The following is a 70,545-nucleotide window of genomic DNA, read 5'->3' on the forward strand; positions in this document are numbered from 1 at the left end:
GCTGTTTAACAGATGGGGAATTTGAAGTTCAGAGAGGTCAAGTAAATTGTCCAAAGTCACACAGCTAGCTAACGATTGAATTTCGGAGACTTGGCTTTTTAATTATTATTATTTTTTAAAAAAACAGTTTTAGTTCACAGAAAATTGAGCGAAAGGTGCAGAGCGTCTGTATAACCATCCCACACACATTCATACCCACTATCAACATCCCACACCACAGTGGTGTATTTGTTAAAATTAATGAACCCACAGGGGCACCTGGGTGGCTCAGTCGGTTAAGCGTCTGCCTTCAGCTCAGATCGTGATCCCGGGGTCATGGGATCGAGCCCCGCGAGCCCCGCGAGCTCGGCGGGGAGCCTGCTTCTCTCTCTCTCTCCCTCTGCTGGTCACCCTGCTTGTGCAGTCTCTCTCACTGTCAGATAAATAAATAAAATCTTTAAAAAAATTTAATGAACCCACATTGACACATTATTATCACCCAAAGTCCAAACTTTACTATTGATAAACCTTGGCTTTTAGCCACTGTGCCAGTCTCCTGCCCTAATTGAAGACCACTTCGCTGAGGGGGGATTCAACTGGGACTTTGAATTATCATTAAGAATTTCCAAAGCAGGGGTAGGAAGGGCCTTCCAGGCAGGAGAGCTATGTATATAAAGATGTGGAGGGATTCTCATGGTACTTGGTCAGTTTGGCTTGAGCAGGAGGTCCCAAATTTTATTTTATTTTTAAAGATTTATTTATTTGAGAGAGAACGCCAGTAAGGGCGAGCAGGGGGAGGGGCAGAGGGAGAGAGAGAGAATCCTCGAGCCAACTCTCCACCAGTGGGAGCCAGAGATTGGAACTGGAGCCAGGTCTCCATCCCTGGATCCTGAGATCATGACCTGACCCGAAATCAAGAGTAGGCGGCTTAACTGACTGAGCCACCCAGGTGCCCCACAAGGTCCCAAATTTTAGTCAATGTTGTATCAACCTCATGAAGTTAGTCTTAAGCAATAATGGCCATGGAGTCATGTGTTTAATATGCAGGTTTTATTTTTTTTGAATGCCAACTGAAATAAGTATGTAACTTTAAACAAAACTTATTTTTTAAGTAATCTCTACACCCAACATGGGGCTCAAACTCAACCCTAAGAGTCCCATGCTCTATGGACTGAGCCAGCCAGGTGCCCCTAAAAATGTAACTATTTAAAACATATTTGATCACGGGGAGGCTGATGGTTCCTGCAAGGGTGGAGGGCGAAGTGACCCCCGCAGGAGTGAGGTGCTGCCCCGACCATGGGACGTGAGTCTGGGAATCTGACACGGATGTGGCATGTGATCACCTACAGCGTGTCGCCCTCTGAGCGACACATCTTCTGGCGCTGCTTCGGCCAGGCATCCCCAACATGCTGCTCCGCTTGCGGGCATGCACTCATCACATTGTGCCATTTGTAGTGTTTTATCTGGTCTACACATGGGGGACCCAGGAGTTTGAGAAATCCAACAGGAAGAATTCAGCTGCTTATGAAAATGATAAATGAGCCACTCATCTGGATAATGGTTTCCTGCATAGGAAAGACCCTTCTCTGGGAGAAAAGTCTACATTATAGGATTTTTTAAAAGCTTTTATTTATTTGAGAGAGAGCAGAGGGAGAGAGCACACAAGGTGGGATGAGGGGCAGAGGCAGAGGGAGAAGAAGGCAGGGAGCCTGATGTGGGGCTCCATCCCAGGACTCTGGGATCATAACCTGAGCTGATGGCAGATGCTTAACTGACTGAGCCACCCAGGCGCCCCTACATTATAGTATCTTGAAAGCATAATAAACTTATGGACTGAAAAAAAATTTTGCTCACACATCATTAAAATCATCCCTAGAACCCCCAGTGCTAGTCATACCCCATTCTGTAAAACGACCATAGGAAATTATTGGAGAAGCCCTGGGGAGGTAGGATGAGGTCATTTTTTGTTGAGCAAGGGTCAACATGTCCCAAGTCAGGGGCTTGCTGCTTTTCATAATTCTTTCTGAGTCTCAGACCTACCAGCATATCTGATCTTATTTTTCTTGGCTGGCTCCTCATTCTCTTCTGCATAAAGAGTAAATGCCTGGAAGGGCTCTGGTGGCTCAGTCAGTTGAGCATCCGACTCTTGATTTCTGCTCAGGTCATGATCTCAGAGTCATGAGATTGAGCCCCACGCCAGGCTCCATGCTCAGCAGGGAGTCTGCTGGAGATTCTCTCTCCCTCTCCCTCTGCCGCACCCCCCCCCCCGTGTGTGCTCTCTCTCTCTCTCAAAGAAAGAAATATATATATATTTTTTAAAGTGAATGCCTTGATGTGGTCTACAAGGTCCTTTGGGATCCTGGGATAGTCCCACAATGGCCCCATTAGGCTGATGAAGAGAGGGAAACAGGAGATAGGGAGATTTTTTTTTAAGCAGTGTATTTTTTTTTTAAGATGTTATTTATTTATTTGACAGAGACAGCGAGAGAGAGGGAACACAGCAGGGGGAGTGGGAGAGGGAGAAGCAGGCTCCCCACTGAGCAGGGAGCCCGATGCGGGGCTCGATCCCAGGACCCTGGGACCATGACCTGAGCCGAAGGCAGACGCTTAACGACTGAGCCCCAAGATTCTTTTATTAAATGAAAGTTATACATTTAATAACCCAGGTGCCCCGAGGTGCCCCGAGATTCTTTTATTAAATGAAAGTTATACATAAACATGATTTAAAGAAATAACAAGTATTATAAGGTTTTCTATGAAAACAGAAGGCTGTCCATCACCCTCTTCCCCCATTTCTACTTTTCCAGAGGCACCATTTTCAATTCTTTCAGCTGACTGTATTTTACATTTAACTCCATCATCTCTAAGTAGCGTGCTTGTTTTGCCACTTCTTGATGTTTCAATTTTAAGCACTATCTCTTGATTTTCTACTGAGAAAGATAAAGTTTTAACTCTTTCCCCATTGCCTGCCCCACCATACACATAATCCTGCTTCCCCAAACTGCCAACACAATTTTGGTTGGTTCAGTAGTCATTGTGCACATTATTACATGTACGCTATGATTACTTTTCCTTTTTTATTTTTTTAGATTTATTTATTTGAGAGAGAGAGAGGGTGCAAGTGGGGGGGAGGGGCAGAAGGAGAGGGAGAGAGAGGGAAAGAAGCAGATGCCCCACTGAGCACAGAGCCTGATGGGGGGAGGAGGGCCTCGACCCCACAACTCCTGAGATCATGACCTGAGCTGAAACCAAGAGTCGGATGCCGCACCGACTGAGCCACCCAGGCGCCCCCATTTTTCCTTTCTTGTACAGCTGTTTGTTTTCCCCAGAGTTAATAATTGTCCTGTTTTGTCACTTGCTTAGTTTTTATGAATTCCACTCTCCACCAGTTATCTAAATGTCTTCCCAAAATGTTCACATGCATCAGGTGTCTCAGGTTGGTATCTCTGGAGATAGACGGGGAGATAGAGATATTTATTAGGGATCAACAGCTGGGAAAGAAACTGGGTGGAAGCAGGGTTGGGCAGAGGGAAAAGGAACTTCAGTGAGGCCCCCAGCCTGGCAGGGAGCTTTGGAAAAAGGGTTGCCCATCAGAGTGTCCCAAGCCCAGCTGAAATGCTTGGGCCCTTAGACCCTGCCTGGCTCAGTCACAGTGTGGGGGCTGCCCCAGGGAACGATGCTCTCTTGCAAGGCAGCTCTGCATCTGGGGCTGACCCAGAAGGAGAAGGAGTTTACACCTGGTGAACAGGTATCATTCTGGGCGGGAAAGATCTGGATTTTGTAGGGTTTAAAGTTTTAAAGTTTACACAGTCTGGGGGCCCTTAAAAAAAAAGAATACAAAATTAGGTATAACTTATTTAGCTATAAGATAAACCAATAAATTCCTAGAGCTTCGAATCCCCTGGAGACTCGGGAACTTTTCTTCTGAGATCTCATCAGGCAATCTAGCAGAAATGCTTTCTGATTACAACTTGGCTTCTCCTGCCCACCTAGAACCCTCTACAAGTCCCAGCACTCACAGGACCCCATGGAAGTGCAGGAACCTGGAGCTTCAGCTTTAGGAGCTTCTCGGAAAGTTCGCCACTGATCCTGGGATCTTCTTCTGGGATCAGTCTTCCTAGGGATTCCCCTGGGATCACTTTTTTCTTGATTTACTCCATCCTTTTTGTGGAGCACCTATTCCAATAGTTTCTTGGGAAAGAGGGTGTGGGAAGTGACATTTTGAGACCTTGCATGTCGGCAAATATCTTTTTTTTAAGTGTTCCTTTTTTTTTTTAATTGACATATAATATTTGTTTCAGGGGTACAGGTCTGTGATTCATCAGTCTTACACAATTCACAGCGCTCACCATAGCACATACTCTCCCCAATGTCCATCACCCAGCCACCCCCTCCCTCCCACCCCCCTCCACTCCAGCAACCCTCAGTTTGTTTCCTGAGATTAAGAGTCTCTTATGGTTTGTTGCAAATATCTTCATTCTACTTTCACCCTTAATAATTTGGCTGGGTACAGAATATATTTTAAAAACTCGTAGAACAGTGCCTGGCATATAGGGGCGCCTGGGTGGCTCAGTCGGTTAAACATCCAACTCTTGGTTTCAGCTCAGGTCATGATCTCATGGGTCTTGAGACTGAGCCCCGCATTGGGCTCCACACTCAGCCAGGAATCTGCTTGAGGATTCTCTCCTTCTTCCCCTCCTCCAACTCTCTCTCTCTTTCTCTCAAATAAGTCTTTTTTAAAAATTATTTTTTAAGGGTGCCTGGGTGGCTCAGTTGGTTAAGCGACTGCCTTCAGCTCAGGTCATGATCCTGGAGTCCCGGGATCGAGTCCCGCATCGGGCTCCCTGCTCGGCAGGGAGTCTGCTTCTCCCTCTGACCCTCTTCCCTCTCGTGCTCTCTATCTCTCATTCTCTCTCTCTCAAATAAATAAATAAAATCTTTAAAAAAAATTATTTTTTAAAAAGCAGAATCTGGCATATTTTAAATGCCATTGGAGTTTTGGTATCATTATTATAAAAAATTCTAGTTGGAGATTATTTTCTTTTAGTGCTGTTACTGAGAAGTCCAAAGGCATCCTGATTCCTGGTGCTTTGTATGGGATGTCTTTTCCAATTTGGAAGGTGGAGGATCTTCTCTTTTTCTCCAGGGTTCTGACATTTCACGACAGCATCATGATACTGGTCTATTTTCATCCAGGCACCGAGCACTTTGGAGATACCTTTCAATATGGAAGCATCCGTCCTTCAGTTCTGGGAATTGTCTTCAATCTTTAATTGATATCTCCTCTCTTTTTTGTATTTTCTCTTTCTGTAATTTCTGTTGTCTACGTGTTGAGTGTCCTGGACCAGTCCTCTAATTTTCTTTTTTTACCTTCCTCTTTTCCATTTCTTTTTCTCTTTGTTTTACTTTCTGGAAGGTTTCCTCAAATTTATTCCAACCCTTCCATTGAATTTTTAATTTGCAAGAGCTCATTGTTGTTGATGATGTTTGTTCTTTTTTTTTTTTTTTTGGATGATTGTTCTTTTTAAAATAACATCCCGCTCTTGCCTCACAGATGCAGGATGTTCTCTTCTCTCTATGAAGATATTAACAGTAGGTCTTCTTGGCCTGGTCAGATTACTTTTGAGAAAACTTTTTCTGATCCCCTCCTTGGAGCACAAAGCCCTGACTGCCAGCTTTCTCAGGGGCTAGCTGGGACACAGGGGCAGGGGTGTCTCAGCATTCCCAGCGCATATGTTCACGTCACTGCCTGACTTGGGGAGAATGCTCCTGCCCTCCCCTGCACCTGCGCTTTCCCCATTCCGGTGAACCTGTCTTATCCTTTCCAGAGAACAAACCTCCAGTCTGCTGCCGGGATTGGGGGAGGAACCCCAATGTCAGGTCCCCAAGGGACCTGATAATTCTGATCTTGAAACAGCTTCCAAACTCTTATTTCAGACACCCCTGCATTTAAACAGGTACCTGGGGGAGTCTGGGATCCTTCTTCCCCCGCATCCAGTTTTCTTGGGATCTCTTTGTAGTTACCACCCGGCCATCTGTTTTCCAGCTTCCCGACACGATGCTCTGATCTCTTCCCTCATTCTCCTCCTCTTAGTGGGTTTGTGCCTTAAACAAAATCTCTTTACTGTAGTTTTTGCGGGGTTTTAGGACGACGTGGAATTAGACAAGTATGTTCAATCTGCCATAATTTTCAGAAATTCCATTTTTCCTAAACCAGTAAGCAGGTTAATAATTACAGACTTGAGAGCTACGGAGGGAAACAAACCTGGGCCAAGATGAGCACAGCAGGCAGGACAACTCAGGCATAAGAAACTCAGATTTGTGTCTTTTTATTTATTTATTTACTTGAGAGAGAGAGCGCGCGCGCGCGCGCGCGCGCTCGCACCAGCGCGAGTGGGGGAGGGGCAGAGGGAGAGAATCCCAAGTGGACTCCCCACTGAGCGGCTGCGCGCAGAGCCTGAGGTGGGGCTCCATCCCACCACCCCGAGATCATGACCTGAGCAGAAGCCAAGAGTTGGACGCTCAGAGGGCTGAGCCCCCAGGCGCCCCATCTGATTTCTGTCTTTAAACTACACCCCTCGGGGTGCCTGGGGGCTCAGTCGTTAAGCGTCTGCCTTCAGCTCAGGTCATGATCCCAGGGTCCAGGAATGGAGCCCCGCATCGGGCTCCCTGCTCGGCAGGAAGCCTGCTTCTCCCTCTGACCCTCCCCCTGCTTGTGTTCCCTCTCTTGCTGTGTCTCTCTCTATCAAATAAATAAAATCTTCAAGAAAAAAATAAACTACACCCCTCACTGCTGTGAAAAGAAGAGACCATCCAGGAACAGGTGTGGAGTCGGAGCCGGCGAGGAAGCCACCGTGAAGGTCAAGGTGAATGCGGTGGGCTGCGAAGGTGAGCTGTAGAGCTGGAAGGGGCCGTTTAGGACAGGGGCCATGAGGGCAGGAACCTCCAAGGAGGCATGGCCTGCTCCACGTCTGTTTTGTCCCCTGCTGTGTGTTTACCCAGGGCTTACCAATGTCCCTTGCTACCAGAGACACTTTATAAAATGTTTGCGAATGGACACAGTGAGGGTAGCGAGTGAGGAAGGGAGGAGGTGAAGACCATCTACAGGATTCTCCTGCTAGTGTAGACCTTGGAGGCCGATGAAGGGCTGTGGAGTGTGCCACCAAAGGGAGCCACAGAAGGTGTGGGAGCAGGGGACTGACCAGGTGAGAGTGGGTCTTTCCCTGCACACAGGACCAGCGTCACCATGTCCTTTCCCCTTCCAACCTGTCTTCTGTCACACCCTTTCCACTCTGGCCGCTCCTGCTGCTGCCTGGCTCATCCTGCCACTTTGGCCTCTGTCTGACGCATCCTCCCCCCAGCCTCACCTCTCCGCCTCGCCACTCCTCACTCTTGCACTGGCCCCAGGAGGCCACAGTCTGGTTCTTCAACCCTGTTCTTATGCTGACTCTTACCTCAGTCTGCGATTGGATTCTGTGTTTATTTTTTATTTTTTTTAAAGATTTTATTTATTTGAGAGAGAGAAAGAGAGAGAGAGACAGCGAGAGTGGGAACACAAGCAGCGGGAGTGGGAGAGGGAGAAGCAGGCTTCCCGCCGAGCAGGGAGCCCGATGTGGGGCTCGATCCCAGGACCCTGGGATCATGACCTGAGCCGAAGGCAGACGCTTAACGACTGAGCCACCCAGGCGCCCCGGGATTCTGTGTTTAATATCCAATTCCCCCACACAGTGTGAGTTCACAAGCGAGGGAATCGGCCTGTTTCACTTGCCATTGTGTCCCTAGCAGCTAAGACTGGGCCTCATGTACAAAAGTGGGCCCAGTAAAAACAAAAAACAAAAAACAAAAACTAAAATAAAAAAATTGAGATTTATTTATTTATATGAGAGAGAAAGCACAAGTGGGAGGGGCAGAGGGAGAGGGAGCTGAGCGCAGAGCTGGTCATGGGGCTGAATATCATGACCCTGAGATCACAACCTGAGCTAAAACCAAGAGTCTGAGGCTTAACCAACTGAGCCCAGGCGCCCCTGGCTCAGTAAATTAAAAAAAAAAAAAACTATCTTTGGGCGCCTGGGTGGCTCAGTTGGTTAAGCCACTGCCTTCGGCTCAGGTCATGATCCTGGAGTCCCGGGATCGAGTCCTGCATCGAGTCCCGCATCGGGCTCCCTGCTCGGCAGGGAGTCTGCTTCTCCCTCTGACCCTCTCCCCTCTCATGCTCTCTCTCTATCTCATTCTCTCTCTCAAATAAATAAATAAAATCTTTAAAAAAAAAGAAATGGAACATATAAAAAAACTATCTTTGTTTTATTGAGATATAATTGACATATAATATCATATTCATTTTAGGTGTACAACATAATGATTCAATACTTATATATATGTTACAAAATGATCAGCACAATAAGTCTAGTTAACACCCATCACCACTCATAGTTACAGTTTTGTTTTTTCTCATGGTGATAGCTTTTACATCAACTCTCTTGGCAGCTTTCAAATATACAATACAGTATTATTAACTATAGTCACTTGCTGGACCAATAATTGTTGAAAGAACCAGATGAAAGTAGGTGTCATCTCGCACAGGTGGGTTGGAGAAGAGGTTGAAGGGGAGACCATGGACAAGGCATGTGACGTGGGAAGGAGAGGGTACAGCCTGAGCACAGGCGAGGGGCAGAAGTCCTGAGAGCGGAAGTGATAGGTCTCAGGACCTGGTGGGCTTAGTGGAATGAAGCCATCCCTAAGCCCTTGCTCAGTGCTTGGCCCTGGGCCCTGGGCCCTGTGAATGTCTGTAACACAGGACTGGGTGAAATCAGCTATGGACTAACTGTGCTATGGGCAGATCACACCTGGTAAGGGTGTCAGGAAGATGAGGGTGCCCTGGAGATGGATTTTAAAAGCTGAGGGGGACATGGCCAGGATGCGGGGATGATTCCAAGGCCTCCAAGTTTCTGAGCCTGGGTGAGCGGTTGACTAGTGGGGCCACAGGCATAGGCAGGGGCATGGGTTTCAGAAACACTGATCAGTCCAGGATCTTGGAGAATGTGCAAGGACCTATGAGGGGCCAAGGTAAGAGGCGGGGCGGGACATGCACCTCAGGCTTTACTCCACCTTCAGCATGGCCCTGCTTTCTTCTGGGTTTGACCTCACCCAACCCTGCTGCTCCCCCATCCCTGTTATGCACCCCGGCCTGAGTTCCAGGCAACTGACACCGGGTTGTGATGGCCCCATTACCCACCTCACTCCCAGCCTTTCCCCAGTTGGCGGGCCCTCATCTTTCACCCAGGAGCCTCTTCCCCTCACTTCAGCTCCCCTGGAAGTCCTCTAGGAAATTTTGTGCTGGGCACTTTTGCAGGCCTCTCTCTTATCTCTTTGCATTTGGTCAAGTACCCCACATTTTAAAGATGGGAAAACTGGGGCATGTCTGGCTCAGTCAGTAGAGCACGTGACTCTTGATCTCGGGGTTGTGAGTTGGAGCCCCATGTTGGGGCTGCAAACCCCCAATTGGATCAGTAGAACTGATCGGGGAGTTAAATTTGGGTCTGCTGACTCTGAAGCCTATCTCCTCACTGCACCCCAAAGGCCAGGCAGACAGGAAGCTGGGGACCAAGGCTATTTCTCATAGCCAAAGCTCTGGGTGCCCTGGGTGGGGGTTCATATTGGACTAAACAGGAGTGGTAGGAGCTTGAGGGACAATGCAGCACAGTGTTTACCAGCACAGACCTGAGGGTCCTAAGGGCCAGAGTGCTCAGGTTCAAGTCAGCTCCGCTACCTCCCATACCTCAATTTTCCCTTCTGCAAAATGGGATGAAGATAGTACTTGCCTTACTGTGGGTATTGTGGGGATTAAATGAGGCACACAGAAAATACTAGGTGTCATTATCTCCTTTCCTGAAGCTCCTCTGCCCGGTCAGGGGCTTCCATTCCTCCTACTCTGGCCAGGGGTGAGCACCAGGGAGTGCAGGGTTCCTCCCTTCTCTGGCCTGGGGACTGAAGACAGGAGGAAGGACCATTTCTTTTCTCCATTTTATTATTTTTTTAAGTTTTTTTTAATTTTTAAAAGATTTTTATTTAGTTATTTGACAGAGAGAGAGAGCAGGAACACAAGCAGGGGGAGTGGGAGAGGGAGAAGCAGACTCCCCACTGAGCAGGGAGCCCGATGTGGGGCTCGATCCCAGGACCCCAGGATCATGACCTGAGCCGAAGGCAGACGCTTAACGATTGAGCCGCCCAGGTGCCCCAATCTCCATTTTATTAATGAGGAAGGCAAGTCTCAGGGGAGGTCCCTTGCCAAAGGTCATACCGTCAGGGACAGAGCCAGGATGAGAACCCTGGGGATGTCCAGAGGTGGGCAGTCACGAAGGCAGGCCGAAGCCGGTAAGGGGAGTGGACTGTGGGTTCTGGAACTGGGTGGCCCTGGGTTTAAATTCAGCTGTGTCATTAGTTTACTAGATCACTTCATCACCCTGAGCCCCATCATTCAGCGTAAAGTGATGGGTGGAATAAAACATCTTATTAGGACCCTTGCGAGATGGTTATCTTGGGGTTGGTGCCAGTAGGCACCGAGTACATATCTGTTGAGTGACTGATCAGCTGCATAGAAGAGGTTGGACCTGGAGGGGGAATGGCGGCTTCCGAGGAACAGCTTCTCAGTGCCTGGCCCCACCGTGTGCTGGCCCTTACATGCAGCCTCCTCTCCGGCCCTGCTGTCCTATCCTGCCTGGGCCCTAAGCCTACCAGGCCACCCCGCACCGGGAGCTGCTGCACAGTCCGATCCTGTTTATGGGCAGCTAAGCCCACCCCCAGCTTCTGAACACGTCCCTCACTGTCCCATCTCTGGCCCTGCTTATGACCTCAGACCTAAAGCTTGTTTCTCATCAACATCTTATATTCGCCCTCAACCACAGTTCACCTGTTCTCATAACATGTATTGTTTGGTTCCTGCATAGTATGCACCAGTGGTGGCCATTATTATAGGGTATTATTATTGTATTATACGTTATAATACAATCACATGGTACAACAGCAGGTTATCCATGGTCCTACAGGATGGTGCACCTGTGGGTGGGCTTGGAGTACTTGAATTCAAATCCCAACTTGACCATGTATTTGCTCTGTGACTTTGAGGAAATTATCTAACTTTTCTCTCCCTCAGTTTCCTCATCTATAAAATGGGATAATAATAGTAACTACCTGATAAAGTTATAAGAAATTAGCAACCTAGAATGGAAGTTTGATAAGAGTGGGATTTTGGTCTGTTTTGTTCTTTGCAGTATCACCAGTGCCTAGCTACTGCCTGAGACATAGAAGCTATTCAACAAATATTTGTTAAATCAATCTGCAATAGTGAGGTAATGCGTATAAAGTAGCACTAAAGCGCTAATAGAAATACAATACAAGCCACTTATAATTTTAAGATTTGTAGAAGCCATGTTAAAAAAAGTAAAAAGGTAAAATTAATTTTAATAATATATTTTTAACATAATGTATCCAAAATACCATTGCAACATGATATCAATGTAAGAATTATTACTGAGATTTTTAAATCTCTATGCCCAACGTGGGGCTCAAACTTACAACCCTGAGATCAAGAGTCACATGCTCTACTGACTGAGCCAGCCAGGTGCCCCTGAGATATTTTCTATTCTTTTTTTCCTACTAAGTCTTTGAAATCTGGTATGTATTTTACCCCTATAGCACATTTCAACTATACAACAATATCATAAGCAATGTCCTACCAAAAACTAAGTCATATTTAACAAATACTTTTGTTTCTAAATTTAAAATAATTAAAATTAAATTAAATTAAAAATTTGGTTCCTTTCTAGTACTAGCCACATTTCAAGGGCTCAGGAGCCCCATGTGGTTCGTGGTGACCAGATTGGGCCAACAGAGATACGGAGTGCCCAGGGGCTCGAGTTAGGTTCCCAGTGAAGTTCAGCTATTATTATTAGTGATCTGGAAGATGTCTGTGCTTTCGGTTGAGTGAAACAAGAAGTCACTGAGCATTGTGTACAACATGATTTCACTTGTGCAAACAAAGAAAAACCCCACCCCCAAACTATTTATATTTGTTAAATATGTAATCCAGATGTAAACAGAAGCCTCCTTGCCTTATAAGAGCTCCAATCTCGATCCATGAGAGCAGCAAGAAAACATGAAACGTGCCACAGATGCCTGATCAGGAGAGTGGGCCCAGAACAATGGAAGGCCTTTGTGTTAGTTCCAAGAGGAGTCTGAGAGAGGAGCTGGGGACCTGAATTGCTTGGGTTAGGAAGGGAGGAGAGTGTGAATTTCCCAAGGGTCAAGGTGGTAGAATGCATGGGGCAAAGGGCCAGGGAGCACCCCTCCCTGGGAATGGGGATGCCTAAGAGGATGTGAACCCATCACAGAGATGACACTTAAAATTGCTATGCGGGGTACAACGTGAACATTTCTGGGACCCCCAAACCTTCTGTGAAATCTACTCGACTGACTAATGTCTGTGTGCATGAGTTTTAGGGTAGAATCCAGAAAGAAGCTGACCTTTCATCTGAGTCAGAGAAAGGAGATGGCCAGGGCAGAAGCAAGGGCCAGAGACTGAAGAGACTGGACACGTAAGGGTCCCCTTCTTTCCTCCAACACCATTCTTGGGACTCAAAGAAGTGACTTTCAACCTCCCATGATTCATGAAGGTGAAAGTAGGAGCCCTTCTCAGCATGTCCGCTACATCTCAGAGGCAAAGGGGGCCTCAGAACACATCTAGACTCCTCTGTGTTTGTAAGTGCCCAGGAAAAACCTGGAAGGGTCCGCATTAACGTGACAGGGGCTGCCTCTGGGAGGAGAGTGGGTTTGGAGAGGTGAAAATTTTCACGTTTGCCTTCTATATGTCTTTATTGAGTTGTTTCAAAAAATGTTTTTACAGTGAGCAGGCAATACTATTATGTTTAGGAAAAGAAAACACTGCCCTGCACCTTCCTCCCAGCCCACCCAAGGAGTACCTGGCCAGTGTGGAAAATTTAGGATGTATGGGTAGGTAAGTAGTAATAAGAAGCAGAAGTCATATCTCACTGCCTAGCAATGACCGTTCTCCCAAGGGCTGCTCAAACTCCGGGGAAATGTCTGGCCTCCGGGCTGGCCCTCTTAGCGCACCCCGAACAGGCCTCGCCATTTTGCCCCAGCCCCAGACTAGCCAAAGGTCAGAGTAGCCAAAAAGGTTGCCTTAGGGCCCGGGGCTGTGAGGGGTCTCAGCCCTGTGCTTGGAGTGCCCTGGTGGAAAATGGGGCCTTTGCTTTGGCATGGGGACTGCTGTGGCGCTTGGGTAAGTCTCTGTTCAATTTAGGGGCTGTGCAGGGAACATGGATGGGAGCCCCCCTGTGGCACTGAGGACACTGCCTTCTCGTGACATAGAGGTCAGAAGTTTGGTCAACTTACTGTGAGCAAGTTACTTAACCATTCCAGGCTTCGGTGTTCTTTTTTGTAAAATGTTGTAAGGGTTAAATGAGATAATGCATCATATAGTTGGCACAAAGGAACAATAAGGATATTCTAAGAACAGTCTTTGCTCAGCCAAGCCCTCTAGCCCTCATGAAGGAGGGGAGAGGGAATGAAATTTTTTCCTGTAGGGGAGTGGGAGATGGAGCCCAAGGGCCAGGGTTCTGTCTGGTTGGAGCAGAAAGAGTTGAGTCTCTGTCTTGGGGCACCGGCACCAGCAAGGAAGCTGGACACTTCCAAAGGTTCAGTGGTAGAAAATGGTGGGTAGTGGAGTGGCAGTTGACAACTTTAAGGGCTGGGGCCTATCATGGGGACCAGACCAGTGCGGAAACAGGTGTGGATTCTAGTCTGCACTCTGCCATCAGTGTGGCCCGGCACACGCTACTGGGGCCTCAGAATAGCATGGAGGTTTCTTTTCTTTTTTTTTCTAAAGATTTATTTATTTTGGGGGCGCCTGGGTGGCTCAGTCGGTTAAGCATCTGCCTTTGGCTCAGGTCATGATCCCGGGATCGTGAGAGCAGGAGAGCACAAGCAGGGTCCTGGCTTCGAGCCCCAGGGAGCCTGCTTCTCCCTCTCCCTCTGCTGCTCCCCCTGCTTGTGCTCTCTCTGTCAAATAAATAAAAACCTTTAAATTAAAAAAATTATTTGAGAGAGAGAGAGAGAGCACATGTGAGTGGGGGGAGGGGCAGAGGGAGAGAATCTCAGAGCCAGACATGGGGCTCAATCTCACCACCCTGAGATCATCTGACCTGAACCAAAATGAAGAGTCGGATGCTCAACTGACTGAGCCACCCAGGTGCCCCTGTGTGGAGGTTTCTAGTGCAGCCTTCCTCCAGGCTCATTAATACAAGTTCAAATCAGGTTTAGTCACTCGACAACTATGTGATTTAGGGCAAGTTACTTAACACTCCTAGTGCTTCAATTCTCCATCTGTAAAACGGGAAGCATGCTGTTACTAGCTTGTCGTGAGAATTAAATGTGTAAGTCAAACACACTGTGTAAAGGATACCAGGCTTACAGTGAGGGCTCGCTAACCATGAAGACTTGTTGGTATTGCCCGTCTGCAGCACGGAAGGGGCAGGTGATCCGTGGGGTTCTTTCTGGTTTGGGAAGTCATCATCTTTCATGTCTGACCCAGCTTCTCAGAGGGCAATTTAAGACCAGTCCCCTCTTGTTCCGTTCTACCTGCAGCCCTAGAGAATGACAAAGCTCTTGAATAACTGAGAAAAACATTCTCTACCCCCTGCATTTCTGTGGGAGAATGAAGGGAACGTTTTCTGCTCTGGCCAGTCATTAATGCTCCAACTTCTCAGTCCAGAGCCCAGTCCAGGCTCTGATCATTTACATTCCCATCTTCAAACCCAACTCACTAATTCCCACAGCAAATGCCATATGAGCATTTGCAGAACCAATTCATGATTCAGTGAGTGGACTCTGGAGCCAGACGGGCCTGCACTAGACTCGTGGCTGGACCACACTGGGTCTCCGAGACCCTGTTTCTTCACCTGTAAAATGGATAAATTAATTCCCACTTCTCAATTTAATGTGAGGATAAAATCAAACAATCTCTTGAATCATTTGGGGCTGTTTTTAGCTGCAAGTAACAGGTGACCTGACAAAACCAATCAAGGCGTTCCATTCTCTCCCGGAAGTATCTGGATTTGGTAGCTCTGAGGTTGGCTGGGCCACTAGCTCAGGCTCGCTCTTTTTGCTTTGCCATCTTCAGTGTCTTGACCTTATAATCCCAAAGTGGTTGCTGCAACCCCAAACTTCATATCCTCATAAAACACACTCAAGCAAAAGGATGCCTGGGTGGCTCAGTTGGGATTGAGCCTGGTCAGCAGGGAGCCTGCTTCTCCCTCTCCTTCTGCAGCTCCCCCTGCTTGTGCTCTCCTGCTCTCTCTCTCAAATAAACAAATAAAATCTTAAGAAAAAGAAAAAGAAATCACACTCAAGCAGGAAGCGGGGGTGGGGGTGGGTGGGAGGAAGAGGCTGAGGCACGGGTCCAAGCGCTGGTGCTTTTACTGGGAAGGCGCAGGCCCAGGGTGCGGGGGGCGAGGAGGAAGGGAAGAGGTGAAGCAATGAGCAGTGCTGCGTTAGGCCTGGGCTACTGCTTCCCAACAAGCTGCAGAGAGGCACAGCTGGGCACGCAGCAAGTGTATTAACTAGCACAGAGACTTTTCTGGAAGAGCTGAAAGGAGGAATTTTGGAGACAAGGAGGCAGTTAGCCCAGTTCCCTCCCTTTCCATCTACCATTTCCTACTTTTTAATGTTTGCCTCTGGGGAGCTAATGTCGCCACAGTTCTGGACTGAATCAGCTAACCACTTGGCTGCGTCTGAGGAAGCCAGACCCCATGGCCCTAGGAGTGGTTTTTCATCCAGGTCTCAGAATGGAGGGGTTCCTTGGTGCAGGGGGTCCAAATGGGAGCACTAAAGAGGCAGTTGAGAAATCTTTGGGAACCCACTGCAGGCAGAATAGTGCAGACTGCGGCAACTAGTTGGGTCCAAAGCAGATTTTAAAAAATGAGCCAATAGGATTTATTGATGGATTGATGATGGAGTGTGGGGGAGGGGGAGAAATTAAGGTTTTGGTGGATGATGGTGCTGTTTACTTAGATGGGGAAAGCTTGGGGCGGAAACTACTTTGTGAGGAAAATTAATTTTTTGCCCGTGTTAAATTGGTGAAGTCTACTAAGTGATCTAACTCTGGATCTGAGGGGCAGAGGTTCTAGGTGGAGATCAGAATTTGAGTCACTGTCACTACATGGTATTGAAAGTCAGAATACTGGTTGTGGTCACCTAAGAGAAGAGGTTAGTTGAAAAGAGAAGGGAGAGATGTGACAGAAACTTTGACTAGGGCAAGCCACACACCATGGGTGGCTTGTGTAATAGGTGGTGGGGGCAAAAGCCTCCTTATCTGGGGGCGCTGAGGAGAGGATGGAGGATTGGGAGTGGTGATGGAGACTACACTTCTTTGGGGAGCTTTGCTATAAAGGGGAGCAGAGAAATGGGGCAGTGGCTCAGGAGGGCCAAGGTCGGATGCTTTGAAGGTGTTTGCAGGTGGGAATGGGCCAGCACAGTAAGATGGAGAATGCCAGAGAGAAAGGGGACAGCTGCACGGATTTCGTCTCAGAGCTAAGAGGGATGGATCCAGATCGCACGTCGAAGGCGTGGCCTTAGAGAAGAGAGGGTTTCCCCGCACAGGAGGGGATGTGGGGCGTGGGCACACTACGCTGCAGGCGGGCAGCACACCGAGGGGAAGATGAAGTCAGTCTGTTCTGACTCCATCTTCTATGACTGAAGTTTGAGGCACTGAAGTCACTGAAGAGGGTGTTGATGGGAGAGGAGACAGGGTAGGAAGCAGGTTATCCGAGCGAGAAAAGGTGAGTATTTCAGGGAGATGTAACAGGAGAGCTTGGCAGTGTGGAGGCCCGCTTGAAGTGCGGTCTTAAGTATGGGGTGAGTCGGGGTGGCATGGCTGGTGGGTGCTCTCTGCAACGTTCAGTTGTTCAGGTGCAGGTGGGTGCTGGAGAGGGGCCGTGAACGCGAGGGAGACGGGAGGGAGTGGAGTGTGCTCAGAGCCGGGCAACGAAATCTGAGTAAGGCAAGTGGACATAGGAGAGAAGAGGTGCCTGGTGCAGAAGAGGTGCAAAGAGGTCAGATCAGGGGGTTGGAAATCTCGGTGAGGCTGGAAGAGGCGATGCTTATTCTACAAGGCAGTAATGAAAAGTTAACCACGGGACAAAAACACACCTTTCAAAATACCAAACAGCTACAAGAAAAATGAAAAGAGGGAGTGCCTGGGGGGCTGATTTGGTTAAGCGGCTGCCTTCAGCTCAGGTCATGATCCCAGGGTCCTGGAATCGAGCCCTGCGTCCGGCTCCCTGCTCAGTGGGGAGTCTGCTTCTCTCTCTCCCCCTGACCCTCTCCCCTGCTTGTGCTCTTGCTCTCTCTCAAGCGAATTAAAAAAGAAAGAAGAAAGAAAGAGGAAAAAAGAAAGAGAAAAAAATAGACAACAGAAGGACTATATATAAAAGACTTGAGATGCATGTAAATATAACATAAAACAGTATGATGGATCAGAAGCCAAACATATTTATCATTTTGTGCTGCTGTAAAAGAATTGAGGAACCTCTACAATGGATCTCTAGAATATACTGGCTAGTTTTTGTTTTTTTAAGATTTTATTTATTTGAGAGAAAGAGAGCATGTGCAAACTAGGGGTGCGGCAGAGGGAAAGAATCTCAAGCACACTCTGCAGTGAGCATGGAGCCTGTTGTAGGGCTCGATCTCACACAACCCCTCCCTGAGACCATGACCTGAGCCAAAACCAAGAGTCAGATGCTTAACTGACTGAGCCACCCAGGTGCCCCCAGGATATGCTGTTAAGTGAATATGCAAGGTAGAGAAATGTATAGTATGCTTTTTTAAAAATTTTTTAAAGATTTATTTATTTGAGAGAGAGGGTGAGCGAGTGCGGGGTGGGGGGTGGGGGAGGAGGGGAGGAGCAGAGGGAGGGAGAGGGAGAGTCTTAAGCAGACTCCATGCATGAGCCCAATGTGGGGCTTGATCCCACGACCCTGAGATCACAACCCGAACTGACTGTGCCACCCAGGCGCCCCGAGTATGTTCTCTTTATATAAGAAAAGGGAACTATAACATATTCATGTGTTTAAATTTAAAAATAATTGGAATGATTAAATCGAATAAAAAAGGTCACTAAATGGGAAGGGAGGGAATAAAGTGGAGGACATAGGAACAGAAATTAGACTTTGAAGAGATCATGTTTTGTAGATTAGACTTGGAACTATATAAATATTTTATGTATTAAACTAAGAGAAATTTTTTTACATTCTGTAAGGAAATGCAAGTTGACATTTTCTCATGTCCAAGATATGTAGAAAGGATGTATTTGCACATAAATTTCCAGGTGTAGCTCCGCTTTGTTCACGTTATAGATGGCTTTACGGGAATATTTTATAGTGACATATCATCATTTCATTATTCAATACCATGCGTTGTGCTTTGACTCATCATTTCCTCTGTGTTAACCCACAGAGTGCTGCGGGTCTCTGGGGTGCTGCGCAAAGCATGCGGCGCAGGGCCCATGCTAATCTTCTTTGGATCGTTCCAATTCTAGTCTACGTGTTGCTGAAGGGAGCCCAAGAAATTCTTTAAAAATGGAAAAATACATAGAACAGGTTAATGTATATGTGTATCCAGTGAGTAGCAAGCCACACAGAAAGGAACTATAGTAAACTGAAAACACTGTGAATGGACTGTATCTGCATCCTAGGAAATATCCCCAAAACAAAGAACTACAAACAAAACCTTAAACTCCCTTTTGTTATTCTGATACTGTTGTGTGATATGCAATAAAACAACTGAGTAATTGTGATTATCTATTTCATAATTCAGGATACAAACGAGAACCGGGATTCTCAATGTTGAGAAAAAAATATACACATGGAAGATATGAGTTGAGAAAATTTCTTAAGTCTTGAACTTGAATAAAAAGTATGAATGTGTTTTACCTTAAAAAGAAAATGTGTCCTAGCTTTGTCTAGCAAAGGCCATAAACAATGACCAACGTAGCAGCAGTAGACATTCTAGAGCCTTGATTTTGGTCTTGCAATGCCATTCACCACTAAAAGGAACCAGGATTTTGGTTTTTTCCTAGAAACATGACCCTAGGCCTGGAGCAGGAAATGTACAACATAAATCTGGAATATCCTATCATACTAGATAGCAAGGAAGTTACCAATACTACCATCAAAAGGGTTGTTATCAAAAGGACTCAGCAGCCACCTGAAGAGGCCCCCCCCCCCACTGGACAAAAAGAACAATTTGAGCGTCACTACGTTGAATAACTACAATGTACTAAAACATATAAAATGTTTAATTCAGTGATCATGTTACTGACAACACTAAAAAACAACCCACTGATCACTTTTGTATGGAGGATGCTAGTAAACCCAACTCATTATTTTTTAAAACTGGCCAGATTTTTCCGATATGAACTCTAACTCCAGCTAACCAAAGAGCAGATGAGTCAAAGTTTCTCTTCACATTGGTATTTCAGGCATTATGTGAAGAAAGGATGGTAGAATTAGAGTATCCTCATTTTGCAACCCTTGATGAATTAATGAATCTAGGCATTGACCTTCACCGGCCACAGTATATAGAGACAACCAAGCGTGATGCATCTCCTGATGAAAGCATACACCACAGGGATGCCTGGGTGGCTCAGTCGTTAGCGTCTGCCTTCGGCTCAGGTCGTGATCCCAGGGTCCTGGGATCGAGCCCCACATCGGGCTCCTTGCTCAGTGAGGAGCCTGCTTCTCCCTCTCCCTCTGCTGCTCCCCCTGCTTGTGCGCTCTCTGACAAGTAAAAATCTTAAAAAAAACAAACATATTATTAAAAAAAAAAAAGCATACACCACTACGTGGTTTTCTTACCACTAAATCTGAATCCAATTACACCTCCAGATCTATTCCTATTTAGTAGGAAATACAAAAGATAAAGAAACCTGTGTAATGACACCATGGAGATAGAAGAGCAAAATCCGGGGGTGCCAGGGTGGCTCAGTCGTTAGGTGTCTGCCTTCGCCTGGGGTCATGATCCCAGAGTCCTGGGATCGAGCCCCGAGCCCCGCATCATCGGGCTCCCTGCTCAGCAGGGAGTCTGCTTCTCCCTCTCCCACTCCCCCTGCTTGTGTTCCCTCTCCCGCTGTGTCTCTGTTAAATAAATAAATAAAATCTTAAAAAAAAAAAAAAAAGAGCAAAATCCAGACTGGGAGAGATGGAGGGAACTTATAGGCACCAAGAGATAAGAAATATGCCAGCCATTTGCAATACATAGATTCTCATTCAAATAAATAAATTACTGAAGAAAAAAAACAAAGACACTCAGGCAATTAGAAATTTGAGAATTTGAGTATTTCATAATATTAAGGAATTGTTATTTCGGTAGGCTAATGATATTGTGTTTTCTACGAAGTCCCTATCCTTTAAAAATACTTAAGTATTTATGGATGAAATGGGGTGTCAGGTTATGGTAAGGGAGAGGAGCCCGTGGTATAAATTAAGTGAAATTAGCTGAGTTGATAATTGTTGAAACTATGTGATAGGTACAGGGGGTTTTGCTTAGTCTACTTTTGCACATATTTGAGAGATTTTTAAAAACGATTTATTTTAGAGAGAGGAGAGTGCACGCAGTGGCAGGGAGGAAGAGCAGAGGGAGAGAAGCAGACTACCCACTGTGCCAGGAGCCGGACAACCTCACGACTCTCAAGAGATCAAGACCTGAGCCAAAATCAAGAGTCAGACGCTTAACTGACTGACACACCCAGGCGCTCCTATTTGAAATTTTCCATGACAAAAAAACAAGAATTTCCAAACTCAGGTCATCATGATTTAGGCTTTCCCTGGAAATGTGTGATGATGGGGAGGGACAGAGGTATCTGGGGTATATTTCAGGTTTCTTGCTTGAGGAATGGAACAGGTGGTGGTGTTTTACCAGGTTCAGGAAGAGTAGGGGAGGTGGGTTTGTGAAGAACAAGAGTTCCACTCTGGCCATGTTGATTTGGGGTGCCTGTAGTACATCTGGGTGGGACTGCACAAGAAGTTGGTGGAAATACCAAATGCAAAGAGATGGGGGCAGGTAATGAAAATGTGAGTCACTGAATGATGTCACAGGGAGAAACTATAGAGAAGGGGCTTGAGAAGTGGTCAATCAGACAAATAGTATCTTAGGAACCAGAGGGCCCCAGACAGGTCTAGAACAGTTTTTAAAAGAGGGGAATACTTGAGTCTTACGTCACACAGCATACAAAAATTAACTCAAAATGTTTTAAAGACCTCAATTTAAGAGTTAATGTTTTTCAAAACTCTTAGGAGACACAAGTATAAACCTTTATGACCCTGGACTGGGCAACAGATTTATCTTATCGTTTTTTAAGATTTTATTTACTTATTTGACAGAGAGAGAGAGAGAGAGAGAGAGGGATATCACAAGCAGGGGGAGCAGGAAAGGAAGAAGCAGACTCCCTGCTGAGCAGGGAGCCTGATGTGGGGTTCAATCCCAGGACCCTGGGATCATGACCTGAACTGAAGGCACTCAACCGATTGAGCCACCCAGGTGGTCCTGTGGAACAGATTTAGATAGGACACCAAGGCATAAGCAATAAAAAATTAAGTAAATTGGACTTCACCAAAACTAAAAATTGTTGTCTGACAAATAACCCTATCAAGTAAGTGAAGAAAACACAGAGAATGGGAGAAAACATTTGCAAATCATAAATCTGGTAAGAATATAATATCCAGAATATATAAAGAACTCCTGCACCTCACCAATAAAAAGACAAATAACCAATTAAAACATGAGCAAAAGGGGCGCCTGGCTGGCTCAGTCAGTAGAGTGTGTGCCTCTTGATCTTGGGGTCGTGAGTTCAAGCCCCATGTTGGGCATAGAGTATACTTAACCAAAAAAATGGGCACAGGATTTGAACATGTTAAAAAAAAAAAAGTTCAACACACATGGAAAGATGCTCAACATCCTAGGACGAGGAAAATACAAATCCATACCACACTGAAAGATCACTTCATACCCATCCGGATGCCTGTAATAAAAAAAGAAATGGGAAAATGTGTGCTGACAAGAATGTGGAGAAATCGGAACCCTTGTGCCCGGCTCGTGGGAGCGGGACATGGTGCCGCTGCTCTGAAAACGGCCGGGCAGCTCTAGGAGGGACAGCGATTCAAGACCCAGCAATCCTACTCCAAGGTACAGGTGGGAAAGAGCTGAAAACATCTGTCCACGCAAGAATGCATACACAGTAGAGGATTCGTAAAGCCCTCAAGTGGAAAGAACCCAAATGCCTATCAGCTGATCAATGAATAAACAAACTCTGGCACAGGTTTTCCCCACTATCCAGAAGTAGAGCTTTCCCATGAACTCCTTCCTAAGCCAGGGGGCACAGACTGAAGCAATCCCCATTCATCTAGATGGAGAGGTTTGTGAGCTTTCCCGGACCCCCAAAAACAACCTCTTAGGCTTGTCAGAGACCTTAGGACACGCTTGCTGATGGATGCACAAAATAAATTGAGATAAAGCAGATGCTCACACAGTTCAAAGGTGTAATGATGGTTTGGTTTGGGCCACTCTTGAGGCTCAGGCTGAGTGTTGCCTGGAGAAAGGCTTAAGAAATGCGCAATGCCTTTTTTTCTTTTAGGTCTTTTGTAAAAGCAAAGTGGCATAATGTGAACTTTCAAAAAGTGGAAGAGGTTATCTGTAAAAGGACTATTTGACCAAGGGAATCAAGTACGTGCTAGAACACAGATGGAACTCAACCACCTCATGCTACGAAGCCAGTCACAAGACTTCATGTCCAGGGATTCCATTTAGAAGAAATGTCCAAATAGGCTGATCTAGAGAAACAGAAAGTAGATTCGCAGTTGCCTAGGCCAGAAGAGGGAACGGGGACTGATTGCTAAGTATGGAGTTTCTTTTTTGTGATGGAACATTCTGCAGTTGTATAGTGTTGTTCCACAACCTTGTGAATATTCTAAAAACCACTGAATTGCGTGCTTTAAAATGGTGAATTCTTAATGCAAATTCTAGTTCAACTTTGGGCTCTTGCTCAGCAAATGCTGCAGTGAAGCCAGGCCCAGAGAGGCCTGGAGACACCGTGGGCCCCGAGCTGGGTGGCGGCTGGCCACTCATGGCACCTGTCCTCTTCTGTCATCTCCCACCCACCTCCCACCCCGCCCAGCCCCCATTTAATTCCAGCAACTCTGGTGAATCCTAAACAGAATCTGTGGTTTCATCCCTTTCACCACGATTGGTTTATAGGAGCAGGCAGGCAGTCCAGTTCTGCCCAAACTCGGGTTGCTGAGAGGCTTCTTGGAAATTATCTTCAGGAGAAACAGGTCTTCTGCCTCTGGACACCAATGTCCGAGCTGAGGCCTGGAGCAGCTGACTTGGGAGGTGGGGTGGTTGGACAACATGCCGAGGACAACACGGCAGAAAAGTTGGAAAGAAACAGCTGGGTACTTAGAACCACCTTACCTCAGGACTTCTCTTAGGGAAACTGACCTTCCTCCTGTTTATGCCATTTTATTTTACTTAGAGCCCAGAGCATCCATTCTAATACAGGTTATGGTGACTGCTCCCCAGAGATGGGATAAAACGGGCTTGGGGACAGGGCCAGGGGAAGGAAATCCATTTTATCATTGACTTCGTTCGGGTCAGGGCTGGCACGGAGCATGATTGTGGCTGGCTTAAATAGTCTTACCCTGTTTTCAAGATTGGTTTCTTGGTCTGTAAGCCCAGGTACTCTCATGGTCCATGGCTAGTCCCATCAGCAAATATTTCCCATGAAGGAAAAACAAAGTTCAAGCTCACCCTACTCATCCTAATTCCTAAGTAACAGGAAGAGAAGAGTTACTACTGGGTTTAACTTCAGCCGGTCACTTCATGTTTTAACTGTAAAATGGGGGCAAAACACCTAATTTTTGACACAAAAATTAAGAGCCTTTGGCTGAGCTCCTAGCATGGTCCATAGCTCAACACATTTAACTGAATCTGAAGTCCTACAAACACTGATTAAAGGAACCCCAGCTGTGCCTTTCTCAAATTCTGCAATTTCTGCTCAAATACCAAGCTGCCGTCTCCCTCACAGCTGTACCATCCCCCATTCTGAAGAGGACACTGCCCTCTGACTAAAAATTAAGAGTGTACCACCTAGAACGATTTCAGCAAAAAGAAAGCAAGTGGCTACAAATTGCCTAAGTGGACAAATTATCCAAAAGGTGCCCCCAAACAGAAGTCAGAAGTTATTTTTGAATAAAACTGGGAGTTTGAGCCCTGAGTTTTTGCTACTCACTGTATGTATACAGAAGCCCGAACAAGTTTCTTCACCTGAGCTCATTTCCTCACATAAAAAGGGTGTTAACACTTGTGTTGCCCCTTTATTTCTCCCAAACGATAGAGATGACCTGTGAAAGCACATTCAAATTGCAAGCATCAATTTATTACAAGTTCTCTTTCCTAAGAGCTAACTTCTTATTCCTTCCTCTAGAGGAAAGGTGCTTCACTGCAGGGCCTCTAAACTGAAGCAATCAGAAAGTCCCCATTAACAGCTCTGGTTTTGGAGCTAGAGCAGTTCACCAGCAAGGACAAGAATTTAATCAATTCACAGAAGACTTGCAGGCCTGCTTAAGAGAGTGCCCATCAGTCTAACACATCTCTGGTCAAATGTATACAGACACAAAAGCATTTTTTCCTGACACAAGGACTATAGTTGGACCTACTAATTTTCTAGTTTTATAGAGACTTTAAGTGTGAATGAAGTGGAAAGGCTCTTCTGCTGTCCGCTACCAGGCCAAAACCTCAGACCTACCCAAACTCTGCCTTTAAAAATACACTTCAGGTAATGCTGCGTAACCAAGTACAGAAATCACTCCTCTGCTCCTGGCCTCTCACCAGTCCACTCCAGGGATCTTTCCTAACTGCACCGTGTTCTACAGACGGACTCGAGACCAGAACGGCTGTACCTGAAACCTCTACACCTCACACCAGAATGCATCCTGTCCCAAGAGACCTGGAGAAACCAGGCTCCCCCATTCCTGGGAAAAGATTAGAGGCAGCATTCCAAGCCAAACTGTATCCAGCTTTATTAAAGATACTTTTCATAAACAATCATGGTATTTCAGGCAGGACATGGGCAGACAATCGTTAACAGTATACAACAACTTTCAAACTCCCTTCTTCAATGGACTACCAAAATCAGAAAGCCACTATAAAACCCAATGAAGTCTTCATGTAGATGCTCTGAACAGGGAAAGTTTAGAGTGAGGGTTGACAGTTCACATTTAGCATGTTGTTTAACAACTTTTCACAAGCCGACCCTGACTTTCAGGAAATGAAATGAAAATGGCAGAATTATCAATCTGAAGATCCACGAGCTAAAAAAGGAACTTTTTTGAGGGATGCCATCTCAGTGGTGACACTGTAAAGTCCAGATTGCCTGACATACTGGGAACCATGTCTTGGGGGTCAGGTTCCAACAGGTCTCTGGGTTTAAGGGAGTCAAGTCTATGTTGAAGGCAGACAGGGAGAAGAAGACATAAAAAAATGAGTTTTAGTTTTTCCACACCACCGAGGGGTTTGTGCCAAGGCGGCTCATGTGTGTCAACATCAAGGAATCCCTCCTCCTGGGAGCCAAGAGGAAGTTTCTCAAAACTAGAAGGGAAAGGTGTTTTTCCCCTTTTATCAATCTAGCTTTGGAGATATTCTATTAGTGACATATGCCCTTCCCCCAAAACAATGAAGTGTTCTGTGTGCTAACAACATAGCTTAAAAAAAAAGTAAAACAAAATTCTGCATTTTTATAAAACTTGATAAAAAATAGTATTTCAAACTGTACAGTCACCAGAAGTACACAGTTATCAAAAATGCACACACTTCACTTGGCATCTCCAGCACCTTCAGCTTTCTGTGCCTAGAAGAAAAAGATTAATACGATGTTACCACCTACAGATTTGACGCTATTTTCATTCACATCCCATCCCTAGCACTACTTTGCTCCCACACTCAGGTTCAGATTTTAGATCCTTCAAGATGCAGTCCTTGTTTTGAGAATAACTTGGTAACTTTCCCTCTGGACCTCACTGTACAATCAGGGAAGGGGGCACATTAGCATTAGAAGGGAAGTTTATCCTCAGCTTGAAAACTCTATGGTGTAGCATGAGCTTGGGACACGGAGTTCACACTACAGTGCCCGTTATTGGATGGCAGAGACTTTAAGAACCCAGAATTTAAGCTAACGGAAAAACCATAAGCAAACTCTGGACTGAAAAGCAGACTTGGGCAATACAGACGCAGGAGAAAGGTAATAAAAGCTTTTGGGATTGGTAACTGGCTCAGAGCCAACTTCACAAAAAGTGAAATAGCAGTTGTACCTGGTCTGTTTTGGCATCTCCGTTTTCTGCAGGGTTATTCCCATCCTTGCCAGCATCAGCTTTCCCCTTTTTCCCTTTGGGTACCTTCTCTCCCTTCTAAAAAGGGGAAGGGAGAAAAAATAGAGTAGTTTCTTCTAATTTCGCATTAGCAGGGTATGGTCTGCAAAATTCTGTATGACACAGGATTGTTTATCAAACAATCAAAGAATTGTTTATAACAGGATTGTGTATGTTAACACATACACAAACTATAAACCCTCCCCCATCGATAAAAACGGATCAAAACAAGACCAAATTATCATTTGCTGTGGTCTTTAGCATACAAGTTTTTATTTGAGTGTAAATAATAGAAGAAAACAGCACCTTGAATACCTGGGTTTTAAATGTACAATCTTCTGTAAGCTGATGACCACCCTCCCCCCGACCCCGGACCTTGTTGTTCCATTATTATCCTGATGAGAGAGTTCTTGGTTAGAAAACCAATACTACAAATGTCAGGGATAAATAAGGCAAGCTATCAAAACAATAGGTATTCTAATCTATAAATGGAGTCATCACTGTGCTGAATTAAGATGCTGAAGGACAGGCCTCATACTGTGAAAATGACCAATTCCAACATAGTTTTAAGGCCCAGTCCAGATAACTTTCTCATATCAAGTCTGTGTCAATGGATGAAGCCGTTATACAGAACTGTCAGCAACGTGGAAAACGGCACAGCCTTATGCAACTCCTAGAAGCAGCCTGGTCTCTCAGTTCCACTCACCTTTGCAGGGGCCTTTTTAGGCTTGGGCTCTGGCTTTGGAGGAGCAGGTTTCTTTTATTTCAGGGAGAGAGGAAGAGAACATTAGTATGATGGACCAAAGAAAACAACCCACCGCCAAACCACAGGACCACTGGCACGAAAGTTTCTTCTATTTCATAAAGCTTCTGGGGTTGGCTTTCCGCTGGAGTTTCCTATCTTCAGGAACCCATTTAAAGTAACACACCAAGGTGTCCCACGTTGGCTACAGCCACCAGAATTTCAGAACCAGCAAATATCAAACAGGAGAGCCCATAAGAGAGTAGATCATTCAAAAGCAGCTACTAATCATAACCCACGGGAAACAAAGGAAATTTTTCATGCTTTTTAGTTTCAGGGATAAACATAATTTAATAACAGACACTTACAGCAGATAACCTTGCAGATCTTCTCTGTGGCTATTAAAAGAAGAAAAAAAAGATTAGAAATAGGACAGTTAAGAAAAATCAAAAGATAAAAAATTTTCTCATCAGTTTGATCTAGACTACCGGAAGTGCAGAAAGCTTAGGGAAATTCGGGACTAGAGGTGTGGTTAATTGCCAGCAAAGGAGTCCCAAAGCTTTTTAAGACTCACCTCATCCTTCACCTTGGCTTTATCTCCTTTAGCATCCCCTTCAGCCTATAAAACACAAACAAAGCCTAAGAAAGTTGTAGCTTCTAAAGCAATTCTTAAGGACTCACTAAGCGTAACAGTCCTAAGCAAGAAAACCGAAGGGGGAAGCCTTGCACACAACTTTTCCATACGAATCTTCCGGTTTTAGCATCCCCAGCTCCTATAACGCCCGAAGTGCTCAAAGATCTGACTGCTCCTCTATACAACCATCACGCCCGAAATGGCCCAAAGCGCGCAGCAAAGGTGGGCGTCTGAGCCCCAGCCGGCTGGGAGCCTCCGCCAAGCCGCCCGGGGCAGCGCGCGCTAAACTGGAGCGAGGAGCGCGGAGGAGCGCAGCCCGCGCCGCGGCGCCAGGCAGAAGCAACAGCTGCAGATGGTGCAAACAAACCCCTCCGGAGGCGGGGCCCGGGCGCCGTTTCCATGGCAGCCGTCGAGGGCGGGAGACTGGAGGCGCGCGCAGCCGGGGGAACTCGTGGGCGGCAGCAGCGCGCACCGGCGCGAGTCCCGTGCGCCGGGGCCGTGGGCGGAGGCGGGGCCACACAGCGAAGCCCCGCCCCAAGGGACACGGGCCCCGCCCCCTCACGGCGGCGGTTTTTTGGCGGCAGCGCGCTCCCCCGCCCGCCAAGCCCGAGCGCCGCCTTCCCGCCCTTTCGGGTTTGAATTGCCCGCCTGCGGGGAGGGGAGGGGGCTTGGCGATGGGGGAGGGGGCGCGGGGCGGGCACGTCGAACCCGAGAGGAGCGGGATAAACAGCCGCCAACATGGCTCCTCCCGCCGCGGCCGCCGCTCCTCCAATATGGCCTCTGGCGCCCGCGGGCAGCCGAGCCGCGCAGGGTTAGCCCGGGGCAGCCTGACACCGCCTCGAGCCCCTGTGCAGGGCGTCTGAGCCTGCTCCAGCCCGGCGCCGATGCTCGCGCCCCGAAGCCGGGGAAGCGGCGGCGGCGGCAGCAGCAGCGGTAGTGGCGGCGGCAGTGGCGGCCCAGCGCCTGGGGCCCTCGCGCCACGTACCTTTCTCTTGGGCATGGTGGCGACGGCGGCGGGACGTAAGCGCTGGACGCGGGGATGCAGCGGCGCGCGGGATTTGGCCGGTCCGGGGGTCGTTCTCGCCTCTTCTTCTTCACACTGCTCGGGCTCCGGGGGGTTTATAAAGTTTTTATAGCGCTGGGAGCCCCGGACCGGTTAGAACCGGATTTCACCTCCCGCCGCCGCTCATTGGCCCAGCTGGGGTCACGTGGGCGGGGTTTAAACTCACCTCCTCTGGAGGGAGTGAGGAGGGGGGTACGGGGGGAGGGCGCGCGAGACGGCGGCGCGCCTAGGGGGTGGGGGCGCAGTGGGGGGAGGCGCGCGTCGATGGCAATAAACGAGGGGAGGGGGTGTGTGTGCGAGTCGGCGGGCTCTGCGTTTCGGCTCCCGCCAAGAGCTGGCTTTTGCAAACTACCAAGTTCCTTCTACCTTATGCAACCCAGCTACCCACTTCTCCAAGCCATGCGACACTTAGGGCGCATCTCGGCCGCTTTCCTTCCTGTTCCCGCTGGGGGCCCCAGAAGAAGGGTTTTCGAGGCCTGGCCGCACCGCCCTTCTCCGCCAGAGGCGGGAGGAAGCGCGCGGCGTGGAGGCACAGGCTGCAATTCCCAGGGCCAAGGCAGACGCTGAAGTGGGGAAAGAGCGGGGAAGCCAGCTTGGCGCAGCCGGACGTGCATCCTTCCAAGCTGCCACTCCGAGGAATCCTCTCGTGCTCCTCACCTGGAAGGCAGTCTGCTCGAGGTGGGGTGGGGGTTCGAGGGGGGAGACTTTACACGCAGAGGTCCCTTTCGGGTGCAGTGGGGCAGGTAGGAGCTGTCCTTTCAGCACCCGCTTCTCAGCCGCCTCCCCAAATGCCAACGAAGCCCCCCACCCCAAAGCCTGTCGAGTGGCTCCCTTAGGTCCCTGTATTCCCGAACGTCGGAACCCCGCCACAGAATGATGGAGAGCAGCCGCCTAGGCCTACTAGCACTCCCCTCCCCCTACGCTCCACCCGCTCTGGAGACATCAAGCTCAGCTGCCCCCACCCGACGCGGCCACCAAGCCCGGGCGCTGCAAACGCAGCTGGCGAAATCCCTCCTTCCACACTGGCAGGCTGGCTTCCTCTCACTTGCGGGAGGACAAGGAGGGTGGAGGAAAGCGACCGGGGATCAGGAAACAAGTAGAGGAACAGGTGTTGGGATGGCAAAAGGGCTTTTCCACTGCCTCCCCCACCCCGCACGCTCCCAAAGCTGGGGATCCTGGAGGTAGCCAAGCGCACCTGAGAAAGGGCAGACAACTGCAGCCGCAAAACCAGGTGTTCTTCTGTTGTACTGTTTGTAGACAAGTTTTACATCTAAGAAAGAATTTTTAAAATTCTATTTGAAACCCAGGAAAACACAAGAACACAATATCCTCAAGTGGGGGACTGGCTCACAGCTAAGAGGACATTTAAATAGGTCCCACCTACTTTCTTGAGGCAAGGGTTGAGCTGGTTTGTACAAATCCTGCGGGCAGAAAGCAATCACAGTGAGTCCCTATCAACTATTTGCAGCTCCTGCACCTTGGCAGTAGTGGTCCCTCAGCCCCTACACATCCCACTCTGTGTACCTTCTCCAGAATACGCCAAAGAGAGACACCAGCTCCATTAATCATCTCTGCTGTACCTCAGTCATATTAGGGAAAGTCAGACACAGAACGGAGACAGGACTCAATAGCCAGGCTCACTGGGCAGATTCCGTTTGTTGCCTCCAGCCCCTCATTCCCGCCTTAATTGTAGGGCTCTGCATTATAGCCGCATAATTCATGCCTCCCTAATTAAAGCTGTCAACAGCCCCATTATAAAGCTGGAAAATGTACAGCACCTGCTCTCTGGGAACCCTGTGCCAGGGATTGGTTGTGGGGAATGCCAGGTGTGTGTGGGGGGCTTGCCAAAGGGTGCATTGATTGGCTTCTCAATCGCAGTGTCTGGCATTTCTGCCTGATTCTGGGAGAAGGGATGATGGCCAATGGGTCTCTTGTGCCAGGTATCCTGGCACAGGAAGGGGAAGAGGAGACTGGAATACGGGGAAGTTAGGGGTTTAAAGACTTTGCTGGGAGCACTGCTTGCAAGACCCCGCCTCTCCCCTAGAGGGAGGTGCTGGGGAAACAGTTCGCAGAAAGTAAAATGGGAAGACTAAACATAGTGGTGTTTGGCTGGTGTTAAAGGCTGGTGCTTGCTGCTCCGGGCACCTGAAGCAGAGCTGCTCAGGCAGACAGCCCTTCAAAGGCACTAATCCTCTCAGCAGCTCTGCAGCAAGGCCTGGCAGGGAGAGGTAAGGGAAAGGACACGGCCCTTGACTTGGTCCTCTTCTCCCTGCTGGGCAGTGTTGGCCCTAAGAAGCGGAGACTCCGCCACGCTGAGAATAAATCAGTCTCAGGGGCTACTTAGGGGGCCAGGTCAAGAACAGAGAAGTCTCAAAGACTGAGGCGGTAGGAAGCAGAGTCTGAGATGGTGAGGACAGCAGTCAGTTGGGAGAAGCGCTTGTTTCTGTGCTCTGGGTCCTGTGACATGTTCCAGGGAAGGCCTGTGGTGGATTAGATTCACCAGGGCCTACAGGCCCTTCTGTTACCCTGTAGTCATGGAGGGGGCTGGTCTCACAGGGGCGTGGAGCCTGGCCCCATGCCCTGCAAGAGGAGGAGAAAAGCTTGTGTGGGCTGAGTCGACAATAGGTAATTGGATTGTAATCACCCGCCTGGCTTCCGCGCGCCATTGGGGGCGCTGAGCCTTTCAGTGAGCAATCAGTACTGTGTGGTGGGAGGGGGTAGAGATTCAATAGCAAATCCCAGGTGGAGAGCCCAGGGGGAGGAGCAGCAGATGGGCAAATTTTCTGTCTCTCCCTCCTCTTCCTTGCCCAAATAACGCTGGCTGCCTATTAGCTATTTACCAGCAGATCCAAGGTGGAGCCAAATCTTTTGTGAAAGTCGGGTAGAAGGTTAAGATGGAAGGGTAAAGGGCTAGGGTTTTGGGGAGACCTCTGCCCTGAAATTCTGTGTGTTGAAGGATGTGCTGGTAAAAAAAATAAAGTGCATCTAGGAGCACATGTCGATGGGGCAGAGGCAGAAGGAACAGGCAGCAAAGACCTGGGGCTCCCTGCTCTCCAAACCTATGGGTGACCAGAGCTGGCTTTAGTGTACTTGTGGGAGACTATCACCTCAACCCTCCCCAGGGGCCACTGTCCCAGGCAGTCCAACAGGTCTATCTATGGCCAGCAGACCTGGCCTCTGGGGCTCCCCTGCCAAGCAAAGGAAACACAATTCATCATTAGGAGGGAGGCGCCTTTCACCAAGAAAAGAGAGGGGAGTGGGGCCCTGGAGGCAGAGGGCAGGGCAAAGTGGCAGGAGGCCAGCCTCATTCAGGCTGATGCAGTGCCCAGACGTGCCAGCCAGTCAGCCCGCTTGAGTTCCAAGGCCTGCAGGAAGCCTTGGACCCGCTCTTCCCGTCTGGCTGAGAGTTTGTGCAAGCGCGTCCGTCGGAGCTGGGCGTCCCCACTGGCCTGGAGCCCCTCTTGCAGCAGCTGCTCTGTCACTGCAGCCTGGTCCCTCTCCAGCTGCTGCCTCTTCCGCTCCTCTGCATACAAGTCTCGGGCCTTCTGCTAGAGAAAAGTGGGGGTCAGGGTGGGGAGATCATTTTTAGGTGTGAGTGGAACTGGGATGGAGGAGGTAGGGGGTGGGGCACCAGGCGGGCCAAGTTAAGTGGAACAATGGGGAGTTTGTACCAGATCAGGAAGAGCTTGGGAGTGGCTGTGCGGGGGGGGGGGGGGGGATGAGGCAGAGGTCCAGCAGCGGCAGTTCTGGGGTCCATCTTGGTTTGTTTTGGGTGGGAGCCTCTGTCTCTCTTGAAATTCTTCTCAGGCTCACACTTAGAAGGGAACCAGGCGAACGTGGGTCTGACTTCTGGTTCTCCCACCAACTAGCTTTGTGGCTTTGGGCAAATCCTCTCCTAACCTCATTTCTTCATCTGTAAAGTGGGGGTTGTGTCTACCTTGAAGAGTGGTTTTAAGGATTAGAGATAATATATGCAAAACCCTCTCTTGCATATTTGCAGGTTCTCACACAGAAACAGCAATTTCACAAGTTATTGTCTATTCTCTGCTGCAAGGAAGGTCCTATTCCTGCCTGGGGCACGGCCAATGGCTCACTTCCTTTGGCTTCCCGGGTCATTCTAAGGGTGCCATCTTCCCAACCCCCTCAACTATTTTTCCGAGTTTGGCTCCAGACTTGCCTCCCGTGGGGAGACCGGCCTGACTCTTCCAGCAAATGATCCTCCTAGAAACGTGGTGAGAAACAGGTTCGGCTCTCTTAAGCCACTTACTGCATTCTACCGAGTAGAATAGGTGTTAGTGTCCATAGGCCACTTCTTCTGTTAGAAAATAAAGCACGTGAAGGCTTGCCCGAGTGCTCAGGGCTCCTGGAACCAGCTCTGACCAGGGAAGGGATCATGCTCCCTGGCAGCACTTCTCATTCACTTGTGTATCTCCAGACAAACCATAAACTCCCAGAAGGCAGAGACCGTGTGGTGTTTCCTCTCTGGCACTTTGGGCACCCTGTACATGTGAAATACTCAACTGACTGACCAGGTGGCCCTAGGAGGGCAGGGAGGAAGCTCCTGGCGAGGGGAAAATCCCCCTGGAGCCGGACCAAGGCCATCCTGACTGGGCATGGAGCCGTGGCTCCAGAGCTCCTCCTGCCAAACCTATTCCACGTGTAAGAAACTACACTTTGCCGCTAAGTTGGCGTTCTATACCCTGACGACCCTTACCACATTCTACCTTGTAGCACAGTATTTGTGTACCTGTGTCCTACACAGCCTGCACACGTGGATTGCTCTGTCTTCCCCCCTTTAAAGAGTATCTTACACGTGCACAAGCACTTGACCCTCTCAGTGCAGCTACTTTTTATCTTTTGGAGACAGACATGAAATTCAGAGTAGGGAAATGATTTGCTAGGGTCTCTCAGCAATCAAGGTTTACTGTATGGATAGAGATGACAAATGGAAATTCTGGAAAATCCCTCCCTAGGCTCCTATATGAACCCAGGCATTCAAGGCCACTCTTCTGCTAGGGTGATGAGCTCACACATGGAGCTATGAAGCCTAGAAGAGTTTGAGAAGTCACTGTGAAGGCCTTCCATCTTGCTGGAAGGGCTTCTTCCTGGCCTTGGGCAGGAGGAATGCTTTGTGTACAGGACCTTACTAGGGTATGATGTACAGGATATGGAGGATATGGTCTCAGCAATCCACGTGCTTATGGGCCGATTAGGACACAGATCTATACACAAAGTCCCATAATACAAGGCAGAATGTCCTAAGGGTCATCAGAGAGGCAAGAGAAAAGGTCACGTAGCTCTGAGAAGAGAGACATTGTCGCTGATGATGATCAAGGAACAGTGATACCGCATGGACAGGCAGAATTTGAGCTGGGATTTAACCAACGGGGAGGATTTGGATAAAGGTGGGGTGTATGGGGGGAGGAGAGTATCAGGCAGTGGGAATAATGGCAAAGACACATGGAATTGATTGAAGAGCTTGACCAGGCCAGAGTGAATCCTCTGCACAATGGGTGGCTTGAGGAAAAATGAGAAAATGAATGGTCAACTTGGTGGCTGGCTATTCACGGTCAGCTAGTCTTCTCTTACCACTGCTTGTGGACAAAGCCAAGTAGGTAAATACTGGCAGGACAGAAAGGAGGGGAATACTCGACCACAGAGGGAGGAAACATAGAGCTGCTTAAAGTCACTCTGTGCGGCTCAGGCTTCTTCTGACGGCATCCCCAGACTGAGCGCCGGGCAGGGAGGCTGCAGTCAAGGGAGGGCCTGGCCCCTAATTGCCAGGAATCAGATTCACTGTTAGGATGACAGAGCCAGGGGAGTTCCTAAAGACCATCTGCCCAGCCTCCCCATTGTACAGATAAGGACACTGAGGCTGAGGTAGGGAGGGCCTAGGTCACAGCAGGCTGAAGTTCCACTGGTTTCTCCACTAAGGTAGCTTCTTAAGAGACCCATGGGAAATGTGTCTCTGGATAAGCTGCACTTTGTAGGGGTGGCGTGAGGAACCAGTGCATATAAATGCCTGTCTATCCAGCCTCCACGTGGTCTCGATCTACCTCCACATTTCAGATGTGTTCTAAGTCTTCTCAGGTATTCAGCCTCAGAAAATCCAGGCTCAAGAAGTCCTAACAATCAATTTCTCTCTCCCTGACCATACTGTCTACTTTCCCTTTTAATGACCAATCAGGTGTGGGTAGCAATAATTTCCTTAGAGACTTTTTGTACAGACCTCATGCCGTCTTGGTGCAAGGGCTCCATGGAGCTCGCTTTGAGAAATGGAGCTCTGCCCTATTCATCTAAACCTCTCCTGAGCATTAAGCCTGTCCGCTCTTGTTCTCTCAGTAGAATTAGGGAGCAAGATGTAATAGCCCCTCCAGTACATAAATCCTCAAGTCTTCCGCTACACTGTCTGGGCCTGGAGAGAGGCTGTAGGCATTTGGTTACAAAACATTTATTAGCCAATGACAAGTCCTCCCATAAGTCCCCATTTGCCGCAGTCAACGTGCCCAGGTGAGTAGCATGGGGGATGCCTTTCTGATGGCTGCCTGAGACAGCTACCCCTGCCAGAAACACCACACATACTGAAGTGCCCCCAGCGTCTCCTGCCTAGGGAACTGTACTGGCACGGGATGAGAAGGGTGCTCTGAGCCTATGGCTTTTCTGGAGACAGGAGAACTCTGATGAAGAGCTCAGAGCCACACACGGGAAAGGATACTGGCCACTATTCTCTGAAGATGAATTCTGCCCCAGCACTGCTCTCAGCACTTTCGCCGTATTAGCTCATTGCACCCTATCACAAACCTGTGAGGCAGGACTTTTTTTTTTTTTTTTTTTTAAGTAGGCGCCATGCCCAGTGCAGAGCCCAATGTGGGGCTTGAACTCACAACCCTGAAATTAAGACCTGGGCCGAAATCAAGAGTTGGACCCTGAACTCACAGAGCCACCTAGGCGCCCCAGGCAGGCATTCTTATTGACACCACTCCTCTCATTTTACAGATGAGGAAAATGATACTCTGCAGGGTTAAGTCATTGCCAGGCAGTCCCAGAATGAGCAGGATTAGCAGGCAACGCCATGGTTCAAAGCCAGGGATGTCTGAGACAACAGTTCAAGCTTTTAACTTTTCCTAAGGAGAAGACAGCGACTACCTGAAGAAATAAAGTAGTTTTGCCTCACGTTTCATCTCTGACAAATGCATCAAAGGAAGTTTAGTGGGAACACGTATCCTCTGTGATACCATTCTTACCGAAGAGATAGACCAAACACTTACTAGTCATCTCCGTCAGTGACCCCTCATGGACTTTCCATTCCTGCAGCTTGTAACTGAGGCTCAGTGGCTCTGCATTGCTACCCACCCCTCCCCTGCTGATGTTCTCTCTGTCTTACTGCATGCTTTACCAGCAGCCCCTGTTTTCTACAGCTGATGGGTGATCACCTGAACACTGCCAAGGTCCCTTCAGATACCAAGGTCTAGCCCCAAACAACCTGTAGCTGAGTCCCTGCTTCCCTTAGCTTGCACCAGGGACGCTCATCCCAGTGAGCTACTCTAGGTCCAGAAGCTACCTCCCTGCCTTCCGCCCTGGCTTCCTGTAGGAACAGAGACACACTGTGCTGGGGTTAGAGATAGAGCAGCTCACATTTTAACAATGGGAATTTGGGAAATGGGATGGGAACACAGACATGGAGGTTGGAAACTGAAGGGTGGGAAACTGAACAAGGAACCATGAAGAGTCTAGTCTGGTCATGAGACAGGGTACATAAAAGGGAGACACTGGAAAGACCAGCTCTCTGGTCTGAGGCCAGACTGGCGAGGATGTTGTTAGTCTGGAATCTACCCTAAGTGCTTCTGCTGAGGTGCTGAGATTTCTAGAAACAGAGCTTTGAGGACTCCTGAGTAGATAAAGCCTGGCCAGGATCCCCAAGAGGCCCCCTGAAAAAAAAAGGGTTCAGGACATCTCTGTTATAACTTTGGTTTCCTTACTTTAAAAATGGTGGCAATAACCATGGTATCGACCTTCTAGCACTAGAGAGATCCATGTAAAGGATGCCTGACATGTGGTAAGAACTCGATAAATGTTTGCAATTAGGATTCCCAAGTACAAATTGGGACTCTTAATACTTGTCCTCAAACATGTCCCACCTCACCCCAGGAAATAGCAGAACCATCCTCCCAACCACCCAGGCCAAAACCTACACGTCTGGATTACTAGTAACATTAATATTTGTACTCACTTTGTTTTATCCTCTGAGATCCATGAACTTCAAAATTATATCATCAACATTACCACTAACAAAAACCTCTTGAACAATGGTTAAGTTTCCTTTCAGTTTGTATTATCCTTAGAATATATCTCACTAAAGATGTATAGTCAGAGAACTATGTTGAGATAACCTAAATTCTTTTCTCTAGGGGTTATATTATTAATTTAGAGTTACTTTCATTTGTTTCTGTTTTTAACTTGTTTTTCCCCATCTCGGTCCACTCAACCCTCCCCCTCCCAACAGCCACCACCTGACCCTGAGGCACATCCTTTCACCTGGACTACTATAGGAGTTTGTTCCCTGACTCCCGCTTCCCTGAAAATCCTGGGTGATTGTTGCAAAATGTAAATCAGATCCTGTCATTCCTCTGACCAAAATTCTTCAGCCGTGTCACCATGGCCCATAAGGTCCTATATAACCAGAGGCCTGACTCCCACCCAGCCTCATCTCACACCCTTCTCCCTCCTGCATGATGGCCTCTTCATTTGTTCTTCCAAGACCCGGACTTGATGATCTCAGTGTCCTTACATTACTGCTCCTGTTGTAGAGAGTGATTGTTTACCCCCAGATTTTCACACATCTGGCTGCTTCTCCTCTTTTATATCATGGCTTAAAAACCACCTCCTCAGAAAGGCCTTCCTTGACTCTCTATGCAGTACCTCTTGCTTTCTTCATTACTTTCTAGTATATCACTCTATTTTCTTCACTGCCTTATTACAGTCTGAAATTATCTTATATATTTGTTTACTTGTTTATTATCTATCTCAAGTAAGACTATAAGCTCCACGAAGGTAGGAATCTTATGCTTAGTGTAGTCCCTGACTCATACTTGGTACTCAATAAATGTTCATGCAATGAATGGAAGTTAAGTCCTCTGAAATTACTATAAAAGGCTTCTGAGTAGCAAAGTCAGAGATGAGAGTATACCCATACACAAAAGCTCATGGACCATCCTCTGGGCTCAAAGCCAGTTTACTCTCACTTTATAGACCTATTTCTAACAAGCTTGACTGACTGGTTTCCTTGCCTATAGCCGATTTAAAACAGTAAATAGGAAGAGGAGGAGGGATGCTGTCAAATAGCCATTGACGGTGGTAGAAAATGAGATGGAGGAAGCACAAAAATACACACGAAATCCCAAAGCCAAGTATTTGGGGGCCATCTAGCTGAGGGCAAACAGTCCCACCCTTCAAGGGCATCACTGTCCAATGAAGGGCTTTAAGATGGCAGTTGCCATCATCATTATTAGCGAGTGCCTGGTATATACTAGGTGTCAATGATTATGTACAAGACACATTTCGGAAAGTTTTCCATCAAAAAAGGATAGAAAAAAATTTTGGTTCTTAAAGGAGCTTTGGTCATGTGGAAAAATCTGATATTCATTCCTCACTGATGGTGGATAATTGAGACTCTGCTGTTTTTCCTTTCACTTGAACAGAACTTCCTCTTTTAATTCTTCATATTCTAATGACCAAGCACATGACCAAAGCTTCATGATTTGGTTGACTTATACCAGGAGTTCTGGATGTGGGATTCATGGACAGATTTCAGGGGTTATGTAAACCCCTGGTAGCAGTCTAAGTGTTTCAGTGATGAGTACAATTCTATGCAAAATGCCATATGTTAGAATGATCTGTGCAATTTTTCTAGGGAGATGGTCTATGGTTTTTATCAGATTCTCCAAGGAGATTAAGAAGCCCTGACTTAAATCATTATTTCCTCCTGGCCATTTTCTTTCTAGACTCAAAAAACAGCGGCAGCTTTGGGTTTAAAAGTCTGTGGCCTGGAGACAGTGACTCTGTCCCCGTTTCCAGATTTGGAAAATGAAGACACCAAACCGGTGGGATTGCTGGAAGGGTTAAGTAAAAAAACTTACTTGAAAACATCTAACGTACTAACCACCACACAAACTACCATTATTATTAAGAATTCTAATCAGATGCACGTGACTCTGCCTCCTATTAAAACCTGTTTCAAGATGTGGTGATCAAAACTGAAAGAACTTCAAATGTTGGCAGAACACATTTTATATAATAGAAAGACAGTGCTACTTTGTTCTTAATCCCTTCTGGAAGAGGCTTGACTTTTGTATACTTCCATTTCCACAATCTTTTATTAGTTTAATATCATCAGGGAATGGCCAATCTCTCTGAGAAGTCTTTCCTGTGTTTCTGAGGCAAAGAGATTAAAGACATGTAACTTGAATCCCAGTTCTGTCTCTTACTGGTTATGTGTCCTTAACAAAAGAATTTCAATGTATTCACTTGCACAACTGGGGCTGATAATACCCAGGTCATTGGGATCTTGGGAGCATTAAATGATATAGTACCTATAAAACGTTCACAGTCCCTGACACATAGTAAACAAGTAGTAGCTACTATCATCATTAACATGCTTATTAGCAAGTGCCTCATGTTAAGTAGTAGGTGGTCAATCGATGCTAACCTTTTCTTCCATCACATCCAGTCAGACCAGACCTGAACTCTTTCTTACCTGGAGCATGCTATGGTTCATCTGGTACTGCAGGATGGCCTCACAGAGGTTCCAAAATGTGTATTCTGGCCACAGAACGGGTTGGAACACCAAGCAGGAGTGGGAAGTCTGGGAAAGCGGGGGAAGGAAGACAGGATAGTTTAGTAGCATGTTGCTGGAACATATTCCTGGTCAGGCTTCCAAAGAAGGAGCAGGATGAGCATGACCCAGGGGCCCAGAGATGAAGAGGGCCCGGGCACCTCGAGCTGGAGCTACCATCGCCGCCAGTCCCGAAGTCCCTCGCTCATGGGGAGGGGTCATCTGAGGCACCTGAGTGCAGTGAGGCAGAACTATAGCAAGACTAGATCAACATTCCCACCGGGATTTTTCTAAGAGCCAATTTTAGGACTATGAAATAACATCTGGATTATGTTATTGGCTCTTGGCCCTTTAGAGGTCATCTGGGAGACATGTTGTCTGATAAAAGTCAGCAATGAACAAATGGTAGCTGGGGCTGTTATTTTTAAGTAGCAGAGTAGGACACGTGGTGAAGAGCATGGGCTCTGGGGCCAGACTACCTGGCTTCGGATCCTGGGTCTACCATTTACCATCCATGTGACATGAGGCAAGTTACTTAACCTCTCTGGGCCTCAGTCTCCTCAACTGTAAAACTGAGGAATAAGAATACCTGGTTTTTAAGGTACAATGAAAATTGAACAAGATAATGTACACAAAGCAGTCAGACTACAGAGTTGGATGAACCCTCATAATAATCACTGATGTAAGAATTCCTTTTGGAACATTCTTGACAGCCACCGCTTGATACCTTTAGTAGTGAGGAGTTCAGTGCCTCAAGAGGGCTGACTTTAGTTGTCAAGACAGCTTGTTCTGCTAAACCAATGTCACCTTCCCTGGAACTTCTACCAAAGTCTCAGGTCTTTTCTCTGGAACAGGTCTGTTTCTTCTTCAAAGTGACATTCTTTCAAATATTTGAAGTCAAGATTAGAACTGTTATTTGTCCCCAAGGTTGCCATGTCTTGCTCAGTTTACTTTTGCCAAAAAACCATACATTTTAAGGCAGCAGGGATTATTTCTGACTTGGTGACTGCCATATTCCCAGCACACGAAGGAGGAATTCAGTATTTTTTTCTAAGGGAATAAACTGTCACCATGCCTCCCTTTTCCAGACCACTATCCTTCACTCATTCCTTACATGCCATGAGTTCCAGATTCCTTGCTATCCAGGTTGGCTGCTTCTGGTAAGTCCTCTAGTTTACCAATGCAGTCTTTTAAAACTCAGTGCCCAGAAGTAAACTTTCCAGACATGATCTGACCGGCACAGCAGACCACCGAACCATAAGCTGCACGTTCTTTCTTTCAATATAGCCAAAGACCAAAAGTATCTTCAGTAGCTAAATCTTTTAAGACTATGGTCTATTAACATTTCTGGAACTTGCTTCAAAGCTGAGTCTCTCCAACCTCTCCTTGAACAGTCATGTGCTACTTAGGGGCCAAGTTAACAGATGATGGAGATTTTCAAGCAAAGGCAAACTGATTTGGCTCTGAGCTTTTGGGGGACCATTTACACAGAGGTGACTGAGCTAAGAGGCAGCAGCAGGCCCCTAAGAAAGAGTCTGCATACAGTTTGTATCCCTTGTGGACTGTGCCTGCATAGACACAGCTGTTTCATCTGAAGGAGACAGACCTGTAACTGCAAGGCAAGGTTCTAGCCCAGAGGGGCTGGAGTACCTGGCAGATTACCAGGGCAGCTGCTTATGCTCAAGGACATAAGGCAGAAGTCCAGTGCTTTGAACAGGGGCACAAGTGAAGTTTTCACCACAGCTAGATAGCCTTGATTTCCCTCTAGGCACTTCAGAGAGCAAGAACCACACAGGCTGACAAAGCCAGGGACAGAAGAAGGACAGCAAGTGTTACCAGGCACAGCCTGGATACATTTCTCCAGATTCCCCCTGCCACCCCAGTTCTCTGGTACCAGCATGGCTGCAAGTGGGGATAAGCCCTACTAAATCCACCCTGTGGGTGTAATCACAGTCTTCATGCTGACACAAACACACCAGTGGTTGCAAACTACTTACCTGCCAGAGCAAGAAGTCGCTGAGCCTCACTTCCCCGGAAGTCCGTATCAAGATGTCAGGATGCGGAGAGTGGTTGGTATAGAGGCACTTATCGAGCAGAGACTCAGAGACATCACTAAGGCGAGTGGGGAAGAGACAAAGGTAAGCACACATCTCTTTTCAGATTATTCCCATGCTGAACTGATACGTAAGGCTTCCCGGTTTATAGAACACCATTAGCCAATACAGGCAGAGGCCCTTAACATTCAAATAAATGGATGATTTTAGTCCTCACAACTACATAAAGTATTTTGATCCTCATTTTATACATAAGGAAACTGAGGCTCAGAGAAGATAAATAACTTGCCCAAAGTCATTTCACTGCAGGCCTAAAACGAGATGCACCCACTAGAATGTGTCCTTCACTTGAAACATCTTGTTTTTTAAAATGCATACATCTGGGGTGCCTGGGTGGCTCAGTCAGTTAAGAGTCTAACTTCAACTCAGGTCATGATCTCAGAGTCCTCCAATGGAGAGTCAGGCTCTGCACTCAGCAGGAGTCTGCTTCTTCCACTCCCTCTCCCTCTACCCCTCCCCTGCTCATGTGCATACACACACACTCTCTCTCAAATAAATAAATAAAATCTTTAAAAAAATAAAGAAAAATAAAGTAAACCCTGCAATTTGATACAATACTAATGCAACTATTTTTAATAAAGTTAAATCCAAATGTACTGATTGGGGAAGATCAGAGCTAATATTAATTGAAAAAAATAAGCTTCGGAAAATATACAGTGCAGGGGCGCCTGCGTGCCTCAGTCAGTTAAGTGTCAGACTCTTGATTTTGGCTCAGGTCATGATCTCAGGGTCATGAGATCAAGTCCTGTTTTGGGCTCCACAATGGGCATGGGTAGTCTGCTTAAGATTCTCTCTCACCTTCTTCCTCTGCACCCCCCCTTAAAAAGAAAAAAGAAAATATAGACTGCAGGGCCACCTGGGTGGCTCAGTTAAGCACCTGCCTTTGGCTCAGGTCATGATCCCAGAGTCCTGGGATCGAGCCCTGCATTGGGCTCTCTACTAAGTGGGGAGTCTGCTTCTCCCTCTGCCCTCCCTCCATGTGCGCGTGCTCTCTCTCTCTCAAAAATAAATAAATAAAAATTTTAAAAATAAAAATAAAAAATAAAGAAAGAATAAAGTTTAGAAAGATATACACTATACTCTTAATGATGATTACTTCTGGAAGGTTGGATAAGAAGGAAAGACTAGGGGGAGACGAACCATGAGAGATGATGGACTCTGAAAAATAAACTGAGGGTTCTAGAGGGGAGGGGGTTGGGGGGAAGGGTTAGCCTGGTGAGGGGTATTAAAGAGGGCACATTCTGCATGGAGCACTGGGTGTTATGCACGAACAATGAATCATGGAACACTACATCAAAAACTAATGATGTGAGGTATGGTGATTAACAACAATAAAAAATTTAAAGAAAAAAAAGAAAGAAAGACTATTTCTTTTTTACTTTACGTACTTTTGTTATTGTTTGAATATATTACAAAGAACATCTTTTAGGAGCGCCTGGGTGGCTCAGTCGGTTAAACATCTGCCTTTGACTCAGGTCGTGATCCCAGGGTCCTGGGATAGAGTCCCGCATCAGGCTTTCTGCTCTGCGGGGAGCCTGCTTCTCCCTCTGCCTCTCTCTCTGTTTCTCATGAATAAATAAATAAAATGTTTTTTTTTTAAAGATTTTATTTATTTATTTGAGAGAGAGAGAGAATGAGAGAGAGAGAAAGCACATGAGGGGGGGAAGGGTCAGAGGGAGAAGCAGACTCCCTGTTGAGCAGAGAGCCCGATGCGGGACTCGATCCAGGGACTCCAGGATCATGACCTGAGCCGAAGGCAGTCGCTTAACCAACTGAGCCACCCAGGCGCCCAAATAAAATGTTTTTTAAAAAAGAACATTTTTTAAAAAGATTTATTATTTGAGAGACAGGGAGTGAGAGGGCGTGTGTGCGCAGGGTGGGGAGGGGCAGCAGGAAAGGGGGAGACTCCCTGGTAAGCGCAGAGCCTGACCCGGGGCCATGACCCCAAGATCATGACCTGAGCTGAAATCAAGAGTCAGCTGCTTCACCGACTAAGCTATCCAGGTGCCCCTAAAGAACATTTTTAAAAACTTTTAAGTCATATGGACCATGAAACATTGCAAAAAATCCATATTACTTAGGATTTAAAAAAAGAGCAAAATGATCAGCCCTCCCACGTCGGTTAAGAGCTACTTTCCCAAGCAGACGGACATTTAGAAAGGAGATGGAATGGAGGAAGAATGGGGACTGCCATCATTTATCTGAAGTAAAACACTCCCGTCCACGGAAAGAAGGTATTTGAAAGGTTGGTTGTCTGTTAGTTCTAAACACTGTTTACCTGTCCTACCAAGCACCAAGAGGCAGAATTTGGAATCTCCAAGTGGTAAGACTTGCATCTTGGGAGGGGTCTAGAAGATAAAATTTCTTGGTGGGAAGATTCTTCCAGGAGCACAGTTTAAAAAGCAGAGAGATCTGGGCTTTTTTTTTTTTTTTTAAGATTTATTTATTTATTTGAGAGAGGGAGAGACAGGGAGCGAGCACAAGCTGGGGGATGGGCACAGGGAGAGGGAGAGAGAGAATCTCAAGCAGACTCCCTGCTGAGTGCAGAACCCAACGTGGGGCTCAATCTCACAACCCTGAGATCATGATCTGAGCCTAAATCGAGAGTTGGACACTCAACTGACTGAGCCACCCAGGCACCTCTGGGTTGAGTGTTTAAAATGAGACTACATTTACCAACTGTGTGCCTTTGGGTCCTCTTTTTACAAATCACTGAGGGAGTTAAATTTTTTATACCATCACATGGGAAACAATATTCACTTATAAATTGCAAGAGGAAGGGCTCTAATTCAGATTTCCCTGAAAACCTGAAGAGTCTTGTCTTAGCAGCATGGTCTTAATTCTCTAGGAAATCTGAGACCCTGTATAATCAATATAATTTCTCAGCTCCCTTATCTTTGAAATGGGCACATTTGTCTTATCTACTTATAGGTTACTGTGAGGGTCAAATCAAATGAAATAACAGCGGCGCCTATGTGGCTCAGTTGATTAAGCATCCAACTCTTGATTTCGGCTTAGGTCATGATCTCAGGGTTGTGAGTTTGGCCGTGTCAGGCTCCATGCTGAGCGTGGAGCCTGCTTAAGATCTCTCTCTCCCTCTGCCCCCACCCCCTAAAAAAAACAAAACAAAAACAAATGAAGTAACAGATTTGAGTGTATCTTAGGAACTAACTATAAAGTATTATGTAAATAAAGAAGAAGAAATGTTATTTCCAGGCCCACCACTTTGCTGTGTGACTTCAGATCCCCACTTAATCTGAGTTTCAAATGGGTCTGCCAAAAGGTTTTTTCCATCTACTCAGGCAGTGGGCAGAATTCTTATCGAAAATGAGGTCACTCTAAGAGGGGTGGGAGGAGATAAAATAGACAAAATGAAAATAGAACATCTGTGCTATGGCTAACAAAAACCCATCATTACATAGCATTAGCTGTCTACATGAAGACTTTTAAGAAATACTTTTTTTTCTTTTCTTTTTTTTTTTAAAGTAATTCCTATACCCAATGTGGGGCTGGAACCCACAAACCCGAGATCAAGTCTCATGCTCTACCGACTCAGCCAGCCAGGTGCCTCAAGAAGTAATTTCTATTAAATAAAAGTAAAATACCAACTTTCACCTATAAAATTACAGTAGTTTATTTACTACTTTATTTGGCAAGAGTAAGGTGAAATGGACACATCCAGACCCAGATCCTGAGGTAATCCAAAATGCTGACAAGAGTTAAGTTTATAGACTTCATTGTAGCATTATTTTTTAAGATTTTATTTATTTATTTGAGAGAGGGAATGACAGACAGAGAGCAGGAGAGGGAAGAGGGTCAGAGGGAGAAGCAGACCCCCCGCTGAGCAGGGAGCCCAATGTGGGACTTGATCCCGGGACTCCAGAATCATGACCTGAGCCGAAGGCAGTCGCTTAACCAACTGAGCCACCCAGGCACGCCATTGTAGCATTATTTATAATATGAGAAATTAGAAACAGCCTACATAAACAACAACTTGAATAAGTCAATTAAAGCAAGATATATTCTGCAGCCATTAGAAATAACGATATGACAAAGTATTAAAAACACGCAGCATGGAAAAGTGCTCATATTACAACATCAAGTGAACAAAAGCATGATTCAGGTGGTAAAGTGTTCACAGTGTGATTTCTTTTGTTATAAATATTTGCATCATTATTGGACTTGTGTTTTAAAAAAGATGACTCTGGCTGAACTGCGAACCACAACTGATCACTACTTTCGTCAGCACCAGCTTGTGCCCTGCGCATCCATTAGTCTGGTACCCAGCACCATGTGTGACTTACGTGTGTACATGAACCAGACTGTGAGCTGCCTGAGGGCAAGCCTCATGACACATTCAGCTCTGTATTCTTGCTCTTCTAGCATGGCACCTTCTTGGGACAGAGAAAGACTTAATACATGTTTGAATAAATGAGTGAATGAATCACTGAAAATAGATCTCAGAAACAGATACATGTTGGTTTTCTGAATGTGAGGCGCTTACAGGCTAAAAAAGTTTTTGACAACGTACTTGCAAACAACCTAGAACCCAAACACAGGTAACAGATATTGTCACAACTTGATGGAAAAAATCAACTCAGTTGATTAAACTCACACACACATATTCAAGCAAACAGGAAGACCTAGAAAGACATACTTAAAGTGTTACCAGGAGTGTTGCAGATCCTGAAGATCTAAATTTTCATCTTTATATATCCAGTAGTTTGCAAACGCTCTCTGATGAACATGTAGGACCTTTATAAAATATGTGCATATTGGGGCTCTGATTAGCCCAGTCCAAGCAGAACACCAACCTTTCTAAGTCTGCAGCCTCCTTACCCTGGCGACCCTGCCCCGCCCACGCCATATCTATCCACTTGACTAATCCCATGTAGGTAAGCTCCTAAGCCACGCAAGGCAAAGAAAATGAATATGGGAAAACTTCCTGGGCAAGAAGGAAAATATAAAGGTCAGTGATTGTCGCTGTGGTATGAGTATCAAGAACACTGAACTAAGAGGCAAGATCAGAGTTCTAGTCCTAGGCATGAACACACACATATCTACTAGCTAAAAGCTTTCTTTCTTTTCAGCATAAACTTTTATCTCTTTAAATGAAACATTAACTGGAAAGCACAATAATACTGTGAACAACTATGAAATCACCCCACAAGTCAAGAATCAGAAAACCACAGTAACCTGCATCTGCTCATATCACCCTCTTCCTCTTCCATCTCTCATCTTCCTGCCTGCCTCCCACCGACTTAACCAGCATCTTCATTTCTTCCCCAACAGTTCATTTTCAATCCGCGGCTTAACTGACCTCTCTACAGCGCTCCACACTGTGGCTCCCACCAACGCCGGCATCCTCCCACCCTGCACCAGCAAATTCCCTCTTCTCTTGGCTTCCGTAACACTGACTTGCCCAGCTTTCTTCCCGTCTTTCTGCTTGTTCATCCTCTTTTTTCCTTAAGGCTCCTTCTCCTCTACCCAGCCAGCAGAACTCAGAGTTTCTCAAAACTCTCCCCCACTCACTCGAGACGCTCCTCGACGTCCTCAGGCCCTCTTGGCTTTGGTTACCAACTACTCAGATGACCCCCACGCCAGTATGTCCAGTCCCCACCTCTCCTCGCAAACTGTCAGCCTGCCATCTATGCTCAACATCTACGGTATAACCCAAATCAAACTGCTCACCTTCCTCCTCAAACTGGACCCTCCCTCAGGGCTCCCTGGCACAGGGAGGGGCACTGCTATGCACCATTTTGGAAGTCAAAAACGCTGGAGTCACTCATAACACATCTTTTTCCCAGACTTGGCCCATGAAGGCCCCTCGATTTTATCTACTTCCTAACTCTTGATGCAGTCTATTTGACCTCTTCTTCCGCCACCACCACCACGCAAGCTCCATTCTGGGCAATCTCTACCTGAATTACCCCAACAGCCTTCCTGTAACCGACAAGCTCCTCACACTACTGCTGCCTCTTTCTCCAGTTACCACGTTGTCTTCCTTCTCTGGCCACCGAACATTTCCTCGGCAAAGCCTTCCCTACCAGGTCTACTCCTCTTACTATAAATTCTTGTTGTATCTGGCACCAATGTTTTTATAGTGTTTGATCACCATTATAATGGTATGTCAATGTGTATAATATTCATTATTGTCTGTTTCCTTTACCAGAACTCCCTGAGGGCAGGAAATATGTACTTTTTTTTACCACTGTACCCTCTCTGTACAAGAATGTGCTTGGCCTTTATGTGGCACTTTTAAAATGTTTGTTGAGTGAATAAATGACTGAATGAATGAATGAACTCTGTGGCACAGAACAATCACCCGGCTGTTGGAGAGGAAAAGGACTTTAAAATAGCCTTAAAAACTGTCTCCTCTTCTGCTTATCTAATTCCGTTCCCACTGAGCAACTTTCTGATTTTTAACTTAGTTTCCCAGGTAAATCAAATTATACCCAAGAAAGGAATCAGACAATTTCCTGAGTCTCAAGGTCCTAGATGACAGAGGGAAAGGACAGGCACGCTGGAATCAGACAGCTCTCGAGATGAGTCTGCTCCGGCACTCACAGCAGGATGGCCTGGGGAAAGCCACTCTAATGCTCAGCTCAGCTTTCTCATCTATAAAATGGAGAAAACACTGGAACCTCTCATACATGAGATCAATGACTGAGTAAAATACAGAACATAACACATCGCCTGGGTTATTTTTGCTGTTATTTTACTCTTGCTATTGTTAGTTTATTAATATTATTACCAAATGTTATACGAACAATAACATGAAGGGACTGAGAGGCTAAGTCTCTACCACTCTAATAGTTCGGATTCCACATGCTGCTTGTGATGAACAATTTTCTTTTTGAAAAATACCTGAATCTCGCATGAAACTAACATGAGAGATCTAAAGGACTATAACAGCAACAAGTTGCATTCCTGAAAAACCATTCGAGGAAAAACACTGCCAAAGGACCAGGGGACATCTTTTTTTTTAAGATTTTATTTATTTATTTTTTAAAAGATTTTACTTTTAAAGTAACCTCTACACCCAATGTGGGGCTTGAACTCACGACCCCGAGGATCAAGAGTCACATGCTCCACAGACTGAGAGCCAGGTTCCCCATGGAGGACATCTGTTGTTTTTTTTTTTTTTTTTAAGATTTTATTTATCTGAGAGAGAGTGACAGAGAGAGACAGTGCGCATGAGCAGAGGGAGAGAGGGAGAAGCAGACTCCCTGCTAAGCGTGGAGCCCGACATGGGGCTTGATCCCAGGACCCCGAGATCACAACCTAAGACAAAGACACTCAACTGACTGAGCCACCCAGGCACACCAGAGGGCATCTTTTTAAAAAAAAAATTTTTGAGGCATCTGGGTGGCTCAGTCAGTTGGGCATCTCCCTTCGGCTCAGGTCATGATCTCACACGTGGTCCTGGGACCAGGCCCCACGTCCGGCTTCCTGCTCGGTGGAGGGTCTGTTTCTCCCTCTCCCTCTGCCCCTCCCCCCCTGCTCATTCTCTCTCTATCTCAAATAAATAAATTTGAAAAACCTAAAAAAAAAATTTCAATTCCAGAGGCACCTGGCTGGCTCAGTCAGTGGAACATGTGACTCTTGATCTCGGGGTCATGAGTTCGAGCCCGTTAAATGTAGAGATTACTTAAAAATAAGATCTTGGGGCACCTGGATGGCTCAGTCAGTTGAGTGTCTGCCTTCGGCTTAGGTCATGATCTCCAGGTCCTGGGATCGAGCCCAGTGTCAGGCTCCCTGCTCAGCGGGGACTCTGCTTCTCCCTCTCTCTCTGCCTCTCCCCCTGCTTGTGCTCTCTCTGTCTCTTTCTCAAATGAATGAATAAAATCTTTAAAAAAAATAATAATAAATAAAATCTTAAAAAAATTAATTCCAATATAGTTAACATACAGTGTTATATTAATTTCAGGTGTAAGGACATCATTTTTCAGTGAATGCCACAGCCTTGCTACTTGCTACACCATTTTTCTGGGGCTTCTTGGGGTGCGGTGAACACAGAAATTCTGAAGCAGGCTTCGACAAGCCTATCCTAAGCTCTATGTGGGGAGGGTCATGCCCCAAATCTGTCTACATGCATCACTGAGTTGACTTCCGGCCCAAGGACATGGTTTAAGAGGGGCACGCCTGGTTTCCCTACCGGTTACCATGCTAAACAAGCAGGGGTACCTGGGATGCAGCAGGCCTCGCTCCACTCCCCAGGCCATCTCTCTCACAGCATTACTGATCTCGTGACGGGATGTGTAAGCAAAGCAGACATTTAGGAAACACCTGAGAAAGGAAGAAGAGAATAATTTACTAGAGGACAGGGACTAAGGACTAGAGTCACTGCCTACAGAGTACTGCTTCCCCAGAAGAACACACACGTACCAAATGTGAATCGTGGCTATCTCTGAAAGGTGAGATTATGAATTCTTTGCGTTTTCCAACTTTTCTTAGAATAAACATGTTATTAGTTTTGTAACAAGACAAACACTAAATGACCCTTTTACTCCCTAACCCTCTCTCCTTCTACTGCCAACCAGCTTTCAGAGGATGTGAATCCACTGTGATATTAACACAAGCAAAGTAGAATAGGGAGGAAATTTGATACGATCCAGTCCCCTGCCAAACACGTATCATATTCCAAAGGCACACATGCTGAAGTTTGGATGACTGAACTCTGACCTCCCAATGTCAACCTGTCCATGGGTAAAGAAGTGGGACAGAAAAAGATTTTCTTGAAAGATCTGTCTTCAGGGACAGAAATATACTGTAGACAGAGACAGAATATATTATAATGTGGGGTATCAGGCAGGTCCTGGAAGGAAAACTCTGATCCAGAGCTCAAGGCCATATCCACAGCTTACCTACCTTATAACGCTCATTTTCACCCTAGCCCCTGTCAAGTAAAATAGTAATAATGATGATGATGATTGTATACGTGTGCATATGTAACCATATGTATATGCATGTATCGTGGTGGGCAGGCGCATGAAAGAGGCAGAGGATAAAGAACCGTTATGTGTGAGTTCACACACATTTGACACGGTATTAAGAACCATCTCTGGTCTGCCCTGCAGACGGAGGAAGTCTCTAAGCATCCCAAACCGCTCCTGGCCTCTTGTACCAAATGCAGACCAAGAAAGGCCCAGCATGTCTCTCTGAAGCTAGCAGGGAGTCAAAGACTGCTCCAGGTCACTGAGGGGAAACAGGAACACTTACTTGTTATAGTTCCTGGTGGCCTGTACCGCCTGCGCAATCAGCTCCTGGAGATCCAAGGGCAACAAATGCAGATCGCCCAGGACCCGGATACATACCCCATGCTTCTGCAGTTTCTCCCTATCAGGAAAAGGAGGCAGGGTTGGGACAGAGAGCCCGCGGTGCTGGAGAACGGCTAACACTCAGCTCCCAGTTCCTAAGCACTGCCCTGTGTGCCGTGTGTCACCACGTCCCCTCAACAACTCGGACCCGAGTCTGCCACATTCCCCATTCTACAGCAGGAAACGGAAGCTCAGACAGGACAGGCAGACAGACACGGCCCAACGTCAGACGATATCAGAACTAAAATCCAGGTGTGCCCGGTTTGAGAACCTGAACCCAAACTCTTTACCACACGTTACAAGGCTTCATGCGTCCTTGTTGGCAAGTTACACTTCACGTGTCCTGTCCTGTTTTGAAAAGTGAATAAACTCAAGGGCAGAAGCTGTACTGTTCATTACTTCTGTACCTTCTGGTAAAAGATCTTAATAACAGCAACATCATTAAGTTTATGTTTACTAAGTGCCAGACATTGGTCTAAGTGCTTTACACACATCAATATGTTCCATCCTTACACCAACCTTCGGGGCAGACACCATTATCATTCCCCTTTTACAGGTGAGGAAACTGAGGCACAGGGAGGTTAGGTAATTTGCTCAACATCAGACACGTGGTAAGTGGAGAGCTGAATTTAAACCTAGGGAGCCTGGTTCCAGGGCCTGTCCTCTTCATCATGGCACCTTGCTGCCTCCATATAGTATTCCCAAATTCTGCACAGTGGGCAGAATTGAATTGTTACCCAACCAGCTTCCCTCGCCTGGGGACGCTATGGAGAAACTGAATTACTAGTGTTTGGAAAATGGGAACTTAATAACAAGAAGTATCCTGTAGAGCAGGTAGGTCCTGGAGATCCCTGATCCAGAGTGCAAGGCTGCATCCACAGCATCACTTTGTAACCCGCATCACTTTGCTTGTAGAGCGAAGCAAGACCTAACCACCTGTTTTTGAGAATCCACTGAAGCTGATATAGTAGGCAAATGTATACTCGGATCAAGGCAAAACCAGAAGGAAAATAGCTACATTCAAGTCCTAGAGCCAGCACTTACTAGCTGACCTTGTATAACCACTGAGCTTCTCTGAGCCTCAGTTTCCCGCACCCTGTGAACTGGGGGTAATAACCATCCCTGCCGTACTCTCCACGTTGGCTTGTGTTGAGTAAGAGAAGGTACCTGAAAGTGTTTATTCTCAGACAACAGTCAGGTTATTTGAGTGAGGTCTATAGGGAAGGAGAGATAAAAGCCCTGGAGAGGAGCCAGGAGATCTTGGTTCCCAACCTGGTTTTGCCATGAGCTTGCTGTGTGACCATGAGCACGCCTTAAACTTCTATCCACTAGGGTTGTTTCCCAACTGATGAAACTGAACTAGGCCTGTGGTCTTCCAACCTTCCTAAAGCCAAAAACTCTTTCTTCAAGTCACACATTAAACAGAAGCCCAATACATATAATAGGTAAATGCCAACCAGCACCCTGTGCCCCATTCCCTCTGGCTTCTTTGCACACCTGCTCCTCAGAACTCTAAGGTTCTGTTGCACATCGTTGGAAAACCACCGATAAGACTTCTTCTTGTTCTGTCCAGGACTTTAGAACTTAAGACCATTTTCTCTACTGCTGACTGATTAGAGCAATCTCAGTAGCACCCTACTGCTATGCATTTTGATCTTCAGGAACTCTAAGATTACCTCCTGTCTTTCGGACCACACTGTAGCAGGGAACAGCTCAGCTCTGGAGTTGGAAAGATCCTGTCCGTCTTGACTCTGCCCGTCTGACAGCTGTGTGACCCCAGAGACACACCTAAACTTCTCTGGTTTTCACTTTCCTCCTCTCTACAACTGGGGTAATAATAATCTCTTTCTCACAGGATAAGGTGAATATTAAATGAAAATACATGCCAGGCTCAGGGCCTGGCACACAGTATAAATACTTTAAAAAGGTGGGATCAGTGTGATGTACAGAAGAATTTGAATACCTGGAAAGTGCCCCCAACGCCTCCAGCCCCAGCCCTTGGGTAGGAACTCTGAACCACACGGGCTCTGCTGGGGACCAGGAAGCTAGGTCTGTGGCCAAGTCTCACTATCCTATATGGACAGAGAGAAGCCTCGCTACCCTCCCCACTCCAAAACCCACACTGGGACAGAAATGACAAAACTGTTCTAGGCCCAGCTCCACTGGTGCCCTAGGCTCTCTGTTCTCTCATCTCCCTGCGTCCTGGTACAGGGAAGAGCTGGGCAGAAAAGGGTTGTAATGAAGAGTCTGGGGCAGTCCTGGCTGGGGAGGTTTCCACACTTTGAAGCAAATAATCTCCATCAAACTTCCCCTTTGTCCCTTTCTGGCACTGCTTCCTAAGTTAGTTTAAACTTAGTGAGAGCTAAGAACAGTCCTGAGTCTTCCCCATAAAGGCCTCATACACGTCATCCTGTCCCTTCCAAGAAAATATATAGGGCAGCATAGTAATGTTTAGGATGACTAAAAGGACTTTCCCAACATTTCTTTCATGCTACTCCCCTGATCACAGTTTATTGGTCGTGGGGTAGAAATCTAAGGTGGGCTATTAATTAAGGGCTTTAGTTCATTCTGGGCTGCTCTCTTGAAGCAGAGAAAGGTGGAGTGCAGAGAGTAGGAAGAGGCCCTTCTAATGGATTTCAATTCCTGGTTTCAGTTTTGCTTGAGGCTGGTTATACTTGTCCTTGAATTCTGTGAAATACCTCTATATTCTCAGATAAATGCCCCCTTAAAAAAAAGGGGGGTGGGACTAGCTTGCCATAGATGCCATCGAAGAGATGTGACTAACATTAAAAGGGTTTAGAGCTCCTTAGATAAGCCTGAGATAAGAGAGGTGAGGGTTATGGTGTAAGAGCACGCTCCCCCCTCCAATAGAATCTTACTGTTCTTCCATCAAGCGGCTGAACTTCTGCCGGGCCAGATCCATTAGCCCGTCTACCTCACTCTTGGAGCGTTTGAAGTTCTCAATGCTGAACGCGTAGACCGTCACCTCTAGGATGCCCAGGTTCAAACACCAGCGCAGGGTCTGAGAGGGAGAAGGCAAGGAGCTAGGGCACAAGGAAGAGCAGGAAGGGAAATAAGAGATGCCTCTGCTCTGACTCAGCGTTGGAGGTGAGAGGCAGACTTTTCTCCTCCCCAAACCAGGTAAAGCGAGGATAACACCAGCGTTTCTGTCAGAATAACAAACCAAGTAATCAGAAAGCTACCACCTGAGAAACTGAAAAATGTGAGCTTAATGAGTACTGCTCTGCTGGTGCTATTGTGGTTTACTAGAAAGAACTCTTTACCGACAGAGTAAAGATGTAGGTTCCAGTCCCCAACTCCAATGCGCACTTGCTATGTGACTGTAGGCAAATCATTTAACCTCTGTGGGCCTAAGTCTCCTTATCTGTAAAACAGGAGCACCATCCATCACTCACAAGGTGGCTGAAGGACAATATAAAACACAAGGTATTAGGGGCGTTCAGTCGGTTAAGCATCTGACCTCAGCTCAGGGTCATGATCTCGGGGTCGTGGGATCGAGCCCCACGTCGGGCACCACACTCAGTGAGGATTCTGCTTGTCCCTCTCCCTCTGCTCCTCCCCCTGTTCATTCTCCACCCCCCAAATAAATAAATAAAATCTTAAACCCACAAGGAATTATTATTCTCAGCACAAGTTCATCTTTTAGATTGAGAGGCTGATGAGTTATAAGAATAAAGGCATCGAGTACACAACTGTGTAGCATTTAAGTCTACACAGGATTTTCACATACATTATTCCATTCAATTCTCTGAACAACCTCTTGAGAATGGCATTGCTGTCTTCATGCCTACTTTATAGAGGAGAAAAACTGAGACTCAGAGAGTGGAAGAAATGTGTCAGAAGGCTACAACTCTACTATACAAATCCACTATATAAGGTTCTAAAATGGCAAAAACTAACCTCTAGTGATAGAAATCGGTACAATTCTTGCCCCAACAGGGGAAGAGGAGGTGGGACAGGGTTTGACTGGGAAGGGAGGGGCACAAGGGAACTTTCTGGAGAGATGGAAATGTTCTAAATCTTAACAGGGGTATGGATTAGACAGGTAAATGCAACGGTCAAAACCCCACCTTGTGCATTTCACCATAAGAAGTTATACCTCAATGAAAAGAGAAGTGAAACTCATATTAAACCCAGTCCTTTGGGGCTGCTCTAACCCAGAACCACTAAAGGCAGAGAACTAACCAGAGCTAAGAATAACAGTGTTGAGATAGGGAGCCTGTAGGTTAAGGGTAGGGGACAGAAGACATTCAATCAGAACTGAACTGGAAGAAACAAAGCTGAAGAGAACTGTCTTTCTAATCCCTTAACAGGCATACATGCAACTCAATTCATTGCCACCGTGGGAAAATTACCAATGAGAACCTGACACTTGAATGGACTCAGGCTCCACAGACGACAGGGAAGCTACCTTTTGGCTGGCACATCTGGGTAGGAACCTACCACTGACCAGTCAATATAGCTGCTAACAATAACACTGCCAACTTTTTGAGCACTTTATGCCAAATCTTTTGCCAAATGCTTTTCATCATGCCATTTTATTTCATCCTCACATAATCTCTGGAAGTAGAGATTATTGTTGTTTTCATTTTATTGATGAAGAAACTGAGGCAAAAGGAAGCTAGCCTGCTACAGGTCACAGAGCCAGAAGTGGCAGAGCAGGGGTGCCCACAGGTTCTGAGTGACTCCAGAGCTTAAGCTCCTAAGCACTGCACAAAACTGCCTTTTACTTAGTCACAAAAGAGAAGATGGGGTCACCAAACCTAAAGACCTCCTCAGGGTGTTCAACTGAGCCCCACATCCACTCACTCAAGGCAAAAAATATCATTGCCCTGGCATCAGGCCATGTTCTTGTGCTGGAAAGCTGAGGTCTCTCCAGACCGAATTTCCATTCTTCTTAAAGTTAGCCTCACAAAGACAGACCATATTCCATTCTTATTGTTAAATTTAAAGTTTTCCAATTTGCAACATGCATTAAAAGCATAAAATGCCCTTAAACTTTGTTTAGAGTGATGAATCAGGTTGTCTGGCACTTTTCCCAGTTTAAGCGCCAAAAGGCCTCAGGCAGGGGTGCCTGGGTGGCTCAGTCGTTAAGCGTCTGCCTTCGGCTCAGGTCCTGGTCCCAGGATCCTGGGATCGAGCCCCGCATCGGGCTCCCTGCTCAGCAGGAAGCCTGCTTCTCTCTCTCCCACTCCCCCTGCTTGTGTTCCTACTCTCACTGTCTCTCTGTCAAATAAATAAATAAAATCTTTAAAAATAAATAAATATAAATAAATAAATAAAAGGCCTCAGGTAAACCAGGATAGGCAGTCACCCCACCTTTGCTCCAGAAATGTTACTTCAAAGAATTTATTCTAAAATGGAACTATTTATAAGATCTGATAATGGTGGAGGAGCTAAACAAATTATGTCAGATCCTTGTAATAAAATATCCTATAGGCATTAAAACATATAGTTAGAAAAGCTATATATCAACCTAGAAAAAGACTTGCCAAAATACCCCGTAAAATAAGGTTACTAAAAGTACATGTGTAATTTTACAAATGTTAAGTCATGTTAGAACATATTACAAGGACTGGGATGAAGCACAGAAAACTATAGACTGCTGATTTACTGAGGTGGTAAGAGAAGTCAATTTTGTTCTTATTTCTAATATTCTGTGATGATTCACTATATAACTTAATTTCTGTTAATGTTGATATGAGACCTATAGCAGGCAAGCAAGCAACAAAACAAACAGCTATCAAAAAAAAAAAAAATACTCTCAAACCATAGGAAACTCAGGGCCTGATTTTGTAGCTATAGTCCGATTCTCCACACACTGTACCCACTGGGTTCTGCCACCCACACTCACCTCAGCCAGCTTGTTGAAGCCCTGTGAGTGGCCTTCCTGCCGCTCCACTTGGCACTTCCTGGCATAGCGACGGTTTCCATCCATTATAAAGGCAATGTGTTTGGGCATTGGGCCCGCCTGTGAAGTAAGAAGACAAATGATGCACACAAGGAGACACTAAACTCCAGGCTGATAGGCTCGAGTTAGATGATAAAAGTGCCCCTGAGGAAGAGAACTGGGTATTTTGAGCTTTTGGCTCAATAAACGGGTATTAAGAGCTTTTACTTATTTATACATATTCATTTATACTGAGCAACCTACTACATGCCAAGTATTATTCTAGGCTTTTTTTTACTTCATCTCAGTTTTTTTCATATAAACCTATAAAGTAAACAGTATTAGCTTCATTTCATAGGTGAAAAAACAGGCTCAGAGAGGTCAAGTGACTTGAACAAGACACACAGCTAAGAAAAGGCAAAGTGGTTATTCAAACTGAGGTCCGTATGCTTTCAGAGTTCATCTTTTAACCATATGCACTTGACCACCACTTTGGTTTCATGTCTCCACCTGGAAGGCACAGGAAGGATATTGCTGGCTGTGGTCCAGTGGCAAGGGTATCCTCCACAGAAAGAGGAATCCGCTCTATCCAATCGCTGCCACACAGGAATGGGGGCTCAATGTTGTTGCTCTTCTAATTACATAAGAGAAGCCAAGCACCAGGATTTTTATCAAAATGTAAATGTCAGAAGCCATTTCAAAGCAAACAAAAAAGACATTTTGGGGACCCAATAAAACGTCTTATCTGGCTTAGAGCTGCCTTTTGTTGTCTTTTGCAGCAGAAATACACTCCTTAGCCTAATTTCCCTCACTGAAGGGCCTCGTCACTGACTGCTTTCCCCACGCCTCTCCAACATTTTCAGCCTTTGTCCTCCACGTGTAGTCTTAAAAAAAAAAAAAAAAATTCCAGTCAAGTCATGCAGCTTGTTCTTCCCAACACATGACTGCAATGGTTCCCCAAGAAGATGCTTTCTATTTCCTGGCCTGCCTGAGATCACTTGGCATTGTGTGTGAATGTGTATGGGGGGGTGGGGTATAAGGCTTGCTGACTCATAAATTCACTGCTACCCACTGCTTGACAGACTGTAGCTGAAAGACAAAACCAGGCTGACTGGCTTCAATCTTAACCTTGTTATATGCAGAAAACATAACATTGTTGTGATCCTCAGAGAAAAGTGGAGGCAAGATTTGGGGAAGTAAGTGGGTGTAGGAAATAGAACGATTGTAGTCTTCAAACAGCTGAAAACAGCCCCAACAATAGCAGTAATTAAGAACCGCTAGACACTGTTTTCGGTGTATGTTTCATTTCATCCTCAAAACAACCATATAAAGTCACATGGTTAATAAATGATAGACTAAGATTTTCATTCTGTTTGTCTGTCTCTACAGCCTAAACTCTTAACCATTATGCTCTACTGCAACATCAAGGAAAGATTATTCTATCTAAATCTAGAGAACAGTACAAGGAAAAATAGATTAAAGTTCCAAGTAACAAATTTCAGCTCCCTATAGGGAAGACCTAACAGTCTAGGTTGCCCAATGATATGGGGAGGTGCTGGGGTTCCTGAAAATGTGAAAGTTAGGGCAATAATCTGCCAGAAATGTAGACCTGGAAGTTACCTTGCAATTCAAAGACTTGTTGGTCCCATTGTTAAATTCCACTTAACATCATGTGTTACTCAATTTTATTTTTATTTAAAGATTGTATTTATTTATTTGAGAGAGAGAATGAGAGAGAGAGAGCATATGGGGGGGGAGGGTCGAGGGAGAAGCAGACTTCCCAATAAGCAGGGAGCCCGATGCAGGACTCGATCCCGGGATTCCAGGATCATGACCCCAGCTGAAGGCAGTTGCTTAACCAACTGAGCCACCAAGACGCCCTGTGTTACTCAATTTTAATAATAGCTTTTGACACAAGATTACCCAACTAACCAGGCGACCAACTGGTACTCACTTTTATGATGTTGGCACAGAACCATTCCCAAAGTGACAGCTCTCCTTCCTTGATCCATGACATAGCTCCTGCCCTGGCAGAAGATGAGCCCAGGACAAGAAGACACCCGCCAGGTAAACTTGGATAAACAAGAGAATAAATCACCAGAGCTTGCAAACAGCTTCGGATGACTTTGTAGGGACTTATCTGGACTGTGAAGAGTAGCCAAGTTTAGGATCCAAAGACACTGGTCTAAGCCTATAATTCTTCACCACCCAGAGTTTATAAGCCAATGAGACCTTCGGGGCAGAGGCCTTTCCTTGGTTTTGGCTTGGTGGACCTTGCTGCTATCCCCTTTTCCTCGGTATCTGCACTGACTTTTCCTGAACATCCAAGTCTGCTTCCTGCCACCTCATAGGCCTTACATCCTGATCCCTCCCTGCTTCTTCCTTCTCCATCCTCCCCAAGACCCTTCCCATTCTGCGCTCCAACCCCCCTTCACGTGTCGCCCCGTCACCTCCAATCTCAGTATTCTCCAAATTATGTATTCCCTCACTCATCTCTTCCACTGTCCCCTCTGTTCCTCCCACAGCCGTCTCCCCGCCCAGTCACCTCTCTCGCCTCTCGCTCACCGCTTGAGCCCTGCACCTGCTCCGCACCGCCCGGCGCCTTTCAACCGCTCCACTTCCTCACGACCTGGCGCTGGAAGAACACGTCATCGTTGGGCGCTGGAACACGCCCCACCGTCACGTAATGGGCGGGGCTGCGCCCTGCGCCTGCGGGCTGGGAGAAGGGGCGGTGCTAGCATTCCAAGAGAAATTCGCACTCCCAGGAGCCGGGAAGGGAGGGTGGGGGGAGGGAAAGAGATGGAGAGCGACCGAGCGACCCGCTCACATCAACGAGGGGGGCGGGCGAGCGGGCTCCGGGCCACGTCCCGGGGACCGGGCCGGGAAAGCCGGGGTCGAGATCACCTAGGGGAGCGGGGAGGTCTGTAGAGCCAGATCGAGAGACCTCGGGCAGGCTGCCCTATAGGGCAAGAATTCGCGGATCGGCTTGCCAGAAGCGCAATTTCAGCAGCCGGTGGCAGGTTGCAACTGTTGAGAAACGGGGTTGGACAGTGTCCTGCTTGCTGGAAGGCATGAGAAGTGGACGTTGGAGTCCTGGTTCAAGTCTTGCAAATTCTGTATTTACTGCTTGCAGTTTTATTCTGTGGATTTAATCATTTGGTAATTTCCTAGCCTTAGTCTCACAGACGCACTTAGTAGTATCAATTCATTTTGTGCCGACTTAAAGCACTAATATTTTAGGATTTTCAGATTCTTAGGACCCACCCAGAGCAACTCAAAATGGGGTTGAGGCTGGAAAGAACTCTGCTCTAAGAATGACTAATGAAAGGCCATCAGTTAACCCTGATAGAAAAATCAAAGGCATTAAGCTCTGTAATCTTTAAGGAAAACTGTTGCAGAACTTGAGGGACTCACAAAAGAAACTAAGAGTTCGATTTTCCCAAAATTAAAAAAGGAAAAAAACCAACTTTACAATTTCTAAACCTTCTTCTCACTTTGTAGTCTCATCAAGAGAACAAGGTAAGGAAGAGTTACTGCACTGTTAACTTCCAGTTCACTGTCTCATGAAAGGGTTACTTTTAACACACATGATCAAAGAAAGCCCTAGAGATGAGTAACCCACCCTTGAATAGTCTTAAGCTTTTCTATCCTTCCTGCTTTGCAACCTAGGAATTAAGTTTCAGCCTTGCTGATTAGTTCAATTTTGCAGGAACACCATTTACTGAAGCCCTGTAGTAGTTTGCTTTTAGCAGTTTCCATGGCCAGCTTTGACTTTTGGTATGAAGTCTCTCAAGTGGATGTATGAAACTTCTTACCCTTGTCCTGCCATCTCTTTGCTCTTTGTGTAATAGATGGCATGCCTCCAATCAATTTTTTTTAAATTCCCTCCCTTGTTGGCAGGGCTGGGCGGGGGCCGGGGGCGGGGGGGACTAGATATTTTAAAATACAATGTTCATTAGAAGGCTAGCACACTTGGGCTCAAAGAAAATGTTGTTTTTGTATAGCTAATCAGTGTTACTTCCTCCGGCCTCAATTTCCCTAGTTCCACATATTTCCCTCCCTGGGGTGCTGCAGGGGGTTAATTAATTAAGATTTGTAAAAGGCTTTGAGGAGCAGGGGAGAAAGTATTAGGGTCTCATGCCCCAAGCCATGGCCCCATCCTTTCATCCCAGCCAGTGGCACAGGCAACCCCATTCTTATGCATGCCAAGCTCCTAATCCCCTCTTGAATGTGGCAGCTTCCAAGAGGACAAGAGGCCTTAACTAGAAACAAAAATCCACTGTAATGAGGTGGAAGGGCTGAATTTCCAAGATTCATTTCTAACAAAATGGCCGAACAGGAAATGTAATGGTTCTTCTGTTACTTCTGAGTCCCAATCCAAGAAGGTGGGAATTATGGAAGAAAAAACACCCTAAAGATCCAACAAGAGGACAGTTTCAGTACCAATAACTTTTTATTTATTCATTGTATTTTTCCAGGGTAAAGAGAGAAGGGAAAAGGGTCAGCATGTGTGTTACAAAACAATAGCAAGTGGGAAAGAAGTACCCGGCACAGCAAAACAACCATCAAATAAACACTCCCAGAGATGGAGTCACTAAAGCCCAAGGAGGCTCAGTCTCCTGCAGTTCAGAAATGAGGGGAAGGGATCAGGGAAAGAACAGATAGGTACAGCTTTCCTCCCATGCCCCCCCCCCCCATAAATTCAAGATTTCACACAAAGCTTTGGTTTCTAGCAGTAAACATGGAGTTACATTCGTCCGTCTCCTATTAAACAATCTTGTGGCCACTTTGACATAAGCTTCTTGCACCTGCATAAAAGTTCCTGAGTGATTTGGATATACATTCATCTTCCCTTCCTTGGTCTCCCGACTCTTACTTCCTACATGGAAAGCCCCCCGCCACCATTGCATTTGCTTCTCTCTACCGTAAGACTGGAGATTAAAGGAGGTTTGTTCCAACCAAATACAAGCATATTACTATGAATCACATCAAGGAATGGTCTTGGCACAGGAGACTGGGAACAAGGGAGGAAGTGTTCTTTGCTTCTTCCAGATGTGAATGTGTATGTGTGGGGGCTTTTTTGGGGAGGAGGGATAGAGGAGGGGTAGGGTAGGAGTCAAGTTTTTAGGACAGAAGATCTGGCCCAAAATAGGAAAAAGGGGAAGGGAACACAAAAGAAAGGATGGTTCAGACCGCCACACTTCCAGAGGGGTCACCAAGCTATGTTCCAGATTCTTTTCCTGGTGCAGAACCTTTTGTCAAAGATGCTTTGGCTATTTTTCTCAATACAAAAAGAAGTTTGTAAACAATAAAACCCCAAAAGAACATGGAGAAGACCAACACATTATATTTACACAAACCAGGCCACCTAGCAATCACCCAGTCCGCTATTCGTGAAGTCCTACGAAACCCAAACAAATACGAAAACTAGAAGGGGGACAGCGAGCAGGGGAGACAAGAACCCAGGATCAGACACACATCACCCAATGCGTTCTATTGCATTTGCCCCGTTTCAACACAGTGAGGTAGGTTTGTGGTGATCTCATAGCATGTAAATAAAACCTTTTCTCCTTTAGCTACCACGACACTAACCACTGCAGCAGCAGGACAGGACACCGGCTCTGGGCACCACGAAGAAGCCATGGCTTATGGTCTCTCTGGAAGCCAACAAGAAAAGCCCAGAATTTATAAAGGTTAAGAAATTCAGCCTTCGTTTCATACACACATCCCTGGGCAGCTCAAGATGGGTCCAGAGTTATTCTTCTTAAACCCATCCTTACCAACTCATTTTTAAAACTCACGCGCACGCACGCACACACACACACACACACACACACACACACACACACACACCCTGTTGTGCATGGTAGGCCTAGCCCAATCCAGTGAAGGATGCATCTGGTATGTAAAGTGAGTCCCGTGCCCTGGGATTAGAAGTCTGGAACAGGAATCCTTTATTACATGTATAGACAACTCTCCAACTAATCTTGGCTTCCCCTTGGCACCTTTCAGCTGGTGCGGCTTCTCCTGACGCTATTTCCTGGACCATTTTTCCTGTTCAGACCAATTTCCAATCTTCCAGTAGGAGATCAAGTCATGGGGCAACTGAGTTAAAACCTAGTCTCCCATGGCTCACTGAAGGTAGAGGGGTTTCAAGAGAACTCTATGGCAGAAAAGCCAGCTCTAATTGCCAAAAATGAGGTAGTTCAATAGGCTATGCACTCCAAATAGATGTTCTCCCTGGTGATCAAACAGAAAATATTCCTGCTGTGCAGTCCCGGAGCTGCTGCCGACTTATCCCTGAGATCGCTAATGTACCTGAGAACACAGTGCAGGAATGAGGGCCTTAAGATTAAAATACACAAAAATACAAAACCAGAATATTTATATTACGAAAACAAAGTTAAAATGCACAAGATACGTCATTCGCACACAGCTAGTGCAGTTGGCATCCTGGAGAAAGTGGGGCCCAAGGTGCGGTTGTCCATGGGAGCAAATAAATAAAATTCTATTGGCCCGGAATGGGGTGGGAGTCAGCTTCGGAGCAGCAGGTCTGTAGCTGTTCCCCCAACAATCCTGTGGCTACTGTCACAACCCATTGCTTGAGACAGTCCTCAGTACCCTATATCCCAACAGTAGGTTATGAGACAAAATGTCGAAAAACCCGCCTTACCCCTGAGAGACTCCCTCCCACAGAATGTAGTGGCTCGTGGGTTGGGCCCATCCATGTGGTCTCATGCTTAAATCTCTACATTCTGGCATGGGAACAATTATTATTACATCTCCTTCGAAAGGAAAACAATTCCCCTCCCCAGGCCACTTTCAAAAGCTGGAGATCTAGGGGCGGAGACTCATATAAAGCACACAGGGAAGGATTTTCTCCAGAACCCTCAGAGCATTTGGATATAGCGTGGTTGGAGATCATTGGCCTCACCCCTTCCCCCCTACCCTGTGCCAAGAGGGAAGAGGGGGTGATGCTGTGGACCCCAGCCTGAGATGCATGGCAGAGCCAGCTGCCCCCCACCCACCTTGTCCCCACTTTCTCCGCTCTGCCGATTGATGCCTGCTCCTCAAAACTTCCTGATCGCCAAAGAATTGCCCCCACCCACTGCAGCTCAATTCTGGGCCTCTGGGAGCAGGGCAGGGCTGTGGATCTCTTCTTCTTCCTCCTCCCGAAAGTAGGCTGGCTTTCCCTGTGAGCTGGGGGCCTGCTGGGCCTTCAGGGGACATGAGGCCACCATATGGCTGATGCTCTGGCAGAAGTGGCACTTCTTGGGCTGGGGTGGCAGCTTGCATTCCTTGGCGTGGTGGTCTAGACCTCCACAGTTGTAGCACCTAGAACAGAGCAGGATGGTCAAGTTGAGAAAGGAGTGAGAGCAGAAGCCTTCCTCTGAGTGAGGACACCTGGGCTCTGGTCAGTTACTATACTCACTCCCCTTCCTGGAAACTAATTTCCCCACTTAGAAAAGGAAGAATATGACCACAACTACTACCTCTAAGTTCTTCCCAAATCTGTAATTGTCTAGATGGTATCTTCAGATTCAGGTCAACCTGAAAATACTGAAATATCGAGAATGGAAGTCATGGACCCCAACTGGAAACTGTAATTTGGGAGATAGGTGAGACCCTTAAGAAACGGTACCTGTCATTCACTAAAAATAAGGACAATTGAAGGAATCAGACCATATGATCTGCTCCAGGACACAGTGAAGAAAAAAGAAACCAGCCACTTAAGAGACCTAGTGAAGAAGCAACAGGTACATACATCAGTTTGCCCCCATCATGTCGAGTAGTTTCACATTCATGGTCTCCTTTGTCTCTAAAGTAATGTGAGGCTAGCTAGCATCACTGCCCTTAACTAACAATGGAGGAAAAGAGCTCACAGAGCAAAATTACTTGTCAAGTCAAAAAGCTAAGTCATCATATGCCCTTCTCACCTACAGCCCTTTCCCCATCTCCCATATCCTAAGGCAGAAACCCCGAAAACCGAGGTGTTGCCAGGGACCACAGGCTTCATTTTGTCTTTGGCATCCCGGTCCAAGAAAGGGGCTAGATGGGGCGAGCTCTCCCCTCTCAAGCCACCTGCATACCTGTCTCCCTTTGATCTGCGCTTCTGTGTGTTCTTCCCTTTGGGCCGCCTCTCACTCCCAATACAAAACACCCCACCAGGGCCGGTGACCCTGATAGACTCTAGGCCCTTTGCCGACTTCTTAAAGGTGAACTCCACTGCCTCACCCTCCTTCAGGCTCCGGAAGCCCTCCATGTGCAGCTTGCTCTGGGGAAGGGAAACATGGTAGATTTTAATGTTAGTTCTCCATGCTTACACCAAAGACCTGCATACATGAATTCTTGTAAGTTATGAAGAAGAAGTGTGATAATACTGCCATGTTATCAGTAAAGAAACTGTCAACTCAAAGAGCCCCACAATTAAGAACAAGGGATCTATGTTACATTAACAAAGAACAATCATTACATAATCAGATGCCATAACATTTTTGGTAGCTATTCTCGTTTAAACTAAAATAGAACAGATCAAAAATTTTTAAACTTAGGGGCGCCTGGGTGGCTTGGTCGTTAAGCGACTGCCTTCGGCTCAGGCCGTGATCCCAGGGTCCTGGGATTGAGCCTCACGTCGGGCTCCCTGCTCCACGGGGAAGACTGCTTCTCCCTCTCCCACTCCCCTTGCTTGTGTTCCCTCTCTCACTGTGTCTCTCTCCGTCAAATAAATAAAATCTTTAAAAAAAAATTTTTTTTAACTTAGCATGCACAAGAAATCAACAAATAGGGGCGCGTGGCTGGCTCAGTTGGTGGAGCATGTGGCTCTTGATCTTGGGGTCATAAGTTCAAGCCCCATGATGGGTACAGAGATTACAGGAAGGAAGGAAGGAAAGAGGGAAGGAAGGAAAAGAGAGAGAGAGAGAGAGAAAGAAAAGAAAAAGAAAGAGAAAAAAGAAGAAAGAAAAGAAAAAGAAAAAAGAAGAAAGAAAAGAAAAAGGGAGGGAGAGAGAAAGAGAGAAAGGAAGGGAAATCAACAAATATAAAATTGTAAAATGTAAGAGCCTTGTACACTTTAAAAATGTTGAGGTCATGGGCACCTCGGTGGCTCAGTCATTAAGTGTCTGCCTTCAGCTCAGGTCATGATCCCACCCTAGGATCGAGCCCCGCATCGAGCTCCCTGCTCCGCAGGAAGCCTGCTTCTCCCTCTCCCACTCCCCCTGCTTGTGTTCCCTCTCTTGCTGTGTCTCTGTCAAATAAAAATAAAATCTTAAAAAAAAAATGTTGAGGTCATGAAAAACAAAGTCTGAATAAGTACAGAAACTCAACAATTAAGTGTGATGCATGCTCCTGGAGTGGGTCCTGGAACAGGCTAAAAACCATTAGGACAACTCACAAAATTTACATATTGGAATACAGATGTTTCAACATTAAATGCCCAGATTTTGATCTTTGTATTGAGACTGTGAAAGAGTGACCCTAGTTTCGAAAATACACACTGAAATATTTAGCAATAAAGGTGCTTGATGTCTGTAACTTAGGATTAAGAAGGAGACAAAAAAAGTTTATTTGTACAATGAAGAATGACAAGGCGATTGGGCCAGAATATTAAGAATTGCTGAATCTGGGTAAAGGTCCTATGGGAGTTTTGGGGTAAAGGTCATATGGGGAGTTTCTAGTATTATTCTTGCAACCTTCTTCCAGGTTTGGAATTCTATCAAAGTAATGTTACCGCAAGGTCAAGGAAAAAGACAGTATGACCCAAGCAGATGGATTAGTAAGTTTATAAGGGAAAATCTACTAAGAGATCCAAGTACATATAGAGAAATCAACAGGTGAGGGAAAGAGTTTAAAACCGTTGAGAAAATTAGCTGTCCGTTTTGGATATGGAGCCAGACTTCTATACTCTCTATCGCATGTATGCAAAATACATTCCAGAAGGTTTAAATATCAAAATATTAAAAAAAAAAAAAAGGGGGGGGCGCCTGGGTGGCTCAGTCGTTAAGTGTCTGTCTTCAGCTCAGGTCATGATCCCAGTATTGAGATCATCTCAGGTCATGATCCCCCCATCAGGCTCTCTGCTCAGCGGGGAGCCTGCTTCTCCCTCTCCACTCCCCCTGCTTGTGTTCCCTCTCTCGCTGTCTCTGTCAAATAAATGAATCTTTAAAAAAAAGTTTTAAAAAATCCTGTAAAAAGACAGACTGATGAAACTACAAAAAGCAACTATAAATCAGTAAGAAAAAAAAAAATCACAGAATATCATGCCTAACACATTTCTGAATGAACCAATGATCCAAGAGGTAAATCTGAATTATCTGACTTGGGAAGATGACCAGGTACTACTTGGTGAAGGAAAAAAAGATCTAGAATGTTTGGAACAACCCCATTAAAACACCACGTTTTTACCAAAATTTAAAAATATCAACACTTGCCCAGCAGCCTTCCCAGAAAATGGGAGTTATCATGTAGCTAGGTGAGCAGCTGTAACAGGGTCAGAAGAACCCAGGGTTCCTGATTTAAATAAAGCTCACAGCTTATTCCACCTTGCCACTTAATACATCAACAGCAACACCTTAGTGCAGGTGAAAGCCTCTCCCATAGCCTCCCCAGAATAGACTTCATTATAGCTTACCCCATTATGGTCAAATATCCAAAGAGTGTGTCAAATGTCAACAAAGTGTAGTCATAGAAAATAGGGTTCAGAGAAGCAAAAGGGATCACTGTGCACCCACTCTTGGCTTGAGGGAGCATGAATAAGTAACATTATTATATTATACAGGTAGTGGTTGGTAGGAGGAATATTTCAAACTGGGACTTAGGTCTTAGATGCAACATGCTCTTTAGCCGATGGGATCCCAATTTCTCCGCCATTTACATTGTTGTTTTAATTCAGATTGCATTGCTGAAGACAAAGATCCCATTGAGATCATTAGTTAAGAGCCTATGTTTGAGTGCCAGACATGGTAGTTCATGAAATGTTGGTTCTACCAACTGTTGGCTGTATGACCTTAAATCAATCATTCACCTCTGGCCCTCAGCCCCTTCAGAGGATGGGGTAACAGGTAAATTACTCACCTAAGCCTCTAATGAAGATTATATGGGCATGGAAACATCAAGAATGTGCTCAGCTAATATTTCATGTATTATTATCTGTAGCTTTTGTCCACCAGTTCCATCACAGGAATAGCCTCTCCTGTCTTTTCCTTCCCACAGGAACAGCCTAGGACATGAAGACTGCTCCCCTCCCCCAATGTTGATGTGAGGGAAGGGGCAGAGTGTTAAAGCAGGAAATAAAAGCACTGCAGGGCTCTTTCCCCTTTCCTGTTGCACAGAAACCACCCTGATTTGAAGTTACATTTGACTTGTTTCTTATTCATCTGGGACAAGCCAGTCGGTCAGAAGGTACAATCCCAGGTCCTCCCATTTGCCTAGTGGGCTCGGAGGCTGAGACACTCCTAGTTCCAGCTGTGATTGAGCAGGTAAGTGATTAAGAACAAGGGTTTGGAGTCTGAGGGCCTGTTGTTCCCTCCTTTCTGCGCTGACCTATAAAATGGAGCAAATATTAATTTTATGGAGGAGCTATGAGGTTTTATGCCTGAAGAGTGGTTAACACATAGCCCGCCACACATAAATCCTCAGTGAGTAGCAGTTATCAGCCCCTTCAGACTGGATCAGGGCAGGGTAACAGTGAGAACAAAGTGTCAAGAGCCTCAAAATTTTAACTCTGGTTTTTGTTAAGTGTGGAAACTCAGAAAAAAATATCCATCTACACCTCCTAGGCTTCCTGGGAGAACAAGACAATACCAGTGTGGGCAATGTGAAACTGACTGGTCCTCTCAGGTCACGCACTCCATCACTGGAGGATCTGAGGTCAATTTAAACCTCTCAAAAGTTTTAAAAAAAATAACCCCGCAGGCACCCTACCATAGCCGGTCAAGATTTAGACTGGTGGTCTCCAGGGGTGGCTCCCTGCCCCCCACCCCGCCCCTTTCTACAACACATAGTTTGAATTCCTCTCTTATCAGATAGGTAATCACCGTGCAGCCCCACTGAGCTGGCCTCACAGGGCCTGCATCAGAAAGGAGCCTGAAATTCTTGCTACCACCCCCACCCCACCCCACCCCCAACGACACACAAAGCAGGGCCCCGACCCTCCCCCATCCCCTCCAAAAAAGAAAAGGCTTGGGGGGGAGGGGCAAGGCCTGAGCTCCCCCAATAGAGCCCAGCCCCAGGAAACAAAGAGTTGACACTGGTTGGTTCTGGTGGTCAGATTCCTGGAGTTCCAGAGGCTGCGGCTTCCCCCAACTCCCCCCCAACCCACATTCACCACATTCATCAGTTCCTTCCTCTCCACGTCGGGGTTATGGTCACAGAAAGAAATGGATAGAGACACCTTTCTTTCCCAGTCAAGCCTGCTGAGTCTGCCAAAGTCACCACCAGCAGCCATCCTTCCTTCTCCCTGACCTGCCATTCCAGCCTTCCACGGAAAGAACTACACAGGACCCCCGCCCACCCCCCAACCCTTGTTATCTTTGGTCAAATCCTTTATTCAGGAACCTGAACGAGGGTTATTTATTCCAATAAATTATGTTAAAAGTTAGTGGGGGAGGCAGGCTTCCTTCCCATCTTCCTTACCTAGTTTGTTCAAGGCCGGAGGGTGGGCAGCCCACAGGGGGCCCACTGCACGGGGGCCGGTGGCATTTCTTCTGTTGGATGGCAGGGAAGGGTTTAGGCCAGTTCTCTATTTAGACCCTCTGCTTCCTTCTTAATACCTCACCACTGTCTCCACTAACCTTCCCCTCATCAAATACTCCATCCCAGCATCAATCGGTGGCTTCAGCAGTTTATATAATAAAAAGGAGCTTAGGGGTCACTCAGAGAATGTGATGGAGTAAAAAGCATACAGGCACTTGAGTTTCCCCGGAAATTGCTCTATAAGGTCGGACACACGTGGGTCTTTTAATCTTTTGTAAAAGCAGAGCATCAGACTTCATGATAACCAGCTCCAACAAGGCCCATTTTTAGTCACATTGCTCCTTTCTACAGAAGTGGCAGGCAGAATTTCAGGAAAACTTGCTTCGGTCTCAGGGATCCAAGTCTGAGTTCCTGGTTTTTCTGCAACACTCAGGGCCATTCCAGCTCAAGACTGATTAGTGCGTGTCCTATCCCCTCAGTGCTAGACACCTAGCAGTACCCAAATCTTTGTGGACTCAACCACGCTCTCCACTATCATAAGTTGCTGATATGTATCCATGCTTAGTAAGGCTAAGGAGATGCTAAGGAGAGCTCTAAGCACTTACCCTTTATACCAAGCCTGCCAAGTAGGCCTTTTTATGACCCCATGTTACAGCTGAGGTCAGGGAGGCAGAGAAGGGAGGCACCTCGTCCAAATTCAGTGAGACGCAGAGATGCTCTGATTGCAGCTAGCCTGACCCTCCAGCCAGTGCTATGCAATATAATGCACATCACA

The 70,545-nt window shown here is 46.5% G+C and overlaps 3 protein-coding genes and 1 pseudogene across 6 annotated transcripts in view; 1 reads left to right on the plus strand and 3 right to left on the minus strand.

Moving 5' to 3' along the window:
• The first annotated feature begins 1,098 nt into the window (after positions 1 to 1,098).
• LOC114216935 (cytochrome b-c1 complex subunit 8 pseudogene) lies at positions 1,099 to 1,583 on the plus strand (annotated as a pseudogene).
• A 23,513-nt stretch (positions 1,584 to 25,096) lies between these two features.
• On the minus strand, positions 25,097 to 29,034 carry HMGN2 (high mobility group nucleosomal binding domain 2). Its single transcript, XM_028113721.2, has 6 exons — positions 28,827 to 29,034; positions 27,782 to 27,826; positions 27,576 to 27,605; positions 27,172 to 27,222; positions 26,409 to 26,504; positions 25,097 to 25,948 (listed from the first exon to the last, which is right to left on the minus strand). The coding sequence occupies exons 1-6, from the start codon at positions 28,839 to 28,841 to the stop codon at positions 25,913 to 25,915; spliced, it is 273 nt and encodes a 90-aa protein (XP_027969522.1). The 5' UTR covers positions 28,842 to 29,034; the 3' UTR covers positions 25,097 to 25,912.
• A 1,148-nt stretch (positions 29,035 to 30,182) lies between these two features.
• On the minus strand, positions 30,183 to 59,709 carry DHDDS (dehydrodolichyl diphosphate synthase subunit). 4 transcript variants are annotated; one of them, XM_088022550.1, is made up of 9 exons: positions 59,626 to 59,709; positions 59,035 to 59,152; positions 57,045 to 57,161; positions 54,049 to 54,191; positions 51,072 to 51,188; positions 50,037 to 50,138; positions 41,733 to 41,847; positions 39,658 to 39,765; positions 30,183 to 32,449 (listed from the first exon to the last, which is right to left on the minus strand). In XM_088022550.1, the coding sequence occupies exons 2-9, from the start codon at positions 59,095 to 59,097 to the stop codon at positions 32,213 to 32,215; spliced, it is 1,002 nt and encodes a 333-aa protein (XP_087878676.1). In that variant the 5' UTR covers positions 59,098 to 59,152; positions 59,626 to 59,709; the 3' UTR covers positions 30,183 to 32,212. The 4 variants fall into 4 exon arrangements, with proteins under 4 accessions (XP_087878676.1, XP_027969515.1, XP_027969514.1 ...); XM_028113714.2 differs by having other exon boundaries at positions 30,183 to 32,452; XM_028113713.2 differs by having other exon boundaries at positions 30,183 to 32,452; positions 59,646 to 59,705.
• A 4,486-nt stretch (positions 59,710 to 64,195) lies between these two features.
• The window catches only part of LIN28A (lin-28 RNA binding posttranscriptional regulator A), a 12,015-nt gene continuing 5,665 nt past the window's right edge, over positions 64,196 to 70,545 (minus strand). The window contains exons 3-4 of the mRNA XM_028113576.2: positions 65,171 to 65,355; positions 64,196 to 64,415 (exon numbers count right to left, since the gene is read on the minus strand). Coding sequence (XP_027969377.2) covers positions 64,196 to 64,415; positions 65,171 to 65,355 — 405 coding nt within the window. The remainder of the gene's footprint in view (positions 64,416 to 65,170; positions 65,356 to 70,545) is intronic.

The sequence above is a fragment of the Eumetopias jubatus genome, unplaced genomic scaffold, assembly GCF_037043125.1.
Source record: "Eumetopias jubatus isolate StellerSeaLion01/CBP00866 unplaced genomic scaffold, mEumJub1_p1.0 scaffold_4, whole genome shotgun sequence".
Taxonomy (NCBI): Eukaryota; Metazoa; Chordata; class Mammalia; order Carnivora; family Otariidae; genus Eumetopias; species Eumetopias jubatus.

Excerpts from the sequence above, each read along its gene's own strand:
- HMGN2 (XM_028113721.2), bottom strand. Across the intron at positions 27,606-27,781 it reads AAGCCAAGGTGAAGGATGAG|CCACAGAGAAGATCTGCAAG; the intron begins GTGAGTCTTAAA and ends TTCTTTTAATAG. Across the intron at positions 27,223-27,575 it reads GATCTGCAAGGTTATCTGCT|AAACCTGCTCCTCCAAAGCC; the intron begins GTAAGTGTCTGT and ends CTGAAATAAAAG.
- DHDDS (XM_028113714.2), bottom strand. The coding sequence starts at position 59,097 with ATGTCATGGATCAAGGAAGGAGAGCTGTCACTTTGGGAATGGTTCTGT. Across the intron at positions 54,192-57,044 it reads GCTTCAACAAGCTGGCTGAG|ACCCTGCGCTGGTGTTTGAA; the intron begins GTGAGTGTGGGT and ends TCTCCCTCTCAG. Across the intron at positions 32,453-39,657 it reads TGAACCATAGCATGCTCCAG|CAGAAGGCCCGAGACTTGTA; the intron begins GTAAGAAAGAGT and ends ACTTTTCTCTAG.